We start from the raw sequence: 72,089 nt of genomic DNA, 5'->3' as shown, positions 1-72,089 counted from the left end.
TAAAGCAGCATTTAGTTTCTGAACAAGATCCTGAACGTGGGCTTTCCACAACAGCTTACTATCTATGCGAACGCCTAGGAACTTGAACTGTTCCGTCTCGTTTATAATATGCCCATCCTGTCTGATCAAAATATCAGTTCTTGTTGAATTGTGAGTTAGAAACTGTAAAAACTGAATCTTACTGTGATTTAGCATCAAATTGTTTTGCACAAGCCACGAACTTATTTCATGAACTACATTATTTGATAATGTTTCAATATCACACACAAGATCCTTCACTACCAAGCTGGTGTCATCAGCAAACAGAAATATTTTTGAATCACCTGTAATACTAGAAGGCATATCATTTATATAAATAAGAAACAGCAGTGGCCCCAGCACCGACCCTTGGGGAACGCCCCACTTAACAGTGTCCCATTGGGACTGAACATCACTGCCACTCTCAATATTGCGGAGAATTATTCTGCATTCTGTTCTTAAAGTAAGAGGCGAACCAATTGTAAGCTACTCCCCTTACTCCATAATGGTCCAACTTCTGCAGTAATATCTTGTGGTCAACACAGTCAAAAGTTTCGTTAAAGCAAAGAAAACACCTAGCGTTCGCAACCTTTTATTTCACCCGTCCAAAATCTCAGAGAGAAAAGAGAATATAGCATTTTCAGTTGTTAAACCATTTCTAAAACCGAACTGTACATTTGACCGCAAATTATGTGAATTTAAATGTTCCAGTAACCTTGTATATACAACCTTCTCGATAACTTTAGCAAACACCGATGGCATAGAAATAGGTCTATAACTGTCAACATTATCCCTGTCTCCATTTTTATAAAGTGGCTTCACTACCGAGTACTTTAATCGGTCAGGAAACCGACCACTCCTAAAGGAGAAGTTACAGGTATGGCTAAGTACTGGGCTAGCATACATAGAACAATGCTTCAGCATTCTGCTAGATACCCCGTCATATCCATGAGAGTTCTTGGTCTTTAGTGATTTAATTATTAACACAATCTCCCTCTTGTCAGTATCATGGAGGAGCATTTCAGGTAACAGTCTCGGAACACTTTTTTCTACGAGCGCTATATGATTCCCTGTTGGCACTAGGTTTCTATTTAGTTCACCTGCTATATTCAGAAAGTGATTATTAAATACTGTACATATATGCGACTTATGAGTAACACGAACATTCCCACTACACACTAATTCTGTATCCTCGACCTGTTTCTGCAGAAGCTTGGAAAGGATTTAGTATCTCTGATATTTTGTATCAGATTGTTCGAGACTCAAGTTGCTGACACGGAGAATGATACAGAGAATAAGGCAGTGTTATGTGATTGTGCAGAGAGGATTTTACTGTGTTGAGAGCTGGCGTTTGTGCTGTGCTGTTCAGATTGTAGTGTAAAAGTTGATAATAATGACAGGGACTGCAGTGACTGAGAAGACGTAGACCAAGCATGGCGTATGATAGTCTCTACGCTTATTGGAATTGTTTGAGGCAGGAGTGATATGGCCGGAAAAGCGAATGTCGCAAATGTATCGTTCACAAGCATTCATCACCAGTTCCAACACGTGAAAACTTTCGTATGAAAGTCCTTGGAGAACAGCATCACCATAGGCGAGTACAGGGAGTCAATGACTCTACAGGCTTCTTTTTAAGCTCCAAAGGAAACATTTTGTTATATTTCTGTAGTGAGCGAAGATCAATTTGGATTCTGTAGAAATGTCGGAATACGCGAGGTAATACTGATTCTACAACTGAACTTAGAAGATAGATTAAGGAAAGGCGAACCTACGTTTCTAGCATTTGTAGACTTAAAGCTTTTGACTGTGTTGACTGGAATATTCCCTTTCAAATTCTGTAGATGGTAGGGGTAAGATACAGGGAGCGAAAGGCTATTTACAATTTGTACAGAAACCATTTGGCAGTTATAAGAGTTGAGGGGCACGAAAGGGAAGCAGTGGTTGGGAAGGGAGTGAGACAGAGTTGTAGCCAATCCGCGATGTTATTCAATCTGTATCTTGAGCAAGCAGTAAAGAAAACAAAAGAAAAATTTGGAGTAGGTATTAAAATCCATGGTGAAGGAATAATAACATTGAGGTTTGCTGATGAGATTGTAATTCTGTCAGAGATAGCAAATGACCTGGAAGAATAGTTGAACAGAATGGGTAGTGTCTTGAAACGAGGATATAAGATGAACGTCAACAAAAGCAAAAAGAGGATAATGGAATGTAGTCGAATTACATGAGGTGATGCTGAGGGAATTAGATTGGGAAATGAGACAAAGTAGTAAAGGAGTTTTTCTGTTTGGGGAGCAAAATAACATGATGGACGAAGTAGAGAGGATATAAAATGTAGATTATCAATCGCAAGAAAAACGGTTCTGAAGAAGAGACATTTGTTAACATTGAGTATAGAGTTAAGTGGCTGGAAATGTTTTTGAAAGTATTTATATGGTGTGTAGCCATGTGAGGAAGTAAAATATGGACGATAAATAGTTTGGACAAGAAGAGAATCGAAGTTTTCAGAATGTGGTGCTACAGAAGAATGCTGAAGATTAAATGCGTAGATCACATAACTAATAAGGAGGTATTGAATAGAATTGGGGAGAAGAGGAGTTTGTGGCACAACTTGACTAGAAGAAGGGTTCGGTTGGTAGACATGTTCTGAGGCTTCAAGGGATCACCAATTTAGTACTGGAGGGAACCGTGGAGGGTAAAAATCGTAGTGGGAGACCAAGAGATGAATACACTAAGCAGATTCAGAAGGATGTAGGTTGCTGTAGGTACTGGGAGATGAAGAAGATTGCACAGGATAGAGTAGCATGGAGAGCTGCACCAAACCAGTCTCTAGAATGAAGACCAGAACAACAAGAACAACAGCGAATGAAGTGACGCTGATACCTTCTTACAGACTGTAATTGTGTGTTCATTCCAGTGTAGGTGATGGTCCAGAACTATTCCCAAGTTCCTTACGGAAGAATAAAGGGTTATTTTTTGCCGTTTAGGGATTAACGGTGGAAGAGATTCTCCGTATTGAGGGGTAATGAGCCTTTAATTAGCAACTATGATTGCTTGTGTTTTAGATGGGTTAACATTCAACCTAATTTGTGTGCCCAGTCTGAAAAGGCAGGTAAATAGGCATTTACATACTGGGCGGCTATGCACAAGTTTCTGGGGTTTGCACTTAGATATAGCTGGAAATCATTAGCGTAGAAGTTGTATTTACAGTGGGAGAGATCAGATGGGACGACATTAACATGTAATGAGAATAGTGAATGTACACTCCTGGAAATGGAAAAAAGAACACATTGACACCGGTGTGTCAGACCCACCATACTTGCTCCGGACACTGCGAGAGGGCTGTACAAGCAATGATCACACGCACGGCACAGCGGACACACCAGGAACCGCGGTGTTGGCCGTCGAATGGCGCTAGCTGCGCAGCATTTGTGCACCGCCGCCGTCAGTGTCAGCCAGTTTGCCGTGGCATACGGAGCTCCATCGCAGTCTTTAACACTGGTAGCATGCCGCGACAGCGTGGACGTGAACCGTATGTGCAGCTGACGGACTTTGAGCGAGGGCGTCTAGTGGGCATGCGGGAGGCCGGGTGGACGTACCGCCGAATTGCTCAACACGTGGGGCGTGAGGTCTCCACAGTACATCGATGTTGTCGCCAGTGGTCGGCGGAAGGTGCACGTGCCCGTCGACCTGGGACCGGACCGCAGCGACGCACGGATGCACGCCAAGACCGTAGGATCCTACGCAGTGCCGTAGGGGACCGCACCGCCACTTCCCAGCAAATTAGGGACACTGTTGCTCCTGGGGTATCGGCGAGGACCATTCGCAACCGTCTCCATGAAGCTGGGCTACGGTCCCGCACACCGTTAGGCCGTCTTCCGCTCACGCCCCAACATCGTGCAGCCCGCCTCCAGTGGTGTCGCGACAGGCTTGAATGGAGGGACGAATGGAGACGTGTCGTCTTCAGCGATGAGAGTCGCTTCTGCCTTGGTGCCAATGATGGTCGTATGCGTGTTTGGCGCCGTGCAGGTGAGCGCCACAATCAGGACTGCATACGACCGAGGCACACAGGGCCAACACCCGGCATCATGGTGTGGGGAGCGATCTCCTAGACTGGCCGTACACCACTGGTGATCGTCGAGGGGACACTGAATAGTGCACGGTACATCCAAACCGTCATCGAACCCATCGTTCTGCCATTCCTAGACCGGCAAGGGAACTTGCTGTTCCAACAGGACAATGCACGTCCGCATGTATCCCGTGCCACCCAACGTGCTCTAGAAGGTGTAAGTCAACTACCCTGGCCAGCAAGATCTCTGGATCTGTCCCCCATTGAGCATGTTTGGGGCTGGATGAAGCGTCGTCTCACGCGGTCTGCACGTCCAGCACGAACGCTGGTCCAACTGAGGCGCCAGGTGGAAATGGCATGACAAGCCGTTCCACAGGACTACATCCAGCATCTCTACGATCGTCTCCATGGGAGAATAGCAGCCTGCATTGCTGCGAAAGGTGGATATACACTGTACTAGTGCCGATATTGTGCATGCTCTGTTGCCTGTGTCTATGTGCCTGTGGTTCTGTCAGTGTGATCATGTGATGTATCTGACCCCAGGAATGTGTCAAAAAGTTTCCCCTTCCTGGGACAATGAATTCACGGTGTTCTTATTTCAATTTCCAGGAGTGTACAAGCACAGGTGCAGCGTTTTTCAAGGAAATCAAAAAACGGTCAGTAATGTTGAGATCTGCTGACTGCTGGCCAGGGGTGATGCGACAATTCGCCCTGGCGCTGACAACACCAGTGCTGGGCGATGCGAGCCGTGTGGAGCCCCGGAGCCCCGTCGCCCTGCAGGCGTCGCCCTGCAGACGCCGACCTGACCAGCCCAGCCAGCACGGCCTCGTGACGCTCGGCAGCAGCGCTGCCTTGTGGGCCGACCGCGAAGCCCGAACAGTGCCGCGATGTGGCTCCCGAAGTCATCACTGAAGCCTCGCTCTTGGGACGTAAATTCGGCCAGAAACTAGAAACAACGTTAAACGAGATTCATCCGACCAAATGACATTCTTCCATTCGTCCATAGTCCACAGTCCTGGCTCGCGCTGCAATTCCTTATTCGTGGAGCGCCCTTCGTGTTGTTTTGGCGCTGACAGGGTACGTGAGCGCGACATTCAGTTTTGCCACAATCCTCTTCGATGATCATCCGTCACGATCACTCAACACATTCGTCCGCGCTGTGACTTAGAAGATGACGTATTTTTCTCTTTCCCTGTATGCAGCATAAATCTCCGACACGGTGCCCCTCGAAACACCAAACACTTCGGCTGCCTCGCATAGGGAATAACAAAAATGTGGAACATATTCTTAAACTTTGACTCATTTTCAGGGGCATCGTTTATGAGGGTGCTGCAATTAATCCACCCACTGTTACAACGAAGAAAACCAGATTCCTAATTTATGCCATTTACAGATGCTTCGCAAATTAAGTGCAGCATGTTTCCTTTTCCTCAGATTTCTATTTTTTAAATCGATACCAAGAACAACATCCTGCGGTAGAGGATGGCGCTGTATAAATAATGTAACTTAATATCTAGGCAATAATAATCAAATATCAAAAGTGGTACAATTAGGCAGCTTTCCCCTAACATGTTGTAACCTCTCCACTATGTTTGTCTCTAACTGAAATTTAGCCCCAACTTTATAACACTTAGTGTGAACTGAACTGATCTGAATGCAGCTTCACTTTGTATTAAATGTGCAACGGAAGTAAAACAATTATCCGCCCCTCAGCAAGATTTCCACGTACACTTTGTGATCAAAAGAATCTGGATATCTGGCTCAAAATAACTTACACGTCCGTGGCGCCCTCCATCGGTAATTCTGGAATTCAATATGGTGATGGCCTGCCCTTAGCCTTGATGACAACTTCAGTAGTGGCTCAAAGTGACGCTACCTTATATAAGATGGTGGCGATGACGTCATCCAAGATGGTGGCGTGTAGACTTGGAAACAGCCCATGATGTCATCAAAAATAGCTGCCATGATATCATTCGAGATAGTGGATTTTGGTGGGAAGTCTGAATTTTTGGCGGGAAGATAGGTCACTTGGGCTACCTCCATTAACCTAACCCCCCCCCTCCCCATAAAAATGTCGGGGGGTGGCCAAGATAGATACAAAGGCCGCACCTACCACGGTAGTGCAAGTTCATATGCCAACTAGCTCTGCAGATGACGAAGAAATTGAAGAAATGTATGATGAAATAAAAGAGATTATTCATATAGTGAAGGGTGACGAAAATTTAATAATCATGGGTGACTGGAATTCGGTAGTAGGAAAAGCGAGAGAAGGAAACGTAGTAGGTGAATATGGATTGGGGCTAAGAAATGAAAGAGGAAGCCGCCTGCTAGAATTTTGCACAGAGCACAACTTAATCATCACTAACGCTTGGTTCAACAATCATACATGGAAGAAGCCTGGAGATACTAGAAGGTATCACATAGATTACATAATGGTAAGACAGAGATTTAGGAACTAGGTTTTAAATTGTAAGACATTTCCAGGGGCAGTTGTGGACTCTGACCACAATCTATTGGTTATAAACTGTAGATTAAAACTGAAGAAACTGCAAAAAGGTGGGAATTTAAAAAGATGGTGTGGTGTCACCGCCAGACACCACACTTGCTAGGTGGTAGCCTTTAAATCGGCCGCGGTCCATTAGTATACGTCGGACCCGCGTGTCGCCAATGTCAGTGATAGCAGACCGAGCGCCACCACACGGCGGGTCTAGAGACTTCCTAGCACTCGCCCCAGTTGTACAGCCGACTTAGCCAGAGAGGGATCACTGACAAATACGCTCTCATTTGCCGAGACGATAGTTAGCATAGCCATCAGCTACGTCATTTGCTGCTAATATTATGAAGCATGTACCGAAACGAGAGATGTTCTACAATTGTGGATTAAAGTTAAGTATTACATCATCTACGTACTTTGTTTGCAATTCTCAAGATATTGTCCTGTTCCAGACCTCACGCTAGTCAGCGTGTAATTAAACGCGTGCATTTCGGCCTCCTCTAGAAACACAGTGTTGGCTCTTCTGCCAACACTACAGATGGGACCTGGATAAACTGACTAAACCAGAGGTTGTACAGAGTTTCAGGGAGAGCATAAGGGAACAATTGACAGGAATGGGGGAAAGAAATACAGTAGAAGAAGAATGGGTAGCTGTGAGGGATGAAGTAGTGAAGGCAGCAGAGGATCAAGTAGGTAAAAAGACAAGGGCCAGTAGAAATCCTAGGGTAACAGAAGAAATATTGAATTTAATTGATGAAAGGAGAAAATATAAAAATGTAGTAAATGAAGCAGGCAAAATGAGATCGACAGGAAGTGCAAAATGGCTAAGCAGGAATGGCTAGAGGACAAATGTAAGGATGTAGAGGCTTATCTCACTAGGGGTAAGATAGATACTGCCTACAGGAAAATTAAAGAGACCTTTGGAGAAAAGAGAGCCACTTGCATGAACATCAAGAGCTCAGATGGAAACGCAGTTCTAAGCAAAGAAGGGAAAGCAGAAATGTGGAAGGAGTATATAGAGGGTCTATACAAGGGCGATGTACTTGAGGACAATATTATGGAAATGGAAGAGGATGTAGATGAAGATGAAATGGGAGATACGATACCGCTTGAAGAGTTTGACAGAGCACTGAAAGACTTGAGTCGAAACAAGGCCCCGGGAGTAGACAACATTCCATTAGAACTACTGACGGCCTTGGGAGAGTCAGTCCTGACAAAACTCTACCATCTGGTGAGCAAGATGTACGAGACAGGCGAAATACCCTCAGACTTCAAGAAGAATATAATAATTCCAAACCCAAAGAAAGCAGGTGTTGACAGATGTGAAAATTACCGAACTATCAGTTTAATAAGTCACAGCTGCAAAATACTAACGAGAATTTCTTACAGACGAATGGAAAAACTGGTAGAAGCCGACCTCGGAGAAGATCAGTTGGATTCCGTAGAAATGTTGGAACACGCGAGGCAATACTGATCCTACGACTTATCGTAGAAGCTAGATTAAGGAAGGGCAAACCTACGTTTCTAGCATTTGTAGACTTAGAGAAAGCTTTTGACAATGTTGACTGGAATACTCTCTTTCAAATTCTGAAGGTGGCAGGGGTAAAATACAGGGAGCGAAAGGCTATTTACAATTTGTACAGAAACCAGATGGCAGTAATAAGAATCGAGGGGCATGAAAGGGAAGCAGTGGTTGGGAAGGGATTAAGACAGGGTTGTAGTCTCTCCCCGATGTTATTCAATCTGTATATTGAGCAAGCAGTGAAGGAAACAGAAGAAAAATTCGGAGTAGGTATTAAAATCCATGGAGAAGAAATAAAAACTTTGAGGTTCGCCGATGACATCGTAATTCTGTCAGAGACAGCAAAGGCCTTGAAAGAGCAGTTGAACGGAATGGATAGTGTCTTGAAAGGAGGATATAAGATGAACATCGACAAAAGCAAAACGAGGATAATGGAATGTAGTCGAATTAAGTCGGGTGATGCTGAGGGAATTAGCAAAACTCCTTTCCTACTTTAAGTGTCTCATTTCCTAATCTATTTGGGGAGCAAAATAACTGATGATGGTCGAAGTAGAGAGGATATAAAATGTAGACCGGCAATGGCGAGGAAATCGTTTCTGAAGAAGAGAAATTTGTTAACATCGAGTATTGATTTAAGTGTCAGGAAGTCGTTTCTGAAAGTATTTCTATGGAGTGTAGCCATGTGTGGAAGTGAAACATGGACGATAAATGGTTTGGACAAGAAGAGAATAGAAGCTTTCGAAATGTGGTGCTACAGAAGAATGGTGAAGATCAGATGGGTAGATCACATAACTAATGAGGAAGTATTGAATATGATTGGGGAGAAGAGGAGTTTGTGGCACAACTTGATTAGAAGACGGGATTGGTTGGTAGGACACGTTCTGACGTATCAAGGGATCACCAATTTAATATTGGAGGGCAGCGTGGAGGGTAAAAATCGTAGAGGGAGACCAAGAGACGATTACACTAAGCAGATTCAGAAGGATGTAGGTTGCAGTAGGTACTGGGAGGCGAAGAAGCTTGCACAGGTTAGAGAAGCATGGAGAGCTGCATCAAACCAGTCTCAGGACTGAAGACCACAACAACAACAACATGAAATCCCTTGACAATAGCACTCAACACTTCATGTGAATAAAGAGCTTGTTGTGTTTCACAGGAACGATGTTTTCGAAACCTATGTTGACTGTGTGTCAATAGACCGTTTTCTTCGAGTTAATTCATCATGTTCGAACACAATATATGTTCCAAAATCCTGCTGCATATCGACGTTAACGATATGGGCCTGTAATTTAGTGGATTACTCCTACTACCTTTCTTGAGTATTGGTGTGACCTGTGCAACTTTCCAGTCTTCGGGTACCTATCTTTCGTCAACCGAACAGTTGTATATGATTGATAAGTATGGAGCTAATGCATAAGCATACTCCGAAAGGAACCTAATTGGTATACAGTCTGGACCAGAAGACTTGCTTTTATTAAGTGATTTAAGTTGCTTCACTACTCCGAGGATATTTACTTCTACGTTACTCATGCTGGCAGCTGTTGTCGATTCGAATTTTGAAATATATACTTCGTCTTCTTTTGTTACGGCATTTCGGAAGGCAGTGTTTAGTAACTCTGCTTTGGCAGCACTGTCTTCGATAGTATCTCCATTGCTATCGTGCAGAGAAGGCACTGATTGTTTCTTGCCGCCAATATACTTCACATACGACCAGAATTAATTTGGATTTTCTGCCAGGTTTCGATACAAAGTTTCGTTGTGGAAACTGTTATAGGCATCTCGCATTGAAGTCCGCGCTAAATTTCGAGCTTCTGTAAAAGATGGCCAATCTAGGGGATTTTGCGTCTGTTTAAATTTGGCATGTTTGTTTCGTTGTTTCTGCAACAGTGTTCTAACCCGTTTTGTGTACCAAGGAAGATCAGTTCCGTCGTTTGTTAATTTATTTGGTATAAATCTCTCAATTGCTGCCGATACTGTTTCTTTGAATTTAAGCCACATCTGGTCTACACTTATATTATTAATTTGGAATGAGTGGAGATTGTCTCTCAGGAAGGCGTCAAGTGAAGTTTTATCTGCTTTTTTTGAATAGATATATTTTTCGCTTATTTTTCGAGGATTTGGGGATTACAATATTCAATCTCGCTACGACAATCCTGTGTTCACTAATCCCTGAATCGGTTTTGATGCTCGTTATTAACTCAGGATTATTTGTTGCTAAGAGGTCAAGTGTGTTCTCACAACCGTTTACTATTCGCGTGGGCTCATGAACTAACTGCTCGAAATAATCTTCGACAGATTTGGTTTGAATCCGTGTGGTTCTAGGCGCTTCAGTCTGGAATCGCGTGACCACTACGGTCGCAGGTTCGAATCCTGCCTCGGGCATGGATGTGTGTGATGTCCTTAGGTTAGTTAGGTTTAAGTAGTTCTAAGTTCTAGGGGAGTGATGCCCTCAGATGTTAAGTCCCATAGTGCTCAGAGCCATTTGAACCATTTGGTTTGAATGTTTATCTAACAGTTGGCAGATCATGGTCGAAGTGATTGCTATGGCAAGCAAAAATCTACAGATAGCAGAGATTCAATGCTGGCGCCTGTTTTGACCAGAACCGAGATGGAACTTGATTTGACATCCTAAAGTGCATGGATGTTATTTCCACATGAAAAAGTCTCTCTGGAGACAAGTGCAAGATCTAGGAATTACTCATGAATACAAAGAAATTGAAGAAGTGAGACAACAAATTCGCAGGTCTACTAAAGCTAAATCTCTAACGATAACAACAGTCGGCGCGACATAAAACACGAAACGCAGAATTTTTTTCGCTAGGTTGTTACGACGATGAGTGAAGATATACTGAGCTGAAATTAAACACATCAGTGAAATGTAAACTTTGTTTCTGTGAGTGAACTGCCAGTCACTTTATAATGCTTCTAAGACACATAACACACACTTTAACGACAAAAGATAAACTCATGAGCTCGTGTTTAAATGTTACTGAATATCTTGGGGATATTTGCTGCGATGAATTTCGAATTTCTACATAATTGTACAAGGAATTCTCTATTTGGTTACCTACACATCAAATGTTTCACTCTGGTTCAGACTGGCGGTTACGCAGTGGTGTAGCTAGGTAGTTTGGTGTCCGGTGCAGATTTGTCCCTCCTCCCCCTCCCCCCCCCCCCCCCCAACTGCGAACCTCACAAAAGCAGAGAATGCAACATTTGTGTGTAGGAGTTTTTTGATATGCGTGACTATGTGATCAAAGCATAATTTTAACTACTTCGCAAACAGCTATTTATGCATGAAAACGAATAAGTAAAGTGAATTAAAAAACAGTTAACTTATTATTAAAAAAGCCGATCAAGTAACGGCAGTTTTCCGTACTGACAGGTGACTAGTACGTAGCTTAGAATTTCTTCACTTTTTGTTGGCTTCAAATTTTGAAATTACCTCATCAATATCGATATCTTTAGCTAGCCCATTTTTATTGAGTAACTGCTAAATTAGACAGTCGAGTCTTACTCGTAGGGGACTCAAGGTAATTCTTAATTAATTTAACTTTTGAAAAAAAAAGAAGATTCTCTTACAAAAAGCTATCGAAACACAGAAAGTTAAGAAAATCTTAGCACCAAAATAAAGTTTCTAAGAGCATCATAAAAAATCTTCTTAGTCGTGAATTTTGTACAAGGAATCTCATAATAATTGTCAACTGGTTTTTGTATAATCGTGGCAATTTCCGTTTCAGAAATTTGAATAAAATAATTAGTGTCTAAAACATCATCTGATACACGTTCCATGGCTTTGCAAGGTGTATCGTTTTCTTGTGCCCTCTTAACATTGGACTTCTCAGTTCGTAGTTTTCTACGTATACTGAAGAGCCAAGGAAACTCGTACACCTCTGTAATATCGTATAGAGCCCCGCAAGCACGCAGGAGTGCGGCAACACGACATGGCATGGACTCGACTAATGTCTGCAGTAGTGCTGGAGGGAACTGACACCACGAATCCTGCAGGTTTCGCCGGCCGGAGTGGCCGAACGGTTCTAGGCGCTACAGTCTGGAACCGCGCTACTGCTACGGTCGCAGGTTCAAATCCTGCCTCTGGCATGGGTGTGTGTGATGTCCTTAGGTTAGTTAGGTTTAAGTAGTTCTAAGTTCTGGGGGACTGATGACCTCAGCAGTTAAGTCCCATAGTGCTCAGAGCAATTTGAACCAATCCTCCAGGGCTGTCCATAAATCCGTAAGAGTACTAGGGCGGAGATCTCTTCTGAACAGCATGTTGCAAGGCATCCCAGACATGCTCAATAATGTTCATGTCTGCGGAGTTTGGTGGCCAGCGCAAGTGTTTAAACTCAGAAGAATGTTTCTGGAGCCACTCTGTAGCAATTCTGGACTTGTGGTGTGTCGCATTGTCTTGCTGGAATTGCCCAGGTCCGTCGGAATGTGCAATGGACACGAATGGGGGCAGGTGATCATGCGTAAGTACTTGTCACCTGTCAGTCGTATCTACAAGTATCAGGGGTTCCGTACCACTCCAGCTGCACACGCCCCACACCATTACAGAGCCACCACCAGCTTGAACAGTCCCCTGCTGACATGCAGGGCCACGGATTCTTGACGTTGTCTCCATACCCGAGACTCGTCCGACCGGGCAACATGTTTTCAGTCATCAACAGTCCAATGTCGGTGTTGACGAGACCAGGTGAGGCGTAAAGCTTTCTGTGTGCAGTCATCAAGGGCACACAAGTGGGCCATCGGCTCCGAAAGCCCATTTCGATGATGTTTCCTCGAATGGTTCGCACGCTGACACTTGGTGATAGCCGAGTATTGAAATCTGCAGCAATTTGCGGAAGGGTTGCACATCTGTCACGTCGAACGATTTTCTTCAGTCGCCATTGGTCCCGTTGTTGCACGATCTTTTTCCAGCCTCAGCAATTCCGGAGATTTGATGTTTTACCGGATTCCTGATATGCACGATACAATCGTGAAATGGTCGCACGGGAGAATCCCCAGTTCATCGCTACCTCGGAGATGCTGTGTCCCATCGCTCGAACGCCCACTGTAACGCGACGTTGAAGATCACTTAAATCTTGACAACCTGCCACTATAGGTGCAGTAACCGATCTGACAACTGCGCCAGACACATGTTGTGCTTATACAGGCATTGCCGACCGCGGCGCCGCTTTCTGCCTGTTTGTTTCAGCAAATACTATCCTCCATGCATTTATCAGTGACTTGTCGATTATGTATATAGATTTGAAAGACGGGATACAGATAAATTCAATAGAGTGGGAGTCTGTAATTGTCTTCGTATAATATGTGTGACCAAACCTTTTTGTTTACTATAAAGTTACAGTAGGAGACCATGTTAAGTGTGTCTAGGACATGGAGAATGATTATGTCTGATTTATATTTTATTTCCAGAAGGATGGACAACGAGTAAAGATGTGGCTCCAGAAAATAAGGAGGAGTAATTTTGTCTCTATGAAATATTCCAAAGTGTGTTCACAACACTTTGAAGAGGAATGTTTAGACAGAGAAAAATTTGGACGTGTGTGGCTGAAGGTAGATGCTATACCAACTATTTCTAATTTTCCGCAGCACCTACTACCAATTTCTGCATTCAGCTTAAATTCATTTTCTGCACAAATCAAATAAAAAACACAAATGTGTAGCTAATCAAAGTACACATTCATCTTCTTTGGTGTATTTTGCCTTCAATTTATTGTCTTCACCATTTGATTAAGAAGCGTAAAATATTAGTAAACATGTCCCCAAACTCTTTCATTTGTGTCACTTTCCACTTCCCTTAATGGTGTTATATGGGTTCACTGTTACATGACCAACTGTATTTGCTTTACAGTACATTTATTCTCCGATCGCCTTTTTCCCCCCTTCTTACTCAGTCTACTATTTATTTAATAAACTGAGAGCAAGTACGTAAAATGCGTTAAATAAACACTTCAAAGTGTCACCTGTAAGAAAAATTGTGCTTTAGGTTGCAAAAACGAGAAAATAAATACGCAGAAATGACAGAAAAAAGGACAAATTAGCAGGGACCTAATCGCTAATGTGTGGCAAATTCAGTGTTTGTGGGACACTTGCAAAAGTACTAGCGTACTGTCAAGTCGTTTTGCAAGACTATCACTGCAAAATTGTACGACAGGCTCTGTAATACTATAAAGTGCCGTGTCATATCGAAAACTACCAAAAATCGAGTGCATCTGAACTGTGACACATATCGCAAAGAAGCAAAATGCAATATCAGTTGCCCTTAAAAGTTACGTAGCTGGTTTATTCCCGGTATCAAATAGATACTGTTAAAATGTCTGCACAACATATGTAAATAATCCACGACACGTACGAAAAGAATCCGTCTGTACTGGGGATGTAGTGACTTTCTAGATATACAGGACGCTAAGTCTCAGGACTGAAGACCACAACAACAACAACAACATACGGACAAACACACGACTTCCCGAGATCACGTGACCGGGCTGGCATTGTATGTTGACAACACAAAATCTGTTCTGCGCATGTGAATGCTCCTCTTCTTCTTCTTATTCTTCTTCTTCTTCTTCTTCTTCTTTAGTGGCCAATCCAAGGACTGGTTTGCAGCTTGTCTCCAGTCTGTGCGTCTTTCAGCTTTTCTCTTCATTTCTTCATAGGTGTTACATCCCACACCTTTCACGATTTGATCCATGTACCTCAGTTGTGGTCTTCCTCTCGGTCTTTTTCCCTCGCCATATCCCTCTATGATTGTGTTCAAGAGTCCTTTATGTCTTAATAGATGGCCTGTAAATTGCACTCTTCTTCATCATCATCATCATCATTTAAGACTGATTATGCCTTTCAGCGTTCAGTCTGGAGCATAGCCCCCCTTATAAAATTCCTCCATGATCCCCTATTCAGTGCTAACATTGGTGCCTCTTCTGATGTTAAACCGATTACTTCAAAATCATTCTTAACCGAATCCAGGTACCTTCTCCTCGGTCTGCCCCGTCTCCTCCTGCCCTCTAGTGCTGAATCCACGAGTCTCTTGGGTAACCTTGCTTCTCCCATGCGTGTAACATGACCCCACCATCTAAGCCTGTTCGCCCTGACTGCTACATCTATAGAGTTCATTCCCAGTTATTCTTTGATTTCCTCATTGTGGACACCCTCCTGCCATTGTTCCCATCTACTAGTACCTGCAATCATCCTAGCTACTTTCATATCCTTAACCTCAACCTTGTTGATAAGGTAACCTGAATCCACCCAGCTTTCGCTCCCGTACAACAAAGTTGGTCGAAAGATTGAACGGTGCACAGATAACTTAGTCTTGGTACTGACTTCCTTCTTGCAGAAGAGAGTAGATCTTAGCTGAACGCTCACTGCATTAGCTTTGCTACACCTCGCTTCCAGTTCTTTCACTATGTTGCCATCCTGTGAGAATATGCATCCTAAGTTCTTGAAACCGTCCACCTGTTCTAACTTTGTTCCTCCTATTTGGCACTCAATCCGTTTATATTTCTTTCCCACTGACATTACTTTCGTTTTGGAGATGCTAATCTTCATACCATAGTCCTTACATTTCTGATCTAGCTCTGAAACATTACTTTGCAAACTTTCAATCGAATCTGCCATCACAACTAAGTCATCCGCATATGCGAGACTGCTTATTTTGTGTTCACACATCTTAATCTCACCCAGCCAGTCTATTGTTTTCAACATATGATCCATAAATAATATGAACAACAGTGGAGACAGGTTGCAGCCTTGTCTTACCCCTGAAACTACTCTGAACCATGAACTCAATTTACCGTCAACTCTAACTACTACCTGACTATCCATGTAAAGACCTTTAATTGCTTGCAAAAGTTTGCCTCCTATTCCATAATCTCGTAGAACAGACAATAACTTCCTCCTAGGAACCCGTCATATGCCTTTTCTAGATCTATAAAGCATAGATACAATTCCCTGTTCCACTCATAACACTTCTCCATTATTTGCCGTAAGCTAAAGATCTGGTCCTGACAATCTCTAAGAGGCCTAAACCCACACTGATTTTCATCCAATTGCTGCTCAACTAATACTCGCACTTTCCTTTCAACAATACCTGAGAAGATTTTAATCAGCGTTGTGGGTAAAGAGATACCGCTGTAGTTGTTACAATCCTTTCTGTTTCCATGTTTAAAGACTGGTGTGATTACTGCTTTTGGCCAGTCTGATGGAACCTGTCCCGACTCCCAGGCCATTTCAATTATCCTGTGTAGCCATTTAAGACCTGACATTCCACTGTATTTGATGAGTTCCGACTTAATTTCATCCACCCCAGCCGCTTTATTGCACTGCAATCTATTGACCATTTTTTCCACTTCCTCAAATGTGATCATATTTCCATCATCATTCCTATCCCATTCTACCTCGAAATCTGAAACATTACTGATGGCATTTTCACCTACATTGAGCAACTCTTCAAAATATTCCCACCATCTGCCCAAGGCATCCACAGGATTCACTAGCAGTTTTCCTGACCTGTCCAAAATACGTGTCATTTCCTTCTTACCTCCATTTCGAAGACTGCTGGAAAACCATTCTGGAGTGTAATTAGCAGCTTGACCCATAGTCTCCAACCTGTTTCCAAAGTCTTCCCACGATTTCTTCTTGGATGCTGCAATTATCTGTTTGGCTTTGTTTCTTTCTACAACATAACTTTCTGTGTCTGAGTTCTAGTATGTAGCCATTTTTGATAGGCCTTTTTCCTTTTACAGGCTGCCTTGACTGTGTCATTCCACCAAGCTGTTTGCTTCCTCCTACTTTTACACACTACTGTTCCAAGACATTCTTTAGCCACCTAGTACTGTGTCCCTGTACCTTGTCCATTCCTTTTCCAATGACTGTAATTGAGTACATTCAACTAACTGGTACCTTTCTGAGATCGCTGTTATGTACTTGTGCCTGATTTCCTTATCCTGAAGTTTCTCCACTCTTATCCTCCTACATATGGACCTGACCTCCTGCACTTTCGGCCTCACAATCCCACTTTCACTGCAGATTAAATAATGATCAGTGTCATCAAAGAATCCCCTGAATACACGTGTGTCCCTCACAGCCTTCCTGAATTCCTGATCTGTTATCATATAGTCAATGACAGATCTGGTTCCAAGTATACCGGTGAATGTTCTTATGTTTAAAAAAGGAGTTTGTGATTACTAAGCCCATACTGGCACAGAAATCCAAGAGTTGCTGCCCGTTCCTGTTGGCCTCCATATCCTCTCCAAATTTATCCATAACCTTTTCATATTCTTCTGTTCGATTTCCAATCCTGGCGTTAAAATCACCCATGAGCAGAACACTGTCCTTGTCCTTAACTACATCACTGAGTGCCTCATAAAAACTATCCATCTTATCCTGATCAGTCCCTTCACAATGCGAATATACTGACACAATCCTAATTTTCTTGCTAGACACTGTCAAATCTATCCACATCAGTCGTTCGTTTACATACCTTATTGCAACTACGCTGGGTTCCATTTCTTTCCTGATGTAAAGCCCTACACCCCATTGTGCTATTCCTGCTTTGACTCCTGACAGGTAGACCTTGTATTCTCCCACTTTCTCTTCTTTCTCACCCCATACCCGAATGTCACTAACAGCTAAAACGTCCAGCCCCATCTTACTTGCAGCCTCTGCCAGCTTTACCTTCTTCCCAGAGTAGCCCCCATTGATATTAATAGCTCCCCATCTCATTACCATTTGTTTGCCAAGTCGTATCTTTGGAGTCCCTGGTTTGTCAGTTAGAGGTGGGTCTCCGTCACCTCCAAAGGTCCGAGGCATTTTGCTCTGATTGTTGCCAGCATCATATTTAAAGTACCAGGGAAGCAGGTTGCTAGCCTTACTTGCCCCGAGTCCCATTGGGTTTTAACCCTAACGGCTGAGGGACTAACTGGTGGATTTGGTAGTCTTTGCCGTACGAGCACAAAGGTGACCACGACTCAGAATATGTCCGAGATGCCCAGCCTTATTTCAAAGTAACTGGTATCCCGACTGTCGGGACCACTTACTTGGCCACTCATACGTTGCCCGTGGTTCATGAACTAGGACATGACTACAGGAACCCACACCATGAACCACGCACTCTTCTTTTAACAATGAAACTCCAGAAGCTTCTCTTCTCACCTGCTCTTTCCAGAACCACTTCGCTTGTGACCTTGTCGATCCATTTTATTTTGAGCATGCGTCTATAGCACCACATTTCAAAAGAATTTAGCTTCTGGTCTTCCTCTGCCCCGAGAGTCCATGTTTCACACCCATAGCATGCCACACTCCACACATACGATTTCAAAAATCTTCTCCTGATTCCAAGGCTGATGCTCTTAGATGTTAAGATCTTTTCTTCTTGTTAAAAGCAGCCTTTGCTCGAGCAATTCTACTTCTCACTTCTGCCTTTCTCCTTCCATCCCTGGTAATATTACTGCCCAGATAAGTAAATTTATCAACTTATTGTTCAAGCAGTTCATTGCCTACATGAACATGGACTTTCACTTTATCTTTTTTGTCGTATGCCATTACTTTTGTTTTTGCTTTATTAATTCTCATATTATATTCTTTCCCCATAACTTTATCCATTCTATTCAGTAGGACTACAATGCTCACTCCAGAGATATTTACTCTATGGTTGTACCTCGCTTTCCAGTCCTCCATCCATCTGTATGTACGACGCCAGGTACTAAAATTTGCAGACCGATTTCAGCTCATCGTCCTGGATCTTGCAAGACCTCACCTGCCCATCCTTCAGTGCTAAATATTCTGACTTTGTCCTGCTAATTTTCATGTCTCTTTCTTCTAGTGCCTTCCTCCAATCCTCTAGCTTTGGCGCTTCAGTCTAGTACGGCTTGAAAATGTGACCCCGGAAGCCTGTAGGTAGCATCCCTCAGCTCTTCTACCCGACAGGGCAGGGGACTGGTGGACCCTTCCCCGACCGTTTATGGGAGGAAATTTCAATAGGCGCAGATTTCGGTACAGCAGCTGGGAGCCCTTACAGGAGACGAGCTGCGTATCGGTACGGAGGAAGGCGCCGCGATGTGCAGCGAAGGTCGCGTCCCGTTGTCAAACATCTCATAAAGTGGGCTCCGCTGGAATTCCGCTGCCATTGAGCTGTGATACTGCGAGTCCTCCACACCCGCTCTTCCTGTACCACTCCAGAGTTATGGCGGCCACGCGGCGGTACGGCCAGCACGCCCGGCTGGAGATATAAGAGGCAAGGCGCTCACGGAATGCTTCGAGGACGCGACGACAGGTTTGCCGATCCCACGGTGACAACCGCTCAGCCCGGCCTGAGCCACACAATGGCGGTACATGCACCCTCCCGCACTGGACTACGCGGAACACTGGCCGCACTGCAATGGCCGCAGACCAGATGTCGCCCCGCCGATTCGTCGTCGCAGGTGACGGGTGTCGAGCGCGTCACGAGCGGTCGGTTCGCTGGAGCGGACGTCCGTCTCCCCTCCAGGGCGCACTGTACTCTTCAATTCTGACGACATAGTCTGCAGAGGGCACCGACCCGATGTCACATTTACGTTAAAGTGAACACTCGAGATCGCATTAACATTTCATTATTGACTGGTTTCGCCTTATATACTACCCATCTCTTTGAGGCCCCAGGAGTAGACAACATTCCATTGGAACTACTGACAGCCTTGGGAGAGCCAGGCCTAACAAAACTCAACCACCTGGTGAGCAAGATGTATGAGACAGGCAAAGACCCGATGTCACATTTACGTTAAAGTGAACACTCGAGATCGCATTAACATTTCATTATTGACTGGTTTCGCCTTATATACTACCCATCTCTTTGAGGCCCCAGGAGTAGACAACATTCCATTGGAACTACTGACAGCCTTGGGAGAGCCAGGCCTAACAAAACTCAACCACCTGGTGAGCAAGATGTATGAGACAGGCAAAATACCATCAGACTTCAAGAAGAATATAATAATTCCAATCCCAAAGAAAGCAGGTGTTGACAGATGTGAAAATTACCGAACAATCAGTTTAATAACTCACAGCTGCAAAATACTAACGCATATTCTCTACAGACGAATGGAAAAACTGGTAGAAGCCGACCTCGGGGAAGATCAGTTTGGATTCCGTAGAAATGTTGGAACACGTGAGGCAATACCGACCCTACGACTTATCTTAGAAGAAAGATTAAGGAAAGGCAAACCTACGTTTCTAGCATTTGTAGACTTAGAGAAAGCTTTTGACAATGTTGATTGGAATACTCTCTTTCAAGTTCTAAAGGTGTCAGGGGTAAAATACAGGGAGCGAAGGCTATTTACAATTTGTACAGAAACCAGATGGCAGTTATAAGAGTCGAGGGGCGTGAAAGGGAAGCAGTGGTTGGGAAGGGAGTGAGACAGGGTTGTAGCCGGTCCCCAATGTTATTCAATCTGTATATTGAGCAAGCAGTAAAGCAAACAAAAGAAAAATTCGGAGTAGGTATTAAAATCCATGGAGATGAAATAAAAATTTTGAGGTTCGCTGATGACATTGTAATTCTGTCAGAGACAGCAAAGCATTTGGAAGAGCAGTTGAACGGAATGGACAGTGTCTTGAAAGGAGGATATAAGATCAACATCAACAAAAGGAAAACAAGGACTGTGCAATGTAGTCGAATTAAGTCGGATGATGCTGAGGGAATTAGATTAGGAAATGAGAAACTTAAAGTAGTAAAGAAGCTTTGCTGTTTCGGGAGCAAAATAACTGATGATGGTCGAAGTAGAGAGAATATAAAATGTAGACTGGCAATGGCAAGGAAAGCGTTTCTGAAGAAGACAAATTTGTTAACATCAAGTATAGATTTAAATGTCAGGAAGTCGTTTCTGAAAGTATTTGTATGGAGTGTAGCCATGTATGGAAGTAAAACATGGACGATAAATAGTTTACACGAGAAGGGAATAGAAGCTTTCGAAATGTGGTGCCACAGAAAATGCTGAAGATTAGATGGGTAGATCACACAACTAATGAGGAGGTATTGAATAGAATTGTGGAAAAGACGAGTTCTGGCACAACTTGACTATAAGAAGGGTTCGGTTGGTAGGACGTGTTCTGAGGCATCAACGGATCACCAATGTAGTATTGTAGGGCAGCGTGGAGGGTAAAAATCGTAGAGGAAGACCAAGAGATGAATACACTAAGCAGATTCAGAAGGATGTAGGTTGCAGCAGGTACTGGGAGATGAAGCAGCTTGCACAGGATAGGGTAGCATGGAGAGCTGCATCAAACCAGTCTCAGGACTGAAGACAATAACAACAACGACAACAACTAGCCATCTTCAGAATTTCTTTGCCTTGCAAGGGTAGGAACAGCGAAGTTACAAACTATACTATTACACCCGGTCTTAAAATAGGTTACAGAAAAGCTGTAGCAAAAATAAACAGTACTATTGTATACAGGGTGAAAAGTATTTAAACCGACAAACTCTGGGAGGTTGTAGGGGACATCAAAACAAATATTTTTCCCTAATGTCATTTTTTCCTCTGAGGAGTATTTAAACCGGTAGAGGAATATTTCTCTGGCGGCAAGTTAATTAAACCAACAAACGCTTTTCCATTTTTTTATGACCAAGAGACAACACATTAACAAAACCCAATTTCAGTTACACTAGATTTTCAAAAATTCCTCCATTGACACGTAAACAAAGGTTACACAGTCGGATCATGTTCTGTCCGACACGGGCAAAAACCCCAGGATTATCTTGAATTGTTCCTGCTGCTGCTACTATCCGGGAAACCAGATCCTCTTCTGATGCAACAGGAGTTGCGTAAACAAGGTTGCGCACCTCTCCCCACACAAAGAAGTCCAGAGGGGACATATCTGGGGATCGAGCAGGCCACGGTACAGGACCATCTTTGCCAATCCACGTCTCTGGGAACCGTCGGTCCAGGAATCGACGCACGCGACCACTGAAATGTGCCGGCGCCACATGCGTTGTCTTGTAGGGAGCGGGACGTCTTCCAGCAATTCTGGCAATGCTCTGGCGAGAAAATTGTAATAGTGCCTGCCATTTAATGGCCTAGGTAGCAGACACGGCCCAGTTAAACAGTCCCCAACAACACCGACCCACACATTAACGAAGAACCGCACTTGATGAGCGCTAGTAACTGTGGCATGTAGGTTATCCTCACTGCAAACATGCGAATTGTGCGTGTTGAAGACTCCATCGCGCCCGAACGTTGCTTCATCGGTAAACAACACAGAGGATGGAAATGTAGGATGCATTTCACAGGCCGGCCGGCGTGGTCGTGCGGTTCTAGGCGCTACAGTCTGGATCCGAGCCACCGCTACGGTCGCAGGTTCGAATCCTGCCTCGGGCATAGGATTTGTTTACTTTCCATTAAGAACGTAGAAGCGTTTCTCATTGTTGGCAGCCGTTACTGAGTTGTTTCAGTCGTTTCCTAACGTGGAAACGAGTTACTTTCCTGTATTGTTAAATGAAATAACATAATGACAGCTGTGTGTTTAAGAGAAACCACATAGTAATTGTTGCAGTTTGTAGATTATTTATGAAGTAGGGATGTCTTTCAAATTTACGACTGACGAGTACGCCGATATGGTGTTTATTTAGGACAAATGTGATGGTAAAGCTACGGCTGCAATTAACAAATATCGCGTACGTTATCCAACTCGGAGGATTCCGAACGCACGAACCGTTAGCGGAGTATTTGGAATGTTAGGGGAGACAGGTTCTCTACCTAGCGTTCGTAATCAGTACGAGCGCTCGATACGTGAAGACGATGATGAGGATGTTATGGATGCTTTTCCACGTAGCCCGGGTACCAGAACACGACGTATCTCTCAACGATTAGGCATTTCGCAATCCAAGGTATGGCGCACACTGAAGTACAGTAATCTGTATCCTTACCATAAACAAAAAGTGCATCATTTACGTCCGGGAGACACTGCCCTTCGCTTGAAGTTGTGCAACTGGTTAAATACTAATCGGCAGTTACACAAATACATTTTATTTACTGATGAGGCACAGTATACTTGAGATAGTATAAACAATTTACATAACGAAATTACTTCTTCGCTTCTCTGGATGTTCTGGAAAACTACTGCAGATACACGTCTGGGACATGTTTTATTAGATTCACCAGGTCAATAACGACAAAATAAATGGAAATGGTGCTTTACTTTACTCTCGTACAGTTTTGCGATGGCTTCATATTAGCGAAGTTGCTAAATTTCAGGCAAAACCTTTTATCAGCCGTAACTAAACATTTGCGGACCTATGCTTATATGAACTTTTTTCTTTAGTTTTACTTGTAGAATAACATATTAAAATATTTGCATATATTCATCAATTACCGTGTATACTGGAGCCATAGTGGCGTCGTCAAATGTTAAACACAAAATCAGCGCCCGCATCGTCGAATGTACAGGGTGTCTGCCACCTCAAATATCTCTGGAACAACAACAGGTATTCAAAAACGGTTTTCACCACTATGAACGTACGGCAGGGGTTTAGGAAACCAAATACAATGCGAAATTTTAAAACGTAGACAAATACTATTTTCAACAAAAACTTGTGTATTTTTAAATGGACACCTATTATTTCGTATGTAATCAGTAGCATGAAAAATCACAAAAATAATGGCGTTGGTTGCATTGCGATACAATTACATTCCGAGAAAGTGCGAAGCGAAGTTGACGCTTGAAATAAATGAAACGCACAGCTAGCGCACGTCCTGAGACTCGAGCGTGCGCCTCACGCTGCCGGTAATCGTGATGTGATGGACGTACGACGCCAGTGGAGTGTTACTGTATGGTGTGGTATTGTGAGACAACACACCATTGGTCCATATTTCATTGATGGCACTCGTAAAGGGGAATAGTTTAGCCCCTTCTTGAGCTGTACCTTACTTGAACCGGTGCACGTCATAACGTGTCAAATAATGTGGTATCAGAAACATGGATGTCCTGTGCATAATGATTATTGTTGCGAAATGACAACTAGATGTACAATTAGTGGTAACACACTTGATTTCACGTTTCGAAACCTCATAAGTTCTGAGATACGTGGCTTGTAAAGGATACCAACGGCGCCACAGTTTCTGACGTAATGTATCGCATATGGTACCGTGCTCAGAGCAGGGGTTGCCTGCACTGCCGCCAGTATCCTGTCGTAAACATAGCGGTATCACCACGGCACGCTCAACCTTCACTGTACAAGTGTCTCCTAATCTGGCCTGCTGAACTGCTCTCGTGTTGTTGTGGTCTTCAGTCCTGAGACTGGTTTGATGCAGCTCTCCATGCTACTCTATCCTGTGCAACCTTCTTCATCTCCCAGTACTTACTGCAACCTACATCCTTCTAAATCTGTTTGGTGTATTCATCTCTTGGTCTCCCTCTACGATTTTTACCCTCCACGCTGCCCTCCAATATTAAATTGGTGATCCCTTGATACGTCAGAACGTGTCCTACCAACCAATCCCGTCTTCTAGTCAAGTTGTGCCAAAAACTTCTCTTCTCCCCAATCCTATTCAACATCTCCTCATTAGTTATGTGATCTACCCATTTAATTTTCAGCATTCTTTTGTAGCACCACATTTCGAAAGCTTCTATTCTCTTCTTGTCTAAACTATTTATCGTCCACGTTTCACTTCCATACATGGCTACACTCCATACAAATACTTTCAGAAACGACTTCCTGACACTCAAATCTATACTCGATGTTAACAAATTTCTCTTCTTCAGAAACGCTTTCCTTGCCATTGCCAGTCTACATTTTATATCCTCTCTACTTCGACCATCATCAGTTATTTTGCTCCCGTAACAGCAAAACTTCTTTACTACTTTAAGTTATTTCCTAATCTAATTACCTCAGCATCACCCTATTTAATTCGACTACAGTCCATTATTCTCGTTTTGCTTTTGTCGATGTTCATCTCATATCCACTGTCCATTCCGTTCAACTGCTCTTCCAAGTCCTTTGCTGTCTCTGACAGAATTACAATGTCATCGGCAGACCTTAAAGTTTTTATTTCTTCTCCATGGATTTTTTAATTCCTACTCCGAATTTTTCTTTTGTTTCCTTTACTGCTTGCTCAATATACAGACTGAATAACATTGGGGATAGGCTACAACCCTGTCTCACTTCTTTCCCAACCACTGCTTCCCTTTCATACCCCTCGAGTCTTACAACTGCCGTCTGGTTTCTGTACAAATTGTAAATAGCCTTTCGCTCCCTGTATATTACCCCTGCCACCTTCACAATGTGAAAGAGAGTATTCCAGTCAATATTGTCAAAAGCTTTCTCTAAGTCGACAAATGCGAGAAACGTAGGTTTCCCATTCCTTAATCTATTTTCTAAGATAAGTCAGTATTGCCTCACGTCTTCCAACATTTCAACGGAATCCAAACTGATCTTCTGTGAGGTCGGCTTCTACCAGTTTTCCATTCGTCTGTAAAGAATTCGTATTAGTATTTTGCAGCTGTGGCTTGTTAAACTGATAGTTCGGTAATTTTAGCATCTTTCAACTCCTGCTTTCTTTGGGATTGGAATTATTATATTCTTCTTGAAGTCTAGGGGTATTTCGCTTGTCTCATACATCTTGCTCCGCAGATAGTAGAGTTTTGTTAGGCCTGGCTCTCCCAAGGCTGTCAGTAGTTCTAATGGAATGTTGTCTACTCCCGGGGCCTTGTTTCGACTTAGGTCTTTCAGTGCTCTGTCAAACTCTTCACGCAGTATCATATCTCCCATTTCATCTTCATCTGCCTCCTCTTCCATTTCCATAATATTGTCCTCAAGAACATCGCCCTCTATATACTCCTTCCACCTTTCTGCTTTCCCTTCTTTGCTTAGAACTGCGTTTCCATCTGAGCTCTTGATGTTCATGCAAGTGGCTCTCTTTTCTCCAAAGGTCTCTTTAATTTTCCTGTAGGCAGTATCTATCTTACCCCTAGTGAGATAAGCCTCTACATCCTTACATTTGTCCTCTAGCCATCCCTGCTTAGCAATTTTGCACTTCCTGTCGATCTCATTTTTGAGACGTTTGTATTCCTTTTTGGCCGCTTCATTTACTGCATTTTTATATTTTCTCCTTTCATCAATTAAATTCAATATCCCTTCTGTTACCCAAGCATTTCTACCAACCCTCGTCATTTGCCTACTTGATCCTCTGCTGCCTTCACTATTTCATCTCTCAAAGCTACTCATTCTTCTTCCACTGTATTTCTTTCCCCCATTCTTGTCAATCGTTCCCTAATGCTCTCCCTGTAGCTCTCCACAACCTCTGATTCTGTCAGTTTATCCAGGTCCCATCTCCTTAAAATTCCGACCTTTTTGCAGTTTCTTAAAATCTACAGTTCATAACCAATAGATTGTGGTCAGAGTCCACATGTGCCCATGGAAATGTCTTACAATTTAAAACCTGGTTCCTAAATCTCTGTCTTACCATTATATAATCTATTTGAGACCTTCCAGTATCGCCAGGCTTCTTCCATGTATACAACCTCCTTTTATGATTCTTGAACCAAGTGATATCTATGATTAAGTTATGCTCTGTGCAAAATTCTACAAGACGGCTTCCTCTTTCATTTCTCTCCCCCGTTCCATATTCACCCACTATGTTTCCTTCTCTACCTTTTCCTACTCTCGAATTCCAGTCACCCATGACTATTAAATTTTCGTCTCCCTTCACTGCCTGAATAATTTCTTTTATCTCATCTGAATAATTTCTTTTATCTCATCATACATTTCATCAATTTCTTCGTCATCTGCAGAGCTAGATGGCATATAAACTTGTACTACTGTAGTAGGCGTGGGCTTCGTGTCTATCTTGGCCACAATATTGCGTTCACTATGCTGTTTGTAGTAGCTTACCCGCTCTCCTATTTTTTATTCATTATTAAACCTACTCCTGCATTACCCCTATTTGACTTTGTATTTATAACCCTGTATTCACTTTACCAAAACTCTTGTCCCTCTTGCCACCTAACTTCACTAATTCCCACTATATCTAACTTTAACCTATCCATTTCCCTTTTTAAATTTTCTAACCTACCTGCCCGATTAAGTGATCTGACATTCCACGCTCCAATCCGTAGAACGCCAGTTTTCTTTCTCCTGATAACGACATCCTCTTGAGTAGTCCCCGCCCGGAGATCCGAATGGGGGACAATTTTACCTCCGGAATATTTTACCCAAGAGGACGCCATCATCATTTAATCATACAGTAAAGCTGCATGCCCTCGGGAAAAATTACAGCCGTTGTTTCCCCTTGCTTTCAGCCGTTCGCAGTACCAGCACAGCAAGGCCATTTTGGTTAGTGTTACAAGGCCAGATCAGTCAATCATCCAGACTGTTGCCCCTGCAACTACTGAAAAGGCTGCTGCCCCTCTTCAGGAACCACACGTTTGTCTGGCCTCTCAACAGATACCCCTCCGTTGTGGTTACACCTACGGTACGGCCATCTGTATCGCTGAGGCACGCAAGCCTCCCCACCAACGGCAAGGTCCATGGTTCATTGGGGGGAGGGGGAGGGACTGCTCTCACACTGTAACGTAATTCACATACGTTGCCACATTAAAACCTGATTTCTTGTGGCTTGTTACATTTGCCGTCATCTAGTCGATACGCTGGCCTACAGTAATGAAGAAAAGCTAGATATTATTTTAATTTATGGCGAATGTCACAGAAATACAACCGCAGCTGTGACACTGTAGCTGAAGGTTAACCAGACCGGCAGTGTCCGTCAAGTGACAGCATCAGGAAGACACTGGGAAACAGGAAGCTGGGCTCCCACAAAACGTCGACGTACAACGCCAGCGACTGGCAATGGAAACGAAACTCCTGTCCTGGCTGCTGTGGCGCACAGTCCCCAGGTGGGTGTACGAGAAATTGCACGAGGTGCAGGAATAAGCCGCAGTAGTGTGTGCAGAATCTTGCATCGGCATCGGTTTCATCCGTTCCATATCTTACTGCACCAAGAACCATCTACATCTACATCCATACTCCACAACCCACCTGACGGTGTGTGGCGGAGGGTACCTTGAGTACTTCTATCGATTCTCCCTTCTGTTCCAGTCTCGTATTGTTCGTGGAAAGAAGGATTGTCGGTATGCCTCTGTGTGGGCTCTAATCTCTCTGATTTTATCCTCACGGTCTCTCCGCGAGACATACGTAGGGGGAAGCAAATATACTGCTTGACTCCTCGGTAAAGGTATGTTCTCGAAACTTCAACAAAAGCCCGTACCGAGCTACTGAGCGTCTCTCCTGCAGAGTCTTCCACTGGACTTTATCTATCATCTCCGTAACGCTTTCGCGATTACTAAATGATCCTGTAACGAAGCGCGCTGCTCTGCGTTGGATCTTCTCTATCTCATCTATCGACCCTATCTGGTACGGATCCCACACTGCTGAGCAGTATTCAAGCAGTGGGCGAACAAGCGTACTGTAACCTACTTCCTTTGTTTTCGGATTGCATTTCCTTAGGATTCTTCCAATGAATCTCAGTCTGGCATCTGCTTCACCGACGATCAACTTTATATGATCATTCCATTTTAAATGACTCCTAATGCGTACTCCCAGATAATTTATGGAATTAACTGCTTCCAGTTTGCTGACCTGCTATTTTGTAGCTAAATGATAAGGAATATATATTTCTATCTATTCGCCGCACATTACACTTGTCTACATTGAGATTCAATTGCCATTCCCTGCACTGTGCGTCAATTCGCTGCAGATCCTCCTGCATTTCAGTACAATTTTCCATTGTTACAACCTCTCGATACACCATAGCATCATCTGCAAAAAGCCTCAGTGAACTTCCGATGTCATCCACGAGGTCATTTATGTATATTGTGAATAGCAACGGTCCTAAGACAGTCCCCTGCGGCACACCTGAAATCACTCTTACTTCGGTAGACTTCTCTCCATTGAGAATGACATGCTACGTTCTGTTATCTAGGAACTCTTCAATCCAATCACACAATTGGTCTGATAGTCCATATGCTCTTACTTCGTTCATTAAATGTCTGTGGGGAACTGTATCGAACGCCTTGCAGAAGTCAAGAAACACGGCATCTACCTGTGAACCCGTGTCTATGGCCCTCTCTGAGCCTCGTGGACGAATAGCGCGAGCTGGGTTTCACACGACCGTCTATTTCGAAACCCATGCTGATTCCTACAGGGTAGATTTCTAGTTTCCAGAAAAGTCATTATACTCGAACATAATACTTGTTCCAAAGTTCTACAACTGATCGACGTTAGAGATATAGGTCTATAGTTCTGCACATCTGTTCGACGTCCCTTCTTGAAAACGGGGATGACCTGTGCTCTTTTCCAATCCTTTGGAACGCTACGCTCTAAATGGTTCAAATGGTTCTGAGCACTATTGGACTTAACATCTGTGGTCATCAGTCCCCTAGAACTTACAACTACTTAAACCTAACTAACCTAAGGACATCACACACATCCATGCCCGAGGCAGGATTCGAACCTGCGACCGTAGCAGTCGCGCGGTTCCGGTCTGCGAGCCTAGAACCGCTAGACCACCGCGGCCGGCCGCTACGCTCTTCTAGAGACCTACGGTACACCGGGAATGACTTTGAATCCCGCATTGCATTCTGTCGTTTTGCACTTCAGCAGTTGCAAGGTAATCCAGTCACACACAAATCATGGTAATGCGAATCTGCGGAACATGCACTTCCGATCCGTGCAAAATCCCCACGGGATTCGCCAAGTTGCTCGTCAACGGCAGTAGAGTGTCAATGTTTGGTGCGGTATCATTGCTAACTGTATTGTAGGCCCCTATTTTTACCGCGGAACATTGAATGGACAGTGATATCCATCATTTCTTCAAAACACACTAGCGCTCCTCATGGAGGATCTAGGACTGGAAACTAGTCTATCAATGTGGTCCCAACATGATGGATGCCCCGCACGCAATGCAGAAGTTGCCAGAGACGTTCTAGATGCGACATTTCTGTGCGATAGCCAGCACGGTCCCCCGACTTGACGCTATTAGACGTCTTTCACTGGGTAGCAGTGAAAGACAGAGTGTATCAAGAACCCCCAACGACTGTGTAGGATATGCAACATCGTCTAACTGCGGCGTGTGCGGCAACATTTGTAGAAACTATACAATCTGTGCAAGACTCTCTCGTTTACCCGTCTTCAAGCGTGTATCGATGCAAACGGAGGGAACTTCGAACATACGTTGACGTGACACAGTTTCATCGGTCAAGATGTGGGTGTATTGTCTATGCTGAATCTAATCCACAACAATTCAGTTTCTGTGGGCAACAGAGCACTAGTAAATGTGTTTAGCAAAGTGAATTCAAGTGTGTTATCTCTAATTGTAGCTCTAGTTGTCATATTGCTAGAATCACCATATTTACAATTTGAAAAACATAACTTTGCGTTGGACGTGTTACTTGTTTATTTTTGTGAAATGTGCATACCTTCCCATTGCGTGAGCCCCTGACACAGGCAGCGTGAGGTGCACACTTAAGTTTCAGAACGTGCGCTAGCTGTGTGCTTCATTTATTTCAAGCGTCAACTTCGCTTCGAAATTTCTCGTGATATAATTGGCGTATTGCTATGCAACCAACGCCATTATTTTTTTGATTTTTCATGCTATTGATTGCATAAGAAATAATAGGGGGTTTCTATTTTAAAATACACAAATTCGTGTTGAAAATAGTATTTGTTTACATTTTAAAATTTCTCATAGTATTTGGTTTCCTAAGCCCCTGCCGTGCGCTCATGCTGGTGGAAACCGGTTTTAAATACCTACTGTTGTCCCAGAGATATTTGAAGTGGCGGAGTTAGGTGAGAAACCCTGTGTATAAATAACGGCGTATGCAAGAGTCATCTTGTCGGCTGCACTGGTGTTCAAATCGAACTGGCACGAGATGTTTGCGTGGCAAGTTCACCATACGTCGCTGCTGTAGGCATACACATATTCTTCAGTGATTAATTGTACAACTTAAAATAAAGGGGATACAATCAGTTAAGTCTGTAATGGGCTTATAAGGTGTAAGAGGCATTACAGTAATAAAAAGCGATGAAGTAAAACAGGAAAAACGTTAGATTGTTAAAAAGGGGAAGAGTTAAGAGACAGAACTGCCAATATTATAGATATGACATAAACAATAAATATCTTTCCGAGTGCACAGAATAATATAAAAATTATAAAACAAATAGCTAAAGAAGCCTCAATCAAAGAAAACAGGCTGCCGCACATAATTAGCGCCCTCTGTGAACACTAACGCCAGAACGCCGCATAGGCGAGAATTGGTTAGAGGAACGTGACCACCAGAGGGGGGCCCTCGTACCCTGCGGCACGCCATTGCAAGAAGAAATACAGATGATAAACAGGTATTTATTGGACAAATATATTATACTAGAACTGGCATGTGATTACATTTTCACGCAATTTGGTTGCATAGATCCTGAGAGATCAGTACCCAGAACAACCACCTCTGGCCGTTATAGCGGCCTTGATACGCCTGGGCAATGAGTCAAACAGAGCTTGGATGACGTTTACAGGTACAGCTGCCCATGCAGCTTCAACATGATACCACAGGTCATCAAGAGTAGTGACTGGCGTATTGTGACGAGCCATTTGCCCGGCCACCATTGACCAGACGTCTTCACTCGTGAAAGGTCTAGAGAATGTGCTGACCAGGCCAGCAGTCGAACATTTTCTGTATCCAGAAAGGCCCGTACAGAACCTGCAACATACGGTCGTGCATTATCCTGCTGAAATGTAGGGTTTCGTAGGGATCGAATGAAGGGTAGGGTCACGGGTTGTAACACATCTGAAATGTAACGTCCACTGTTGAAAGTGCCGTCAATGCGAACAAGAGGTGACCGAGACGTGTAACCAATGGCGCCCCATACCATCACGCCGGGTGATACGCCAGTATGGCGATAACGAATACACACTTGCAATGTGGGTTCACCGCAATGTCGCCAAACACGGATGCGACCATCATGATGCTGAAAACAGAAACTGGATTCATCCGAAGAAATGACGTTTTGCCATTCGTGCACCCAGGTTCATCGTTGAGTACACCATCGCAGGCGCTGCTGTCTGTGATGCAGCGTCAAGGGTTACCGCAGCCAGGGTCTCCGAGCTGACAGCCCATGCTGCTGCAAACGTCGTCGAACTGTTCGTGCAGATGTTTGTTGTCTCGAAAACGTTCCCATCTGTTGACTCCGGGATCGAGACGTGGCTGCACGATCCGTTACAGTCATGCGGGTAAGATGCCTGTCATCTCGACTGCTAATGATACGAGGCCGTTGGGATCCAGCACGGCGTTCCGTATTACCCTCCTGAACCCACCGATTCCATATTCTGCTAACACTCATTGGATCTCGACCAACGCGAGCAGCAATATCGCTATACGATAAACCGCAATCGCGAGAGGCTACAATCCGACCTTTATCAAAGTCGGAAACGTGATGGTACGCATTTCTTCTGCTTGCACGAGGCATCTCAACAAAGTTTCACCAGGCAACGCCGGCCGGTGTGGCCGTGCGGTTCTAGGGGCTACAATCTGGATCCGCGAGACCGCTATGGTCGCAGGTTCGAATCCTACCTTGGGCATGGATGTGTGTGATTTCCGTAGGTTACAACTACTTAAACCTAACTAAGCTCTAGGGGACTGATGACCTCAGAATTTGTCCCATAGTGCTCAGAGCCATTTAAACCAGGCAATGCCGGTCAACTGCTGTTTGTGTATGAGAAATCGGTTGAAAACTTTCCTCATGTCAGCACGTTGTAGGTGTCGCCACCGGCACCAACCTTGTGTGAATGCTCTGAAAAGCTAATCACTTGCATATCACAGCATCTTCTTCCTGTCGGTGAAATTTCGCGTCTGTAGCACGTCATCTTCGTGGTGTAGCAATTTTAATGGCCAGTAGTGTATATAAACAGTTGGTGAACTTGCCTGACAAACATTTTGTGGCTACTGTGCGGCAGTTTGTGTGAAACAGTAGTGTTGCTGACAAGGTGATTCTTGCATGTGCTGTTATTTACATATATTTTGTGTTTAACATTTGACGATGCTACTATGGCTCCAGTACACTAGGACATGTTTGCACAAAACGCGTCTGCTCCTTTGTACTTTCAGTCACATCCCAGATGTGTGCGATTGGGTTCAGACCTGGCAAGTTGGGGGCAAGCACACGAATTGGAATTCGCCACTGTGTTCCTCGAAGCACTCCATCACACTCCTGGCCTCTTGTTGAAAAATGCCACTTCCGTCTGGAAACATGGGCATCATGAAGGGATGCGCGCAGTCTGCAATCACTGTTCGATACTCCTTGGCCGTCACAGTGCCTTGCAAGAGCTCCACTGGACCCTGAGTGCCCACATGTGAATGTTCCCCAGAGCAAATGGAGCCGCAGCCAGCCTGTCTCCGTCCTGCAGACGACACATTAGAACATGGTGAAGTCTGCGTAAGCAGAAGAAACTAACGATCAAAGTCCGAAAACAATTTATTGGGCTGTTCAATTAACCAAAACAAATTCTCCAAGTATAACACCAACACAAAACAGTGATCCGTCTTCGAAATACAACTACATACAAGAATAATATAGAAAATACCTGAAATAATTTCCTACTAGTCTCCACCAGAGACTTCTCCGATATACCGAGCCTAATCCAGAGATCAGCGAGAAGATTCAAGCCGGGCTGCTGGGGCGGCAGCTATCCACGTTTGCTGGCGGTCGATGAACTGCCGATGTGCGGCCGAGCGCCGGCCTTTATAGCCCTTCGGCGGATGAGTACCTCGGAACTATTTTCCATCACGTAGTTTGACGTGTGAAAAGAGTTCCGGGATCTGCAGCGACCTCTTCCTTATGTTTATGTGGTAGTGGCCCCTGGTGGCCGCTGGTGTCTTTGCTGTGTTGTTGTTGTTGTTGATGTGGCCGTTCATCAATAGTACCTGTCGGTTGTGTAGTGCTTCGGTGCGCCTGCGAAGCGGGCAACCCGCGGCTGCAGGCTGTCAGATTGGTTGCTGATACTCTAGGCGCCGTGATGTCTGGTGGAGAAGGCCACAGCAGTCCAATGCCCGTAGTCAAGCGCCCATTTCAGTCGTAGCTGCCGATGTCGCGCTGTTGACCCTGGCACATGCGCACGCCGTCGACTGCGGAGGCCCATCGTTAGGAGCGTTCGGTGCACAGTGTACTCTGCCCAGCATTAAAGTCTGATATTATTTCCGCCACATTTCGCCGCCTGTCCTGTCGCACCAGTCTGACCACCCTACGACATCCGATATGTGTAACGAAGGGTGGCGGCCCAACACCACAACGTCTGGACGTGGTTTCACCTCGGTTTTGCCACCTATTGAAAACACTCACCACGGCATTCCTCGAACACCTGGCAGGTCGTGCAGTTTCCGAAATGCTCGTGCCGAGCCTCTGGGCCATCACACTGTGCTCTCTGTCAGACTCAAACTGGTCGTCTGCCTTCCCTTCTCTACACACGGACAGAGTGCTCACTGATACTACACGCAGTCATTCCTCGCCTTGTAAAGCTGTTATCACCTGGACGGGTTTTTATTAACACTTTGTCGGTTGTCATAATGTTCCAGCTGAACTGTTTACATGCTTTGAGGGGTGATAGGATAAGATGGGGCTAAACAAATGATTTCAATTTCTTGGGCCCGAAATCGCAACACCAAAAATGTTAATGTAGAGTAATGAAATTTTGTGAATACTAATGTTTAGGTAACATATTTCAGTCATTAACTTTGCAAGATCACAGGTTAATGTAAGCGCAAGGTAAGCCATTGCAAGTGAAAAATGCTGGAACAATAATAAGTGATGTAGCTCTCAGAATGTTGAATGCAATCATGCAAACGCATGTGCATTCTGTTAAATAGATGCCAGATGTCAGTTTGTGGGATGGAGTTCCACGCCTGCTGTACTTGGTCGGTCAATACAGTGTCGGTTAAAGCTGGCTGTGGATGACGCTGGAGTTATCGACATCTACACCTACATTTATACTCCGCAAGCCACCCAACGGTGTGTGGCGGAGGGCACTTTACGTGCCACTGTCATTACCTCCCTCTCCTGTTCCAGTTGTGTATCGTTCGCGGGAAGAACGATTGCCAGAAAGCCTTCGTGCGCGCTCGAATCTCTCTAATTTTACATTCGTGATGTCCTCGGGGAGTATATGTAGGGGGAAGCAATATATTCGATACTTCATCCAGAAACTCCCGTCTCGAAACCTGGACAGCAAGCTACACCGCGATGCAGAGCGCCTGTCTTGCAGAGTCTGCCACTCGAGTTTGCTAAACGTCTCTGTAACGCTATCACGCTTACCAAATAACCCTGTGACGAAACGCGCCCCTCTTCTTTGGATCTTCTCTATCTCCTCTGTCAACCCGACCTGGTATGGATCCCACACTGATGAGCAATACTCAAGTATAGGTCGAACGAGTGTCTTGTAAGCCATCTCCCTTGTTGATGGACTACATTTTCTAAGGACACTCCCAATGAATCTCAACCTGGCACCCGCCTTACCAACAATTAATTTTATATGGTCATTCCACTTCAAATCGTTCTGCACGGATACTCCCAGATATTTTACAGAAGTAACTGCTACGAGTGTTTGTTCCACTATCATATAATCATACAGTAAAGGTACCTTCTTTCTATGTATTCGCAATACATTACTTTTGTCTATGTTAAGGGTCAGTTGCCAATCCCTGCACCAAGTGCCTATCCGCTGCAGATCTTGCTGCATTTCGCTGCAATTTTCTAATGCTGCAACTTCTCTGTATATTGCAGCATCATCCACGGAAAACCGCATGGAACTTCCGACACTATCTACTAGGTCATTTATATACCAGGTGATGAAAAAGTCAGTATAAATTTGGAAACTTAATAAACCACGGAATAATGTAGATAAAGAGGTAAAAATTGACACACATGCTTGGAATGACATGGGGTTTTATTAGAAAAAAAAGTATTGCTAGACGCGTGAAAGATCTCTTGTGTGCGTCGTTTGGTGACGATCGGGTGCTCAGCCGCCACTTTCGTCATGCTTGGTCTCCCAGGTCCCCAGACCTCAGTCCGTGCGATTATTGGCTTTGGGGTTACCTGAAGTCGCAAGTGTATCGTGATCGACCGATATCTCTAGGGATGCCGAAAGACAACATCCGACGCCAATGCCTCACCATAACTCCGGTCATGCTTTACAGTGCTGTTCACAACATTATTCCTCGACTATAGCTATTGTTGAGGAATGATGGTGGACATATTGAGCATTTCCTGTAAAGAACATCATCTTTTGTTTCGTCTTACTTTGTTATGCTAATTATTGCTATTCTGATCAGATGAAGCGCCATCTGTCGGACATTTTTTGAACGTTTGTATTTTTTGGTTCTAATAAAACCCCATGTAATTCGAAGGATGTGTGTCAATTTGTACCTCTCTATCTACATCATTCCGTGATTTATTCAGTTGTCATATTTATACTGACTTTTTGGTCTCCCGGTATATTGTGAAGGATCGAAGCCCCTCTGCGCTCGACTGGAGAGAGATCTGGTGACCGAGCATGCTGAGGCACCGTGTCGACACTCGGTAGAGGATGTTGGGTTACAATAGCGGTACGTGGGCGAGCGTTATCCTGTTAGAAAACATCTCCTGGAATGCTGTCCACGCATGGCATTGCACCGGGTCGAATCACCAGACTGAGGACAGTTTTGCAGTCAGTTTGCGTGGGATAACCACAGAAGTGCTCCTACGGAATCGCGCTCGAGTGTGTGTAGCACGCAGACAGGTTCGCTGTAGCCCCTCCCAACCAACAGTCGGCCATCACTGGCAGCGAACAGGTCCAGCCTCCACCAGACCCCCACCCAGCCCTCCACTGAGCTCTCGCTTGACACCACTGTATGGCTGTGGTTTGTGGTCACTGGAATGCACCCTACACGTTATCGATTTGTAACCGTTCGTTGCATCACTGAGGAGCCAAATACTCCCAAAATGCTGCTGCAGATGCATACGATGCGCCAGAGCCGTACGCCGAACACGATGGACTTCCTTCTCTGTAGTGCCACGTGGCCGTCCGCAGTCTGGTCTTCTTCGGACCTTACATTCACGTGATCACCGTTGCCAGCAATTACGTACAATGACTTTTTTTTTTAGGGCGCAAAACTGCTACGGTCATTAGCGCCCGGTCTGTGACTTAGGAAAAGGTAAAAAAAAACGAAACTGGAAACCATCAGCAATGGGAGCGAAACTCAATAAAGTGGGAAACTAAAACAGAAGGAAAACTTAAAAAACCACTATAGAAGGGGGATTGTTTGTCCCCAAAAAGAGCTTCAAATGACTGACGTCATCTCACTGGCACTAATAAACTCGAGAACGCGATCGACTGAGCGCGTGTCATCTGCTAAAATGGAAGATATATCAGGCGACAGCTGTAGACGGGCGCGTAACGGAGTAAAATAGGGGCACTCGAGTAAAAGGTGTCTTACCGTCCACAGCTGAGAGCAGTGGGGACAGATGGGGGGCGGATCGCCACTTAAAAGATGTCGATGGCTAAAAAGACAGTGCCCTATCCGGAGTCTAGTTAAAATTACCTCCTCCCGACAACGAGTTCGGGAGGAAGAGGTCCAAGCACAGGGAAGAGCTTTCACGTCCCGCAGTTTATTATTGGGAAGTGTCGACCAATGTGCGTGCCATAAAAGAACAACACGACGACATAAAACACTCCGCAGATGGGCGAAGGGAATCGTGCGAATAGCTGGCTGAAGAAGACAGACTGCAGCCTTGGCTGCAATATCGGCCGCCTCATTTCCACAGATACCAACGTGTCCTGGGATCCAGAGGAACGCCACCGAGACGCCCCCCAGGTGGAGCAAGCGCAGACAGTCCTGAATCCGGTGGACCAGAGGGTCGACAGGGTACAGGGCTTGGAGTCTGAGGAGAGAGCTTGAAACGACCCCTTAGAAAAATTATAAATGACTGTGCTTAAGCTGACACACAATATTTTTAGCGCAACGCAATGTTTCAAAAATCCCTACAAAAGAATGGCCCTGACTAACAATAACCTATACCTTTCGTGAATCACTTACCTCACAAAAATCTTCGTTAATCGAACTACTGCAATACAGCGAGCGCCAATACTGCCAGCTAAATAAAAGATTCAAACGACTGAAGGCACTAACTACTGATAGGCATAGTTACCAAATGAAAGATTTTGGTAGAGAACAAACAATGTATTTACCTTAACAGTGTTCAAAAGTCATAATACATATATCAGTTCATGACATCGAGTCTTACAAATTTACTGTCTCTGATGGACACACGTCCAGATCGTCCGCTCTCAAACCTCCGCCGCCTCTCTCCCCACATCCACCACTGCTGGCGGCTCACCTCCAACTGCGCAACTCTACACGCTGTTCACATCCAACACTACAATAGCGAATATTCCAACAATGGCAACCAGCCACAGACTGCACACAGCACAGTCAGTGATTTTCATATAGAGCGCTACATGGCGTTACCAACATAAAAACCTAAACAGCCTACTTACAAGCTGAGCGAATCTGAGCAGATAACATGCTGTATCCGCTGATGGCGACGGATGTGTTGGACAGCCGGGAGACCAGCGTAAAGCTCCGCAGTATAAACCAAACACTGGTCGGCAAGCAGAAATCGATTTGGGGTGTCGCCAACAATATAGGCACTCCCTACACCAAAAGATGTTTCTTAGCCATCAGTGTAAATAAATGTGGCATGCTTCATTTGTGCACATAGAGCAGCAAATGCCCGACGATAAACAAGTGAAGGCGTACCATCCTTGGGAAACTGACGAAGGTCACGGAGCAGGCAGATCCGGGGAAGGAGCCAAGGCGGTGCTGTACCCCAAGTTGTCAAGGTTTTAGGAAAGCGGAAGGAAAGAGAATGGAGCAGTTGACGGAAGCGGACTCCCGGTGGTAGCAGGGAGGAAGGGCGGCCTGCAAATCCTAAATCCAAGGAGGCGTCGAAAAAAATGTCATGGGCCGGATTAGCGGGCATGGAAGACAGATGGCTAGCATAACGACTCAGAAGGACTGCTCGCCGATTGGACAGCGGAGGTTCAGCAGTCTCAGCATAAAGGCTTTCCACAGGGCTGGTGTAAAAAGCTCCGGACACTAAACGTATGTTGCTGCCAAATCTTTGTGCAGTATCCCAGATGGACATCCAGCATCTCCTAGCCCTGTAACACGACCTCTTTCAAACTTAGTAAGACGCCGAAAATGGCGCCTTTGTCGCCTAGTGGGCATTCTTGACAAACATCAAATCGTCTCAAAGGTAACTGACGCTCACTACAGTTATACAGTAGCTTGTGTTTGCATCCACATCGTGGGGCTGGTAGCGCCACTGTTATGCAAGTGGTGTGAACACTGAAGAGACGTCATCTCTCAGTTCTAGAATCACGTCAACCAACTTATGTCGCACAACTCCCTCTCGGTGCTGTGATTTTTTCCCGTCAGTGTGTTGTATTAAGTATGTCAAATTTTAATGGTGGGAAGTTCATAATTATAAGTTTTGTGTGATATAGATGCATTATTTCAAGATCTTTTGTTCTTCATTGTAAACAGATAATTTTGAAAAGTTGAAACAACAGAATATTCAAAAATTTGTAGGGCTGTTTGAATCGTCAATCATTGCGAAGTGTCATACATTTATACACAGTACGTAAAATTACGCTTTTTAACTGTTTCAGTTGTAGCTACACGCATTTGTCACAGCAGAATTGGTTACGACCAGCAGGCTCCACACAAATTTCGTGAAACCACATATTGCACCTATCACACCTGATCCATTCCGCTTCCTATACAGACCTAGGGTCGTAATATTTGATGCTGCGGAAAACACAAGATATGTTTTATGTCTCCGACTCAGCTTCAGCTGATGATGAAGATGAATCTTCTTCTCGATTTGAAGGTTTCTCTCGAACATTCTGCGCATTTCTGCAGCTACTGACTTTCTTTCTTTGACGGTTTTAAAAATGCAACTTCGTCTTCCCTCTTTTAAGACTGGGATGAAATCCTGAAATCAGATGGCAAGTTGAATTTTTCTCTCTATGTGTGGTACCGGTTGTTACCGTTGGGGTTGGCAAACCAAAAGAAAGTGATCATAACGCGATGACGGTGTTGTTGAGCTCTGACTTTCCGAATTTCTTGGAGGTTAAGGAAGAGTTCCAGGGCGTCGATTTACTTCGGGGTACAGAACGGGTCTGGTCATTCAGGAATGTAGGCGAAGGAAGCAGTTAGCGTGACGGTATTTTCTTGGGGCTGAAGGGGAAAACTGCAGTGCTCTCAAATCCCTCCACAGCATTTCGTATATTTGCTTCATGTCTTCAGGCGGCGTCGAAAATTTTACCAAAGAGAAATTTTCTGGTGAAAGCTGAGTGATTGTTGTGTATAGTCAGGATACGTAAACACTTTACTAAAGAAGAAATAACACATATCATATTCTGATTCAGAATGCCTCAAATTTATAATACATAGGCTGAGCAGGCATGGCTAGATGACAAATATAAGGATGTAGAGGCTTATCTCACTAGGGAAGAGATAGATACTGCCTACTGGAAAATTAAAGAGACCTTTGGAGAAAAGAGAACCACTAGTATGAATATCAAGAGCTCAGATGGAAACCCAGTTCTAAGCAAAGAAGAGAAAGCAGAAAGGTGGAAGGAGTATATAGAGGGTCTATACAAGGGCGATGTACTTGAGGACAATATTATGGAAATGGAAGAGGATGTAGATGAAGATGAAATGGGAGATACGATACTGCGTGAAGAGTTTGACAGAGCACTGAAAGACCTAAGCCAAAACAAGGCCCCCGGAGTAGACAACGTTCCATTAGAACTACTGACAGCCTTGGGAGAGACAGTCCTGACAAAACTCTACCATCTGGTGAGCAAGATGCATGAGACATGCGAAATACCCTCCGACTTCAATAAGAATATAATAATTCCAATCCCAAAGAAAGCAGGTGTTGGCAGATGTGAAAATTACCGAACTATCAGTTTAATAAGTCACGGCTGCAAAATACTAACGCGAATTCTTTACAGACGAATGGAAACACTGGTAGAAGCCGATCTCGGGGAAGATCAGTTTGGATTCCGTAGAAATATCGGAACACATGAGGCAATACTGACCCTACGACTTATTTTAGAAGCTAGATTAAGAAAAGGCAAATCTACGTTTCTGGCATTTGTAGACTTAGAGAAAGCTTTTGACTATGTTGACTGGAATACTCTCTTTCAAATTCTAAAGGTGGCAGGGGTAAAATACAGGGAGCGAAAGACTATTCACAATTTGTACAGAAACCAGATGGTAGTTGCAAGAGTCGAGGGACATGAAAGGGAAGCAATGGTTGGGAACGGAGTGAGACAGGGTTGTAGCCTCTCCCTGATGTTGTTTAATCTGTATATTGACCAAGCAGTAAAGGAAACAAAAGAAAAATTCGGAGCAGGTATTAAAATCCATGGGGAAGACATAAAAACTTTAAGGTTCGCTGATGACATTGTAATTCTGTCAGAGACAGCAAAGGACTTGGAAGAGCAGTTGAACAGAATGGACAGTGTCTTGAAAGGAGGATATAAGATCAACATCAACAAAAGGAAAACAAGGATAATGGAATGTAGTCGAATTAAATCAGGTGATGCTGAAGGAATTATATTAGGAAATGAGACGCTTAATGTAGTAAAGGAGTTTTGCTATTTGGGGAGCAAAATAAATGATGATGGTCGAAGTAGAGAAGATACAAAATGTAGAGTGGCAATGGCAAGGAAAGCGTTTCTGAAGAAGTGAAATTTGTTAACATCGAGTATAGATTTAAGTGACAGGAAGTCGTTTCTGAAAGTATTTGCACGGAGAGTAGCCATGTATGGAAGTGAAACATGGACGATTAATAGTTTGGACAAGAAGAGAATAGAAGCTTTCGAAATGTGGTGCTACAGAAGGATGCTAAAGATTAGATGGGTAGATCACATAACTAATGAGGAGGTATTGAATAGGATTGGGGAGAAGAGAAGTTTGTGGCACAACTTGACCAGAAGAAGGGATCGGTTGGTAGGACATGTACTGAGGCATCAAGGGATCACCAATTTAGTACTGGGGGGCAGCTTGGAGGGTAAAAATCGTGGAGGGAGACCAAGAGATGAATACACTAAGCAGATTCAGAAGGATGTAGGTTGCAGTAGGTACTGGGAGATGAAGAAGCTTGCGCAGGATAGGGTGGCATGGAGAGCTGCATCAAACCAGTCTCAGGACTGAAGACCACCACCACAACAACAACAACCGATAGTTGTTCTGTCGATCGACCCTGGTGCAGTCTGTACCACTGGTAACTGAGAGATTTATAATCTGCCTTCCTGCATTTCAACAATGGACCTTACATTAAACAGACTCACTATTGCATCGCGATTTGTCAGTACGTAACCTATCTTACCTCTTTTATTTGCTTCTGGATGATTCCTGTCTGGATTAAATATACATGATGTATAAAAAAGAATCATCCGATTTTTAAAAATGTTACGTTATCCGAACTGCGCCACTGACGGTCCCAAGCCCGGGGCCTCATCTCTCAAGTGATGAGGAAGGAGGAGGGGGAGGAGGGGGAGGAGTAACACCTCGTAAAAAAACCTGCGTCCATCTGTCTCCGGATGGTAGGGCCCTAAAACCCAGCCACCGGTTCTCCGGCCAGCGTCTGTTGGCTCTGTGAGCTCGGCTGTGTTTGAATCTTCTGGAACTCAAAACTCAAAATTATGTGAGATCCTTTGTGATTTCACAAAAAAAACCTCAACACAAAGCAATAATCGTGACAGAACAATGACAAAGAATCCACTACCCTGGGCGCCAGTCGGTAAGACTAGGTAACAGACCGTGTCATCGGATTCCATAGGATCAGACACGTCATGAAGAGAAGAATCGGAGCTTCCAAAAAATCCTCAAGACGAAGAGAATATTTTACGTGGGAACTCTCAACACAGACACACTACTGCAGGTAGGTAAATTAAAACAATTAACAAACACCATGCGCAGATGAGAACCACTTTGATTCGGAAAATTACAGAATATATAAGGGGAAACCAGCCATAACCATTCCAGGAATTAATCTTAAGCTCTTCGGAACAGGATTTGTAGTACATAAATTGATACTGGACTCTGTAATAGATTTCACCTCAAAATCAGAAAAAATTTCAACACTCACGATACGATCTGGAAACAAAGCCTATACACTAAGTAGTGCACATGCCCCCACAAATAATTATAACAAGAAGAACCCAGAGATGATAGAGGAATTCTGGGAAGATCTGGAGGAAGCTACCAGCAAAATCCACAGGAATCACATAAAAGTGTTACTAGGGTATTTCAATGACCAGTTAGGCACGGAAACAAAATACCGAGACACGACAGGGAAACTCGTCCCACAAGAGAACAAACAAAAATGGAGAGAACTTGATAAATTTCTGCAGGAAATTTGAGCTGAAAATCACGTCAATGCAATTCCAGAAACCACACAGAAAACTTGTAATTTGGAAATCCCCCTAGGAGAAATCCCTCTAGGAGAATTTCAGACAGACCACGTAGCAATATCCGTGAAAAACACTAGAGAAATAATGAACTTATGAACTAGGAAAGGAGTTTTTGAATCTGATCATCATCATCTCCAAATCAAAGCAAAACGTACACCCAACAGACAAATGAAGAGAACCAACAGACCTTTCACAACGGATCCAGAGTACCTGCAACTAAACAAGAAAGAAATAATAGAAGAAATTACGAACAGCAACAACCGGACAGAACTGTCGGAAAAAATGAGAGAACTGATAAAACTGGGGCAACTACTGAGAAAAAGGAAACATCGATGATAGAACATAACATGCAAAAGAGTCATAGAAGACAGAAAAAAATTAACAGCCATAGAACACAAGAGAAATGGGAACAGTTCAACAGGATACAGGAAAACACTTCAAAAACAATCCGCAGAGATAAAAGAGGTTACGAAAACAGCAGGTTGAAGGAGATAGAAGAGGACTTAACCATAAACAACACACGGATTTTTTACAGAATATTCCGAGAAAATATGACAGGATATCAACCTCCAAGCTTATGCTTCAAAAGGCAAGATGGAACACTGGAGACAAATCCGAAGAAAAACTGTGAAATATTAGCCAGATACTTTGACACATCACTCAACTGCGATGAACCAAAATAGAGATTACAGTTTACAAAACCAGAACCTAACCAGGACTCCAAACCCCCAACATACGAAGAAATAGTGAAAATAGTAAAATCATTGAAAAATAACAGAGCACCAGGAGGAGAAGGACTGATTGCAGAAATATGGAAATTGGACCATGAAAACATTACACCCAAAACACAGAATAATCAAAAACATCTCGAAAACAGAAAAGGTGCCAGAAGAATGGAAGTCAGCCCAAATACACCCCCTCCACAAGAAAGGAGACAAAACAGACCCTAGCCGGCCGCGGTGGCCGTGCGGTTCTGGCCCTGCAGTCCGGAACCGCGGGACTGCTACAGTCGCAGGTTCGAATCCTGCCTCGGGCATGGGTGTGTGTGATGTCCTTAGGTTAGTTAGGTTTAAGTAGTTCTAAGTTCTAGGGGACTTATGACCTAAGATGTTGAGTCCCATAGTGCTCAGAGCCATTTGAAAACAGACCCTATTAACTGTAGAGGAATTTCGTTACTGTCTGTGACATACAAAATTCTATCCAGAGCTCTGTTAAATTGCAGACAGATCCACATATCGGAGAGTCCCAAGCAAGGTTCAGGATGGGAAGATCGTGCAGTGAACAGATCTGGTGCCTGAGAACGATATTAACAACGAGAAAGTCCAGAAACACCACATTAACATCTTTTGATTTCAAAAAGGCCTACGATTCCATAGACAGAGAAACACTTTTCAGTACACGGGAAGAAATGAAGGTAGACAACAAGACCAGGAAACATTAACAAATAGAAAATCCGAAGTGAAGTTCATGGGAGAGATCTCAGAACCGTTTCGAAATCAAGACAGCACTGAGATAGGGAGATGGCTTGTCACCCATTTTATTTAACGGAGTTGTAGAGAAAATAATCAGGACATGGGACAAAGGAGTCAATGGGGTAAAGATGGGTAGACACAAAAATAGAACCATCAACATAAAATGTCTGGCCTTTGCCGATGATATAGTCATCATAATAAATAACAGAAAAGAGCCAAAGAAGCCCTAGAGACACTACATGAATTCGCGACCAGACCAGGATTAAAAATTTCGTATGAAAAAACGCAGCGCATGGACACAAAATCCACAGACAGAAACCCATTGGTAGCATAGTACGGAAAGAAAGCACAAGTAGAGAGTTTCAAATACCTAGGAGAGATCATACAGAAAACAGGACTAAACTGGACAGCCAAAGAAGAAAGAGTTGCAAAGCTAAAAAAAGCATACAGACATACACGGAACCATTACAACAAAAGAACTATTTCCGTTAATGCCAAATTAAGACATTACAAAACAGTAGTGTTACCAGAAGCCTTGTATGCCTCAGAAACGACAGTAATCAGGGGAAGAACGAAAATCAAGGGAATGGAAAAGCTAGAGAGGAAAATTCTGAGAAAGATCAATGGGTCATTTCAGAGACAGGGGATCTGGATAAAATGACAGATGAAATAACTATACAAGCAGACACAGACAGTTAACAGATATCAGAAAAAGAAGGGCTATATTCTATGGGCACATTTATAGGATGAACGAAAACAGGCTGAGAAAGAAGATTTTTAAAATAGTGATGAGTAATACGATGAAAACTAACTGGGCATAGGAAACCATGGAAGACCTAAAGAAAATAAATATGTCCACAGGAGAAATAACGATCAGAGAAAAATGCAGAGAAAAAAATCAGGAAACAGAAATTCGAGGAAACACCAAAAAAAAAAAAGAAACCAGGAAAGAAGTGGACAGAAGAGAGAAATAACATACGCAGTGAATGTATGAGAGGTTTTTGGAAAGAGAAAATAAAGATACAAAAAAAAAGTGCCATGCAAATTGATTCTGTTTTAATGCTCTCCTAAATGGGGAATTAACGACAGTAATAATTACGTTATTTGAGATATGTTCGTCAACAACGTACTGTTGGAAAGAGCTAACTTCCCGCTAGGTAGCAGCAGTGTACGCCCACTCCAGTTCTAGTAAAAATGGTTCAAATGGCTCTGAGCACTATGGGACTTAACTTCTGAGGTCATGAGTCCCCTAGAACTCAGAACTATTTAAACCTAACTAACCTGAGGACATCACACACATCCGTGCCCGAGGCAGGATTCGAACCTGCGACCGTAGCGGTCGCGCGGCTCCAGACTGCAGCGCGTAGAATCGCTCGGCCACTTCGGCCGGTAGTACATATGGCGTCGGGGCAACAGAAAGCGTTTTGTGTTCCACGTTTTGCGCAGTATGGGTTAGTAATAACTGTTCAGCGTGTCTTTGGTACTAGGTATGATGTGGATCCTCGTACAGCACAGAGCATTAGGCGATGGCACAAACAGTTCCGAGAAACAGGATGTTAGGGCAAATCGCCGGGCCGTCCCCGAGTGTCTGACACGACGTCGAACGCGTCCGCCACAGTTTCAGGAGGAGTCCGCAGAAACCCTTTCGCGTGCAGCTCGGCAGCTCAGCATGTCCCCGATGTCCGTCTGGCGCGTGTTGCGTCTACGTTTACACGTGGAACCGCACAAAATCCAGCTTCTGCAAGCTCTTGGTGAAGGTGACAAACAACAACAACGTGTGGAGTTCTGTAATTTCGTTCTTGGCAAGATGGAGGATGACAGTTTTCTTCCACGCTTAGTGTTTAGTGACGACGCAGCATTACATTTAAATGGAAAGGTGAACCGTCATAATGTGAGAATATGAGGTACAGAACAACCCTATGAAGTTGTACAACACAAGAGGGACTCTGCAAAATGTAATGTATGTTGAGCAGTTTCACGGGAAAAGGCGTACGGTCCATCTTTCTTCGCTGACAACACTGTTACTCGAAGCACATATCTCGATATGCTTAAGAACTTTCTTTTCCCACAGTTGGAGTCCGATTCGAACAACTTCATCTAGCAACAGGATGTGGCACCGCGACGCTGTCGTCCGGAAGATGTGGTGTTTCTTTTTTTTAATTATATTCTGCTCAAATTATTATTCTCTTGTGAAGATTCAGAAATATGTTGTGAGTTCTGCACCACTTATTGGCGGGAAGAGAAAAGACTTTTTAAAAAACGTAAGTACTGTAAGTGATAGTTTATATTTCACCTGAAATCGTTTGCAGAAGGCGTAGCGTTCTCAATATTAAGAACAGAGTTCGCATTGCCACTTAATTTATCATGTTCGATCACGACCGGATATGAGACACAGCAACTACGAACAGAGAAACCTAAGGGACCAGACAGAGCTGCTAATTTTCTTTGCTATACTACACCACACGTTAAAAGAAGTTGGATTTAAATCACAAAGACGGTAAATAGCAGTGCGCATTCTGCCTTAACTATGACGTTTGCCGAGATACAGTGGGTCCCTGGTAGCTGTATGAAAACTACAAACGCACCGTTATTTCTGTTGACATTAATAGGAGATGGATAGTATAGAAGTACTTTAAGTAATAAGCAGGCACTACAGCATTTGAGAGCACAATAAACCAATTTAATTACCTTAGTCAGTATTTCTAACAATAGGCTCCGTACATTTCAATTTTATATCATGCTGGCTGTTTCTTTAAATAAAGTCCTTTAATATTTACGACATTTCATCTTAGCTGCACACATAAATTCTTACATAGCACAGCACAATAGTAATATTTTATTATAACTAGTTAGTGATTGCGGACCACCGTCCGCCGTCTTTAAATAATATCACGACTGTGTTAAAAGAAGAGGATTACAATTCTTCAGCTGTCAAAAGATAAGAAACACAAAATATCTCTAGCGATACAAATTATGAACAATTCGTATTCTGCGCCGTGGCGCGTAAGGTATTCTTTGAAATATCAGGTGGTCGCTGCTCAGCGACGATCTAAGAAACCTTTACACAGATGGGTTTTACGAACCTGCATGGTTAGATTATCGAATGTAAATTTATTTAAGTTATCGAAACAGATACTAATATTACAGTGCCTCCCATGAGGAGGGGAGGAATATCGTCCTCATGTCACTCGTAATATTAGTGGCTTTTAATACATGTCTATTGCTGAAATTGTGTGGTCATATAGTACTATACACTTGACGTTTCATAAAGTTACGATACTAGAGAAAACAGTCATTATTAAGATCATCAGTAAAAATTGTCTTTGTGCACTTATTCTGCATCTGTGTTTTGGTCACATGGTTTCTTAACATCTACAACAACATGGGAAGTATTACTATTCACAATACAGAGCTATATACATTAAGTGGACATGACAGGCATTGTCGCAGAAAAAAAATACATACACATAGAAGTACCTATATAATCCTAAAATGCAACAAACTATGAATTTGGCATGACATTTTCATTATTCTTTCACACGGTTTCCAAATTTTCAATGTCTCTACAAGCTCGATAGGCTCGTGTTTATTCCATCGTAATATTCTTTCTTATTTTACACACATTGTACATTGGTTCGTGGATCACACTGTGCCGTCGAGTTATTTGTCAAGAATCTCTCACGATGAGAGTCCCTTTTCCACCACTTCACTGAATGGAGTTTTCCATTCTCCGTCAACTCATGGAATATGGAACATAAATAGAGAATACTCTGCATTAGTATTACTTAAAATTATCGGTTTAATTACAATAGGTTCAGGATGGCTAAGGATCATTTCTTTCTTTCTTTCATTTCGCACTGATTTCTGCTCTTGTTTACGACAGCGGTTAAGGCAAATATAAATCTCGTTCTGACCGTGACCGAAATTTATTCTAGTAGTGACCGTATTATTATTTGCTTAGTACAAATCGTTCTCTATCAGTCTCTAAAATATGATGTTTTCTATGTACATATAGAACAGTGTCCTTCAAAGTAGTATGATTATTGCCGGAGCGAGCCACGCGGACCTGGCCATTAAAGTTTCCAATATCCATTATTTCGTCAGACGCCGCTGCGCGGCGATGTTGACAGACCAACACCGGCCAGTATGGCGCGCGCTATCGTAGACTGTGTGTGTGTTGTGTTGTCCGCCGACAACGTGCTGCGTTTAAAGCACGTTGTTTGAGGGCTGCTGCTGTTGCGTCACCGAGGGAGCCTGCACGAAGTCATCTCGTCGTACCACTCGCCAACTGTCTGTTAAGGACTCACAGGTAAGTGAATAGATTTTGCTGGCTTGCGTGGGCTGCATGGTGAACGATACTTATTCACTGACCGTTGCACACGTTAAAAATAAACTGATGCACACAAGGTGTGGTTTAAAGAGTCGTGACACAGACTCGCTTTTGGGTGCACAAATTTTCACTTTCACTTTCACAGGCGTTCGTGAACTAAACGTCGTCCTTCATCTCACTTTCTCTTTGCAAAAATAACACTTTCACAGAAGGATAACAAGATACCTTGCCTAACAATATTTACATAGTTTGTTTATATATACATATATATTCTTAATCTAATTGTCACGTCCGGTACAGAACTGCTGTCGATAATTCTCTTTATGGCTCTCTCTCTCGTCTACCAGTTAAAATTAACTCAGCTACCAGTTTCATTTATTCTTTACCGTCCAATTCTTATAAAAATTTTTAATTGTCTCAAAGACAAAGTAATAGACTTTCTCTTTGAGAACACGCCTCTTTTTATTACTCTTTTCATTTATGTGTCCATTAATTTGTGTTTACTGTGTTGTTTAAATTGAGGGCAGCCTCCATACAGAGAGACTGCCTCCTTTTCCATGCTGAATACTATTCGCTTCAAAATATACCGGCGATGACGGACTAATCGCTTGTTACAAAGACAACAAACTCAACTGCATGCCAAACAAGTGGCTTCACTCTAATTTGCTTCAACAAGCAAAATTTAACTGATCTCGTCGCGAACCTACACGCTTTTCATACGAGTTTGCTTCGCCTAGTACAAGTAAACCTCTACGAGCTGATCCTTGGAATAGGATGTTTGAAGGATTATCAGGGGTCGGTATTTTGGATAAGATTTTATAAAGGAACACAAAATTCAGCCTTTAAATAATCTGGACATTATAAAAATTATCATACTAAACAAGAAACATTTGTATGCGATCGCTTATGCTGCTGCAGTTGCTTTTTGCGTGTCATTCACTTAGAAAATATAACGGATTCATTTACATGCCTCTATGGATGTGCTTGTTTGACCAATTGTTTACTTGGTTACTTGACTCTGTAGTCTTCTACAAGAAGCTGTCATCCATTCATTTTATTTTTCATTTACTTTTTTTTTTTTTTTTTTTTTTTTTTTTTTTTTTTTTTTTTTGAGGCATCACTTTTTAAAGCATTGCGGACTGCTGTTATTAATCGCTACATTTAGTCTTGTGGCTGGCATTTCTCAAGTATAACATTTCCGTGGAACTTATAGTGTTATCTCTACCCCTTCTTTTACTTGCTACACCTTCGAATTTGCGTCAGCATAACTTATCTGCCATAGAATTTAAAACTCTGTTCCTAATTAAGTTTTCCCACATACATTACTTCTTCTAAGCATCCGATCTGACACATGTTCTTTAGCATATTATAATTTACTCCCTTTCTCTTTTACGTAATGTGTCGCTCTCATTACGATATCCTCTGTTATTCTTTGATTCTAGTCACGAAAAGTTATGACCCTTTATTTTACACAGGACTACAACTTGTCCTCCGAGAGACTTTAGTTTCTCAAAAAAAAAAAAAAAAAAAAAAAAAAAAAAAAAAAAAAAAAAAAAAAAAAAAAAAACACGAGCATGCATCATATACTTATGTACTAAGTTCTCTCTTTATTAACTGCTGGCTTGTCATTTTTCTTGAGTTATCATTCGACGTCGACGACTTACCTTGTTCTCTGATGATGCTTTGTAATCGCCTCGTACTACTAATACTTGTAAATTTCTTGTGTTAGCATTGTGGAATTTTCTGAAGTCACTATGGTGGAACAGACCTTTAACGGTTCCAGTGACGGGCTCGGCTAGCAAGTAGCTTCCTGTGTGCGGCTTCCCGACAATAACAGATGGGCCTTCATAAACGCGCTGCCACTTACGATTTTTATTTCGTAGCTTCGATGGTTTAAAATGAGTCCTTAGTAAGATTCTCTCACCTTCTCCATATTCAATAACCTTATTTACCTTTTTGTCAAATGCTTTCTTACGGAGGTTTGTATACGTTGTCGGTGAAATCAACGCCTGCCTGATTTTGGTGTCAGCTTCTTGTGGAGGCTAAAAAATGCTGTTTCTAGTTTTCTTAATTGTAGTGGTTATCCCTAGCGGATATCGCCCTTAACGTCTCCTCTCTTTCGTGTTGGTGTTGTGACTGTGGCACGAAGGGTGCTGGACAAGGATCTTGTCCCGTGTTCGATCCACTTTGCGCATAATAGATTTCTGTAGTCCTTAGCCGTTTAGGCTTCGGATTTCCTGCATAATCATTTGAGGGACCAGAAAAATTCATGTTTGTCGGAGGTCGAAATGTATTCTGGGCCATGTAGTGTATTGTGTTGTTATTATTAGCAAAATGTTGTTGTCTTCCACTTGTCCCATGCCATTTATGTGATTTCCACTCACGCGTCCTGTTAAAGACTGGTCCGCACTGATAATTTCCTTTGGTGGTTTGTTTCCGTACTGATTCTGTGGATAATTGTGTGTTGAGTTTCCGTACTGTGGCCGTTGTGTACTATCCACTGGATTGTACCGTTGTTTATTATTACCCTTCGGTCGAAACTGTCCACTTCCGTGCGACACCTGTTGATTTCTGCAGCCGCCGGACGGTTGGCAGTAAGCGTCGCTTCCGCGCGCCCTTCCCTCATTGCCATTGTTGGCCGCGTAAGGCCGGTATTACACTATCAAATTTCTTTGTCAAATATCTTTGTCAAAAAACTTTGTCAAAGATATTTGATGGTGTAATAGGAACTTTGTCAAATGTCGTCCAATATTTGATCAAATCTAGGATCTCGCTGTAGATTTGATCAAAGAAGTCGCTTGTCTTCTGTTCACTGCAGTGTGACATGTTACCAAATGGAGCGCTAGCATCGCTGCAGCGTTCTGCCGTCTGTAGTGTTTTCATAAACATTGCCGGTAAATACAGTTGGTGTGTGCCGACAACTGCAAAATTAATAGTGATGTATGAAGCTGATGAGGCGCTTTACAACGTGAGGCACCCTGAATACAAAAATAGATTAAGAAGATTGGAGACCTGACCTGACCTGACCTGACCTGACCTGACCTGACCTGACCTGACCTAACATAACATAACATAACATAACATAACATAACATAACATAACATAACATAACATAACATAACATAACATAACATAACATAACATAACATAACATAACCCTTTCCTGTAGCAAGGAATCGGAGTGTTACAGTGAGCCTGTCTTCTGCAGATGTAGCAGTTCTTAGGTGAATATTGTGCTTTGTGATATGAGGATACACTTCCTGTGCACATACAGAAATGTATGCTCATCCATTCTTAAGTAATTGATGTATGACTTGACGTCTTCCACTGTAAGCTCACGTAACAAGTTTTGTTGAATGCTTTTATCGTGTCGTCGTAAAACCCACGGCTTCACCCAGATTAGATTAGTTTTTCATTCCATAGATCCGTGCTGAGGAGATCCTCGTGGATGTGGAACATGTCAATTTTTTAAGCTGAAATAACAATACTAATAGTATGAATAAATACAATACATCATTTGTTTCTGTTAAAAATTTCGTCAATGGAGTACAAGGAGTGGGCCACTAGTAAGTCTTTCAGGCTCCTTTTAAACTGATCTTTATTCGTAACTAAATTTTTTGTGTTTGCTGGCAAACTATTGAAGATTAGTGTTCCTGAGTAGTGGAACCCTTTTTGAACTGAAGTAAGTGCTTTTAAGTCCTTGTGCAGATCATTTTTGTTCCTGGTATTGTATGTATGAACTGAGTTGTTTGTTGGAAAAAGAGATATATTATTTAGGACAAATTTCATTAAGGAGTAAATATACTGAGAGGCAGTAGTTAGAATACCCAGTTCTTTGAAGAGGTTTCAGCAGGACGTCCGTGAATTTACTCCACAAATAATACGTATTACACGCTTTTGGACTCTGAAAACTTTTGTTTGACTTGGAGAGTTACCCCAAAATATTATACCATATGGCATAATGGTATGAAAGTAGGCAAAGTATGCAAGCTTTTTCATTTTTATGTTGCCTTTGTGTGCTAACACTCGAATTGCAAATACAGATTTGTTAAGGCGTTTCTGCAGTTCTGTGGTGTGCTCCTCCCAACTGAATTTATTATCAAGTTGTAATCCCAGGAATTTAAAACTGTCAACCTCGTATGTATGGTCCCTTTTTTCCCCCCCCCACTTCTTTTCCGCATGTGCACACAATGCAATTGCGGTACGTGCAACTGCTGCAGTTAATAACAAGTTGTTGTCGGCCATCTTGAACTTTGACGAAAAATTTGATGACAGTGTAATACCCCTTCTAGCGCTACGTCAAAGATCTTTGTCAAATATATTTGACGGAATATTTGATCACATCTTTGATCAAATCTTTGACAAAGAAATTTGATAGTGTAATACCGGTCTATTAAACTCCACTGTTTCGGCTGCTCACTTCATTCGGAGCGCTACCAACGTTTGCTACCGTGTCTTTGCGAATCAAATGCAATGAGTCCAATATGGAAAGAAATGCTTCAGTATCGTCCTCTCCCTTATAGAGATGGACAATTTAGTTTTCAAAATCATGATCGCGTCTTTATTTGTAATTGGCGAGTCCCAGAATTTAATTTTTGCTAAATATTTTTCTAAATATCTTCTGAGGCTGCCGTGTTTCGAACCGAACATTTCGGCATTGAACACTTCTTTTGTTAAGCGCTGCTGAACACCATCACTCCAAAATTTGTTCAGAAACATCCTCTCGAATTCATTATAGGCTCTGCACTTGTCTGTCATTTCTGTTCCCCATAAGGCGGCATCTCCTGTTATATACCTCGTTACGAACTGTATTCTTTGCTTGTCTGTCCAACTGTTCGGAAATACTCCAGATCGGGTGTATGACAAGTTTTTGCGGGTGAAAGGTTGGAAATGTTTTGTTTCAATACACTTTCTTCCTGCATTTGGGTTATGAGTGTTGGTGGGCTGTTCACTTCAGTGTGGTTCTGCACTGCGTCTGTCGGACTGTGGTATGACGTGTCGTCAAGTGGAGTGCGGTAATGATTTGCCTATTGTCATTTCGGTATGGGATGGGGAGTGATTTCATGCGCTACCCATCGGATGTGAGGGACTTTCCACTTTGTTCTTTAGTGTCTGCACCTCTTCAGTGACCTGCTGCTTCCATTGAGGAAGGTCTTGTGCCAAAGTTCGCCTTATCTGTCCTAGCTCAGATAACACGGTGTTTCACAATTTTCCTGGTTCCGCCGAAAGATCGTAAGTAACTTCCCTCACTACTTCCTACAGTTCTGTCTTTATCTTTTTTTCTATCAGATGGTCTTTGGTTTTTATCCACTCTGTGTAGTGGTCGGATAACGCTTCGGCGTGAGCTCGTACCGTAATTTTTACCTGCTCCTCTATGCCAAGGGATTCTACTTGTTTCGTCAAATCATCTGTCTCCTTTCCCATATTAATGACAACCAGTTTCACGGCGCTGACCTTCTTTGACTTCGTATCACAATTACCCTTTAATGCTACAGTTTCGTTATGGTATGCTTCTACCGTGGCATTAACCCTTTCGTGGGCAAAATTATTGAGCAATTGTTTTTAATGAATGGAGAGCAGATAGTAGTTAACAGATAGGTATATTTATCATACAGAATATCAAATTTGCTCCAACTGTGAAAGTGAGGTCACACAACAAGGTGGGAAGTATTCTTCGCACTGCCCTTCCTTGGAGTTAAATTACAAAAACAACTTTTTCAATATATGTCATATTTATTTGATAAATTTACTTCTCTTGTTACAATGCTTATTCACAATTACATGCCATGAAATTTTCTGAAACTTGGGTCTATACAAAGTAGTATTTGACAATATGTACAAACACAGCAAGTGCGCTTTTCCGCAGCTTTGGTACTACAATCATGCCACCTCCTGTAGGTTTCTCCTAAAATGGCTTGATGCTCCCCTACAGCCACATGACGAACATTTTCAGGTACTTTACCCCTTTCTGCCAGAAAGATTTTTGTCCACGCCTTTTTCGGGATGAGAAGCCAGCGATCAATTGTCTGGCTACATGGATCCTGTATGTGAGCTGATCATGCTGTCGACTTTCTCTGTTACTTATTTTCTACAGGATAAAACTGTTCACTACGGCAACGTCCACCAGGAAACAAAATATTCTGTGCCACCATTTTACAGAACGTTTGCCAGTAGCATACCTTTCTCGTAATCGATAAAACTTATCGACACCACCCATTATTTTGTTGTTTACAGCCACAACTCCAGGACAAGAAATCTCTGTACTAGTACCATCCTTGTTTTCCCTTTTCACTGTGGCTGTTGATCTTGGGTCATGAATTGAGGACAAAAAAGTAACTGGGCGGCTATCCATCCATTTTACTGCAGAAATGGCTCCTTTTGTTTCAAACTGGAATTCTCCTCGTTCCAATTTTACGTTTTCCTTAATAAATTTGGGTAAATCTTTCCTTTTGGTCTTCACTGTCGCTCATCCATACACACCCTTCTTCAAAAGTGTTGACATCAATTTCACGGTGGTGAAGAATCTGTCAAATGCAACTACATTATTTTTATTATTTATTTCCTTTGTTAGATCTACTACAGCCCTTTCGCCCAATGAAAAGTCACTATCTGCCTATACTTCCCTGTGTAAACATCAAAGTTCATTATATATCCAGTGAGTGAATCTGACAAGCACCACACTTTGTAGCCTCGTTTCACCGGCTTCATTGGCATATACTGTTTCACAGATGATCGTCCTTTGAAAGGAATCATCGATTCATCCATTCACATAAATGATGAGGGCTCATAATTATTCTTACAGCTCTGCAAAAGCTTTTTAATCAATGGCAATTTATGCATTTATCATATTCTGGACGATTTCTTGGCTTTGCAGTTTCGTTGTTATTACAGTGGACATTCTCTACAATCTTTTTAAATCTTTTACTTGTCATTTCATTAGCAATTGGCTCTACTTTTAGCATAGGGTCTGAACTCCAGAAGTTAGAGAGCAAGAAGTTGGTGAATTCCCATTAGAATAAGACATCCAAGCGCTCATTGCTTGAGTAGTTGTGTCCACCCAGGTGTTTGATTGACATATACTACCACGATTTTGTTTTTGCATACAAGTTTGTTTCATTTACAATAAGAGTGAAAGCATCGTCATCAAAGAACTTAGAGAAATAAGTGAGCTCCCGATCATTGGCACTACAGAGAAATTTTGGTTTTCCTTCCATTCGTGTTTCAAAGTTGTTCTTTCCATTGTTGAAGTAATAACAGTCGCCGTTGCATTCTTCTTCACTTTCACTGTCCAACGTATCACTACTGGCAACAGTCGGAAGCACGAATGATTCACTGTCATGTTTATCACCATAAATGTCTTGTTCCACAGAAACATGTCTTGAATCACTGGTGACTGTGTTACCTAGAACATTCAGTTCATCTGTTGCACCTTCATCTCCTTCAGGTTCTGTCATCAGGTAATGAAAATAATATATTGTAAATTTCGTTAACATGTTTAGGATTGCTGAGGTCTAGGGAATGAGACATCTGAAAGGAAGGCAATGCAAATAAATAGAGAACTGGAGAGTGTAAAAAATACTATGACAGATTCAACGGAAGCAAGCGCTTGGTTTGGTATGGTAAACTTGACATTCTTTAGTAACATAATGATCAGTGCATTATTTCTGAAACCCACTAAGTCAAAAGTGTCAAATAAATGTGGCTAAATATAGAAATATTCGTTCTAGAGACGTAAAACAATGGGCTACCAAAGAGGCGGTGGGACGGACACTTCCCACCAACAAAATCAAATATTACAAGTAAAGTCCACAAGTAATGTAAGTAAAACACATTTTACAACAAACAGGGAACAGCAGATAATAAGACACCATAGCAAAAATCAAAAGTATCACAAAATGTCACGCAAACAACACTGAAGGGATCCTCTACAGAGCAACACTCAGCTATACTAAGCCTCTGCGCGAAGGTACAGCAAAAAAACAGTGGGAACTGTGAATCCCACGGGACTAGGAGCTAGTTCATTGTAGTGGGAAGCATGTTTCCCACGGATCACGAAAGGGTTAATTTCACCCTTGGCAGCTCCTAGTGCTGCATCAAATTTATTAGAGACAGATTATTTATTAGAGATCTCAGCCTCAACCTGTTTACAGATCTCAGTTTTTACTGCTTCGATTTGCCCACTTATTTCCGACATGACCTTGCCCAATCGGGTATTCAGATCAGTTTTCAAGTCGGTAGTTATTTCAGTTTTTACCACTTCAAATTGTTTATTTAAATCGGTAAAAGCTCGCATTAGTTCTTTTTGTTTTCCTCCTCTCGTTCAGCTCTCTCTCTTGCTTTTCGTTCTTTTTCTAACCGCAATTGTCCCTTTTACCTATCATTATTTTCCATCCAATTTTGGATTTGAAGACGCGTAGCATTCGTATCTACAGTTGGGTTGCTACCCGCAGGAATCGTTTGAATTGTTTGGTCTTTGTTAATCGTATCACCGGCGTTAGCCCCCGCCTCCACTCGCATGCTAATTGCACGTGAGCGCAACGAATATTGAGTGCTGTTCATATTGTCATTGTCACCTGCTGTCGGGATTGATTTCTGTTTACCCTCCTCCATCTCGCGGTGTCTGTTCGTCAACAGTATTACGTCAGCTACACGCGGTCTGCTACGCGGGTCGTCTGTCCTTTGCTTGTGACGTCAGGTCACGTGCTGTCTGTCAAGTATGGGAGTTTCACTCACCTAACAAGCGACTGTGAACTGAAGCGGACAAGACAAGATGGAAGACGGGTACACTAAACAACTGAATTAGCACACAGTGCTAGCATTTTACATGTAACACGACGCCATATTTAAACATTGACATCAAGCTCAACAATGGAATTCCGACACTACGTTGCAAAACCTACTAAATTCTGACTAAAAAAATAAGTTTAAGCTGATTTTATAAATGTGCTGATGGAAATAAAAGGAAGAATGGTAATGTAGCTCGAAAGACAACTGTACTACTGAAGCGTCACAACTGCATATGAAATTTTTTCTTAATTTACGTTTGATGTCTTGGAAGTCGGCAACTGGGTATAAAATTTCTCCTTTTTCCGCCGTCGGCTCGCCTTTCCTCCTTGAAATTTTCGTCCACAATTTTTTAAGCGCGTAGCGTCCGCATGAAAAATAAATGTATTGTTAGATACATCTTTATTAACAGCAAAGAGGACTGATTTTCGTGATTTCAGTCAAGTCCCTGTTCGGGCGCCAAGTGTGGTGGTATTTTTTTCTTTTAAAAATATTATATTTTGATCAAATTATTATTCTCTTGTGAAGATTCAGAAATGTGTTGTGAGTTTTGCACCACTTATTGGCGGGAAGAGCAAAGACTTTTGAAAAAACTTAAGTACTGTTAGTTATAGTTTATCTATATATCACCTGACATCGTTTGCAGAAGGCGTAGCGTTCTCAAGATTAAGAACACAATTCCCATTGCCACTTAATTTATTTGTGTTCGTGATCATGTTCGGATATGAGACATAGCAACTACGAACAGAGAAACCTAAGGGACCAGACAGAGCTGTTAATTTTCTTTGCTATACTACACCACACGTTAAAAGAAGTTGGATTTAAATCGCAAACAAGGTAAATAGCAGTGCGCCTTCAGCCTTAACTATGACGTTTGCCGAGATGCAGTGGGTCCCTGGTAGCTGTATGAAAACTATAAACGCACCATTATTTCTGTTGCCATTAATAGGAGATGGATAGTATAGAAGTACTTTAAGTAATAAGCAGGCACTACAGCATTTGAGACCACAATAAACCAATTTAATTACCTTAGTCAGTATTTCTAACAATAGGCTCCGTACATTTCAATTTTATATCATGCTGGCTGTTTCTTTAAATAAAGTCTTTTAATATTTACGACATTTCATCTTAGCTGCACACATAAATTCTTACATAGCACAGCACAATAGTAATATTTTATTATAACTAGTTAGTGATTGCGGACCACCGTCCGCCGTCTTTAAATAATATCACGACTGTGTTAAAACAAGAGGATTACAATTCTTCAGCTGTCGAAAAATAAGAAACACAAAATATCTCTAGCGATACAAATTATGAACAATTCGTATTCTGCGCCGTGGCGCGTAAGGTATTCTTTGAAGTATCAGGTGGTCGCTGCTCAGCGACGATCTAAGAAACCTTTACACAGATGGGTTTTACGAACCTGCATGGTTAGATTATCGAATGTTAGTTTATTTAAGCTATCGAAACAGATACTAAAAATGGCGTCGGGCCAACAGAAAGCGTTTTGTGTTCCACGTTTTGCGCAGTATGGGTCAGTAATAACTGTTCAGCGTGTCTTTGGTACTAGGTATGGTGTGGATCCTCGTACAGCACAGAGCATTAGGCGATGGCACGAACAATTCCGAGAAACAGGATGTTAGGGCAAATCGCCGGGCCGTCCCCGAGTGTCTGACACGACGTCGAACGCGTCCGCCACAGTTTCACAAGGAGTCCTCAGAAACCCTTTCGCGTGCAGCTCGGCAGCTCAGCATGTCCCCGATGTCCGTCTGGCGCGTGTTGCGTCTACGTTTACACGTGGAACCGCACAAAATCCAGCTTCTGCAAGCTCTTCGTGAAGGCGACAAACAACAACGTGTGGAGTTCTGTAATTTCGTTCTTGGCGAGATGCAGGATGACAGTTTTCTTCCACGCTTAGTGTTTAGTGACGACGCAGCATTACATTTAAATGGAAAGGTGAACCGTCATAATGTGAGAATATGAGGTACAGAACAACCCTATGAAGTTGTACAACACAAGAGGGACTCTGCAAAATGTAATGTATGTTGAGCAGTTTCACGGGAAAAGGCGTACGGTCCATCTTTCTTCGCTGACAACACTGTTACTCGAAGCACATATCTCGATATGCTTAAGAACTTTCTTTTCCCACAGTTGGAGTCCGATTCGAACAACTTCATCTAGCAACAGGATGGGGCACCGCGACGCTGTCGCGCGGAAGTGCGGGAGTCTTTAGATCAAAGGATTACTGAACGATGGATCGGCCACACTGGACCAAATGATTCAGCCTTACATTAGTGGCCTCAAATGTCACGGGACCCGACCCTATCTGATTATTTCTTGCGGGGGCTTATAAAAAACTGTTTATGTGCCTCCGTTACCGACAACGAGGAATGAACTGAGACATCACGTAACAGCAGCTTTGGAAGCTGTAACTCGAGGCATGCTCGCTGCAGTGTGGGAACAATTCGAACACCGCATCTCGAGGGGGTCATATTGGACACCTATGAAAAGGTATGCGAAAAACTTTTCTAGTTTCCCGTTCATCAGAAACCAAATTCATTGTATATGTTTATTAGTTTCAGAAATATAGACGTGCGAAATCGGATGATTCTTTTTGGTACATCCTGTGTTTGGCGTCTTGCCGGTTATGCACGACTTGTCTAGCAACGGCCCTGCAACACAGGGGTGTCCGAGCTGTGCACACGGGCTGAGCAGCAGGATATTTTCTTACTTCTATCCACACAGACCATAGCTCTGAAAGCTCCAAAACTTCGTATGAACAGATAATTATACTGTTCTTGACTGTTTCTGCGAAACTAATGAAGACGATGGGGAACAGGACAAACGTTTTGTTTAATTGCGTACATTTCCTCACAAATGATGTTCAAAACGCTCGCCGTCGACTGCAACGCACATAGCGTCTGTAGCGTCTGTTGTAGGCAGCGGCTGTGTTCCTCGCCTGAGCACACGCAAGTGAGCTACGCCTTGAAATTGTCACGCACCACGACACTACGTAGCCTAATGTCACTTTGGTTGTTTCGCGTGTGAGTGCTTGCGATGATGCGCGTGGTACTTACACCCGTGATTTTCAAACAGCTGTATCAGATATGGTTAAGGTAAAGGGCAAATGTTCATTTGAAGTTTTTTTGTTCACATCACCAGTACTGACACCAGTCAAAGCGTGTACCTTTCCTCCTGAGTCACCTTGTATAACAGATACAACGAGAAAAAGGAAGATTACATTTTATGGACACTTAAAAAGGATGGGTAACCAGAGGCTGCCGCCATCTTGGATTACGTCATCGCCGCCACCTTGAATAAATTTGGCAACAAAGCAGCGTGTATTGACGCATAGGTTGCCCTACTACTTATATATTGCATTGTAAAGTTCCTGTGGTCAATGTTGTGGCATGACTAGAGAGGATGACTGTGTGTCCTATTGTGAGGTACGTATAGATTCAGCACATCGATAACCGTGAGAGATTTTTTTACATGGAAAATTATGTGCGCTATAGATGCTGAGATTGGTTCCAGAAGCACAGCTGTGAATTGCAGACATTACCTATGCATGGATCTGTGTCAGACTGTAGCAGCAATGGTAATATTTAATTGTAGTTACACTGGTAATAATTTAGTTCCTGGCTTCCATTATCCTTGTGAGTCTAGTATGTATTTGATGATCTATAGACAACTTTAGGGGTTTAACTGTGAATGCACTTTAGCGATCTGTGCAAAATAATTTTACCACTGAAAGTCTCGCCTGCAGAAAGAAAAGGTGGATGGTGCTTTGATACCGACAACAGTAATTTGGTGGGTAAATTCGGTTAGAGGCAATCATAGTGCTCGATTCATTCACGTCCTTTGTGCTGGGATATAGGAGCCTCTACATAGCAGTGAGAACATTTGCGTATGTTGAGAGCAGGGAGCGTAACATGTGATGGAGTGGGTAGCACGTTACATCCACGAGGAAGACTGCATTCGACATTATTCTGCGTTATTTTCGTAAACAGGTTCCGTTAGGGCAGGAATTTTTGTGCATACAGGCTGAGACATCAAGAAAGCGAGCGTTAACTATTTCTGGGGCAGTATACAATTTCTGTGAGGTCAACCCAGTTATTGTTTTTTACACAGTCACGTGATATGACTATAAGACTGAGAACATTATTAGATGCGTTTGCGAAGGTTTGTGGCTACTCTGTCATCAACAGTGAAGACAGGCGCTGCCGTGAAGTGCCCCGCAAACAGGGGCTGCGCCTTGGAGTTCTGTGACTTCAGTATAACAGCGGCTGTATACCTGAAAATAGATGCAACTTCCAACTGCATTCGGCGGTGGCTCGCGTGTGTTACAGATCGTGGGTCCCTGGCTGGTCGCACCAGCACCAGTGTCTAGGTGAACACGTATTTGGATAGCAATTTCCCTGCTGTCAAGTATGAAAGGGGCACCACCACCACCTCATGTGTGCGGGCCCTTATTGGGCGTCTGTGTGTGGTTTGACAGCTGATAGCTGCGTCACTTGGCAGGGGTTGTCGCTAACCTCCCGTGGGCTCTAGTGCATAGGGGGTGGCGGTGGTGCTTCTAGGTGTTGATTGCATTATTTTGCGCATAGGGCTGTAGGCTGTGCTATGCGTTATTTGGACAGTTTATGAGTACTGAGCGTGTCTACACATCACTGTGCTGCAGTTTTCAGGCCTGTACTGAAATTATTTCGGTAAATTAGGAGTTGTTTGTGTGTCTGCAGACTGTGTATTGTGACCCCAAGCACATCAGGGGGAGTGTTTTGTGTCAGTGTGATAAATATACTCCATCCATAAATAAAATGTTCCAAAATAAACAGAGCGCACTCCTTGCTTACTCTCCCCAGCAGCCCAGCACAGCCTGAGTCATTTTTGTGCCATTTTCTCCCTACAGATCACAAACTGAGATAAGGTCGCAGGAGGGATGACAGTGCCCTCTGGTGGCAGTAATGTGTACTAGGTCAGTTGGAGTCTAGATCTAGTGGTGGAGACATTGCTTGCAAAATAAAAACTTATGTCCATCATAGGCAGAGGCGTTTTCCTGCCAATTCCCCCACCATCTTGGATGGCACCATGTGCTGTGCACATTATCACACGTTAGTACATGTTGCACTGAGATGTCAGTCGGTTGAGGATCCTGGTGGAGAGTTTAACTATTTCCTTCCAAGTCAAGGTGGGCAAGCCACTCACGAATGTTCATTCCAAGTGCACGGTAGTTCTTTCTGGTGGTGTCAATATGTACTAGGCCTCACAATCTATGCCGCCATCTTTAATAACGGTAGTCACATCATAAGATGACGTCATGGACGACAGCAACCTCTGGTGCAAGTACTGTGTACTAAGTCAGTTAGGGTCTGCAGCTCTTGGTGAACACAATGTATGGCGCCATCTTGGATTATGTCACAGCTGACAGAGCCCTCTGGTGGGGGCGCTGTGTACTAAGTCAGTTGGAGTCTGGAGCTCTTGGTGAACACATTGTATGCCGCCATCTTGGATAATAGTACTTGCATCATCACCTGAAGTCACAGTAGCGCCCTCTGGTGCTGGTGCTGTGTACTATGTCAGTTTGAGTCCAGATCTCTTGGCGAACACACTATTTGCCGCCATCTTGGATTATGTCACAGATGAGGGCGCCCTCTGGTGGTGGCGCTGTGTACTAAGTCCGGAGCTCTTGGTAAACGCACTGGATGGCCGTACTGTATGAAAATGATTAAATAAAGACTTATGACCATGTCATTTTCCCAAGTATCTTTAAGAGGAGGTGGCAATCGGGTGACTGAGGTTAGTACAAGTGTCCTTTCTGTCGCGTCATTTCCTTAGCTTAGTAGAGACACGAATTGACCTTTGTTTACCGCCAAAATTCAAACTTGGCGGCATTTCATAGGAAGAATTGACAGTCGGGAGTGGCCGAGCGGTTCTAGGCGCTACAGTTTGGAACCGCGCGACCGCTACGGTCGCAGATTCGAATCCTGCCTCAGGCATGGATGTGTGTGATGTCATTAGGTTAGTTAGGTTTAAGTAGTTCTAAGTTCTAGGGGACTGAAGACCTCAGAAGTTAAGTCCCACAATGCTCAGACCCATTTGAACCATTTTTTGACTTAGTTTAGTGGAGGTGGTCCAAGTGACCTATTTTCCTGCGATTTTCTTCGGTGTCATGCATTGTCCTGTTTCTTCGTCATCTGCAGAGCTAGTTGGCATATGAACTTGTACTACTGTAGTAGGTGTGGGCTTTGTATCTATCTTGGCCACAATAATGCGTTCACTATGCTGTTTGTAGTAGCTTACCCGCATTCCTATTTTCCTATTCATTATTAAACCTACTCCTTCATTACCCCTATTTGATTTTGTGTTTATAGCCCTGTAGTCACCTTACCAGAAGTCTTGTTCCTCCTGCCACCGAACTTCACTAATTCTCACTATATCTAACTTTATCCTATCCATTTCCATTTTTAAATTTTTCTAACCTACCTGCCCGATTAAGGGATCTGACATTCCACGCTCCGATCCGTAGAACGCCAGTTTTCTTTCTCCTGATAATGACATCCTCTTGAGTAGTCCCCGCCCGGAGATCAGAATGGGGGACTATTTTACCTCCGGAATATTTTACCCAAGAGGACGCCATCATCATTTAATCATATAGTAAAGCTGCATGCCCTCGGGAAAAATTACAGCTGTAGTTTCCCCTTGCTTTCAGCCGTTTGCAGTACCAGCACAGCAAGGCCATTTTGGTTGCAAGGCCAGATCAGTCAATCATCCGGGCTGTTGCCCCTGCAACTACTGAAAAGGCTGCTGCCCCTCTTCAGGAACCACACGTTTGTCTGGCCTCTCAACAGATACCCCTCCATTGTGATTGCACCTACGGTACGGCTATCTGTATTGCTGAGGCACGCAAGCCTCCCCACCAACGGCAAGGTCCATGGTTCATGGGGGAGGGGGGGGGGGGAGGGATTTCATATCGATTCCGTATTCCTGGATTTCCGGAAATCTTTTAACACTGTACCACACAAGCGGCTGGTTGTGAAATTACGTGCTTATGGAATATCGTCTCAGTTATGTGACTGGATTTGTGATTTCCTGTCAGAGAGGTCACAGTTCATAGTAATTGACGGAAAGTCATCGAGTAGTGTTATAGGCCCTTTGCTGTTCCCTATCTTTATAAACGATTTTGGAGACAATCTGAGCAGCCGTCTTCGATTGTTTGCAGACGCTGTCGTTTATCGACTAATAAAGTCATCAGAAGATCAGAACAAACTGAAAAATGATTTAGAAGAAATAACGGAATGGTGCGAAAAGTGGCAGTGGACCCTAAATAAGGAAAAGTGTGAGGTCATCCACATGAGTTCTAAAAGAAAGTCGTTAAAGTTCGGTTACACGATACATCAGTCTAATCTAAAAGCCGTAAATTCAACTAAATACCTAGGTATTACAATTATTAACAACTTAAATTGGAAGGAACACATAGAAAATGTTGTGGGGAAGGCTAACCAAAGACTGTGTTTTATTGACAGTAAACTTAGAAAATGTAACAGACCTACTATGGAGACTGCCTACACTACGCTTGTCCGTCCTCTTTTAGAATACTGCTGTGCGGTGTGGGATCCTTACCAGATGGGACTGATGGAAAACATCGAAAAAGTTCAGAGAAAGTCAGCACGTTTTGTATGATCGCGAAATATGGGAGAGAGTGTCACAGAAATGATACAGGATTTGGGATGGACATCATTAAAAGAAAGGCGTTTTTCGTTGCGGCGGAATCTTCTCACGAAATTCCAATCACCAACTTTCTCCGCCGAATGTGTAAATATGTTATTGACACCGACTTACATACGGAGGAACGATCACCACGATAAAATAAGGGAAATCAGAGCTCGTACGGAAAGATATAGGTGTTCATTCTTTCTGCGCGCTGTACAGGATTGGAATAATAGAGAATTGTGAAGGTGGTTCCATGAACCCTCTGCCAGGCACTTAATTGTGATTTGCAGAGTATCCATGTAGATGTAGAAGATGGTGCTTGAAGTGATCGCTGTAGCAAGCAGAAATCTACAGATACCAGAAATTCAGTGCTGGCACCTGGTTTGACCAGAACCGAGGTGGAATCGCCCTACACGTCAGGAGCCCGAAGATAGCGTAGTAAATCGCTGAAACTGGTAGCCAAATAAAATGTTTGGAAATTAGGCGGCTGAAAGGTGTTTGATTTGACATTCTGAACCGAACAGCCGAGTCCCGCAACCATCTCTGGAAAGATGGACATACAAAGACTCCATGCACTTCCACTTTCGGTAGTACAACTTGAATCGCAGAAATCTGCGCTCATTTCATTCTGGAATATTTTTCACCAAATGTCTCTCTTCTTTCGTTGGGCAATAATGCCAAGGCAGCTTTATAGATGTTTGTCTCGTTATTTGAAAGCCCAAAGTCGGCGAGAATGGTGTATACTTGCGAAAACTGTTTGCTACAACACTTGGACGTATCATCTGTTGACAAGTCTTATTTACTTCTTACAGCCTCTCTCCCTGCTCTTCCGGGGTAGCCGCGCGGTCTGAGGCACCTTGTCACGATCCGCGCGGCTGCCCCCGTCGGAGGTTCGAGTCCTCCCTCGGCCATGAGTGTGTCTGTTGTCCTTAGCGAAGTCAGTTTAAGTAGTGTATAAGTCTAGGGACCGATGATCTCTGCAGTTTGGTCCCATAGAAGCTTACCACAAATTTCCAAAAATTTTCTCTTGTCTCTGCATCTTAGAGATGGGTAGTTCGCGAACGAACGGGTGCAAAGGAACGGTTCACCAAGATGAACGAAAGGACCGAGGAACGAATTCCAAGGAACGATCGGTTCATAGTTCACTTCGGTCGCGGCGGTCTACTTACAGTTCCCGGGAATGAGGAACGATCGGTTCATAGTTCACTAGTTCACTTCGGTCGCGGCGGTCACTTCGGCAGTTCTCGTTCCAGCCTCGGTCGCGTGCTCGCCTCAGTCTCGGTCTCCCTCGGCCGCACTCGTCGTTCTTCGCATGACCACCTGTCTCAGTTCCAACGCCGACTGCTCCTAGTTAGTTCAATATCCAGTTGTTCGTTTCGTTCACTGCGCTCGCCTATTTTACATGTGTTCCAAACTTTTCTTGCACTTGGCTCTGGCTATTCAGCGTCCACGACCGGTAATCAGAGAGTATTTTATAGTTACGTAAATTACATAAAAGTTACGTTGTATGTAATAGGTACGTCTTTTCAGGTAACAAAAGGGCATTTCAGCTCACTTCATTATATCGATGAACAGCAGAAGACATACTTATAACAAGGCAAGTTTTTTTTGTTATTCATATATTTTTTGGTTTCATCGACTTGATTTGGCAACTAACTTTCAATAATTTGCTTAATTTGTAGTGTAAGAAAATCATATAAAACGATTTTCGTGTATCTTTCATATACAAAACATTACATTTAGGAAGGCTCTAATTATTTTTAAGTTTAGTTGTTTCCAATTTGCATTACCTGCTAGTTTGGTTTCTGTGAAAAAAAAAAGTGGGTTGTGGGTCATTCTGGCTCAGTAGGAAAAGCGGTGCCTCTCCATTTGAAAAGACTCAGATTACCATAAAATCGTATTTACTTATTATCTCAAAAACAATTGTTCAGAAGGAGCTTTCAAACCAAAAACTTTATTACTGCGAACTTAATTATTATTATTATTATTATTATTATTATTATTGCTGCATTAACTTTAATAATGCGACATAGAAACCTAATTTTTACTAAGCGTGTGACGCAAGTATGATGAGAAAACCACATTTTATTTTATGCTTCCAAAGAGTCTGTCCTTCGCCTACGAACTCAGAGACAACGTGAAGTATACACAGCGTGTAAACGATTATTGTTTAGAACGTAGCATTGCTATGTAGCGGAAGCCGAATTTTATACAAGACACTTGTGGTCTATTAAGTTGGGAAACAGCCACAAACAGGTTTACAAGACTACATGTGCTATATAGCCCATGCGCGTCGCGTGAGATTTTCATGTTCTCTTCTCCAGCTCTCTACACATCGACATCGATTGTTTTGCAGTTGTTGCTTGCATTAGCTTGTTATTTCTTCACTGCCTAATTATTATATGTTTGTCTGTTTGTTGTATCTGTTGTATCTGCTCGTAACGGGTAACACATCGTCCGTAATTGGCGAGCAGTCTGTACTCGGGGCCGGTTTTCCGTACGCCACCCTATATTATTTCCCTGCGATCAGCCACACAACGCTACAGTTGGCTGAACGAGAGGTTCTGCACAATCATAGAAATTACTTCTAAAAGTGTGTAAGAATTCTGTAATGAATAAAAACTCTATACCCCCAGGGGGAGGCAAGTGCCCCCTCTTGGTGCCCTCCATCCTTCAGTCACCTACACTCCTAGTTTTCAGCTTTTCATAAGGACCGTATACCAAGCACAAATGAAGGGTGAACGAGTAAAAATGAACGGTTCCCAAAAAAGAACGATCAGCAGTGAACTAGTTCCCAAGAATGAACGAGTTTGCCCATCTATAGTGCATCTTTCTGATTTTCCTGCGATTTTGCCCCTACTAATATAAAGTTCTCTTAGTTGGTTGCTGCTCATATCCTCGATTATGCAGGCAACCCAGCTCCTCTCAATATATTTTGGAAATAGAAGTCTCTCCCTTTCGTGCCCTTTTCTTTGCCTGGTTCAAAGTCTTCCTTACTTCCGACCGAGTGTCATCCAGAACTCCAGACTTCTATAATCACTGCATGGAACCTCTCCTGTGATGGCTTGTTTGTGATTTGCCAGGCCTGTTTACTGTATCCTTCGCACTCTCACATTGGTTGAAAAATGGTTCAAATGGCTCTGAGCACTATGGGACTTAACAGCTGTGGTCATCAGTCCCCTAGAACTTAGAACTATTTAAACCTAACTAACCTAAGGACATCACACATATCCATGCCCGAGGCAGGATTCGAACCTGCGACCGTAGCAGTCGCGCGGTTACTCTCACATTGACGGACAATACAGAAATTGTGTTGCTTTTGAATACTACATGCTTCAAGCCGATTTATTATCAAGTGACTTACGTGGCTACATTCACCAAATGCAACCTTTCCTGGGAAGCGAGTAGCTTGTTTCCAATGCACTACTGCCCATTTACTCTAACTCCCGCACACTCACATTGACGACGCGACATGCAGGCTTCTCTCCCAGCGACTAATACGGCTACAGTCACCACATGGAACCTCTCCTCAGAGTTCAGTAGCTTGTTTCCGATGCACCACTGCCTGTTTACTGCAAGCCTTGGTCCCTCACATTTACGATGTGACACACAAATTGCGACGCGGTTGAGTACTCAGGCTCCACGCCGACTTCCCTGCAAGTGACTAATGCGGCTACAGTCACTGCATGGAAACTCTTTTGGGTGTCCAGTTGCTTGTTTCCGGTGAACCACTGCCCTTTGCTTTAACCCTCGCACTCTCACGTTAACGGTGCTACACAGAAATTGCGTCGAGGTTGAATGCTACGGTTTCCATGCCGATGTTTCCTCCAAGCAACTAATGCGGCTACCGTTACCGCATGCAATCTCTCCTGGATTGCCAGTAGCTTGTTTCCGATGCACCACTGCCCATTTACTGCAACCTTCGGACGCTCACGTTGATGATGCGACACAGAAATTCATTTGCGATTGAATACTACAGGCTCCATGCCGACTTCTCTCCAATCGATTAACGGGGCTACGGTCTCTTGAATGGAACCTCTCTTGGGAAGCTATTAGCCCGTTTCCGATGCACCACTGCCAATTAATGTAACCTTCGCACCATGTGATTGACGATGCGATAAAGAAATTGCGTCGAGATTGAATACTATAGGCTCCATCCTGACTTGTTTCCAAGCACCGCATATGGTATGGCAGACCAGTATTCGATCGAGAGGACACGAGGTACTTTGTACCGCAGCCTAAAATCGGCCTCTTGCCTCATGACGATAATAGGGATGTTTGTGATGACGGGATTTAAAGTCTCCCATACTTACATACTCACTTGTTACGAGAAAAGGGCTGGGGGGAGTGAGAGGGAGCGAGCGACAGAGAGAGAGAGAGAGAGAGAGAGAGAGAGAGAGAGACAGAGTGTCCGCAGAGTAGTAGTATGACACTTTTATCACATTGTAAGTTATTTTTGTGTGTGTGTGTGTGTGTGTGTGTGTGTGTGTGTGTGTGTGTGTGTGTGTGTGTGTGTGTGGGAAAATAAAGGGTAAAATAAGAAAAAGTGAAAAATTTATATATATGCACACCATGTGTGCGAAAGAAAGAATAACCATAAACAGAAAAAATATTAAAAAGCAAAAAAGGTAGAAAAATATATTTATATAGTTGTTCATACGCAATGTTATGTCTAGCCTCAAAATATACCGGGTGATCAAAAAGTCAGTACAAATTTGAAAACTTAATAAACCACGGCATAATGTAGATAGAGAGGTAAAAATTGACACACATGCTTAGAATGACATGGGGTTTTATTACAACAACAACAAAAAAGCAACAAAAAAAAACGAAGTATTGCTAGACGCGTGGAAGATCTCTTGCGCGCGTCGTTTGGTGATGATCGTGTGCTCAGCCGTCACTTTCGTCATGCTTGGCCTCTCAGGTCCCCAGACCTCAGTCCGTGCGATTATTGGCTTTGGGGTTACCTGAAGTCGCAAGTGTATCGTGATCGACCGACATCCCTAGGGATGCTGAAAGACAACATCCGACGCCAATGCCTCACCATAACTCCGGACATGCTTTGCAGTGCTGTTCACAACATTATTCCTCGACTACAGCTATTGTTGAGGAATGATGGCGGACATATTGAGCATTTTCTGTAAAGAACATCATCTTTGCTTTGTCTTACTTTGTTATGCTAATTATTGCTATTCTGATCAGATGAAGCGCCATCTGTGGGACATTTTTTGAACTTTGTATTTTTTTTTTGGTTCTAATAAAACCCCACGTCATTCCAAGCACGTGCGTCAATTTGTACCTCTCTATCTACATTATTCCGTGATTTATGAAGTTTTCAAATTTATACTGACTTTTTGATCACCCGGTATATTTACTCAGCATGTGCGTGTCGTGAATAGAATAGCTTTTAGATTTTTCAACTGCCACTAGTCATTCAAGTCACAATATTTTTTGAATGTACAGTCTTAGACATAAAAAGTGACCGCAGGCCGGCCGTCACAGAGACTGAGTCCGAGTCGTTCACTTAAGGTGGAGAATAAAACCGACCGCCCCTGACAACGCTAATTCAGGCCATCCACACAATGTGGCAACACTGTTACATGCGGAAGTGTCAGCAGAAACTGTTGTCTACTTGCGAGAGATGGTTGTGTTGGGTGAGCCCGTGGTCTAGTGGTAACCGTCACGAATTCTAATCTTACAGTCGCGTGTTCGCGTCCAGTTCTATAATTTTCTTTTTGTCTCTTTTCGGCCGTCTTCTTAAGTTTTGAGGCTGATTGAGCATCTGAGATAATTGGCTTCACATTCTACCCACAAGCAATAACTAATACTTCCAGAAACAATTCCGCAGAACAGCTCGTGGCTGCGTCGCGATCACAACAGCTTACGCTCGAGTGTTTCCCCGCGCTGCAGCGGCTACCGGCCTCCGGCCAGACGCCACCCGCCGCCTGAAGTTGGGTGCCAGTGTATGTATCAACTGCCATTTTCGAATCTGAAGTTCTAGTTATCATCTTGCAGTTAAGCATTGGATTTTGCATACTTGAAAATCATGAACTACTGTTAAGCGTTGTAAAATTGGGTCGCAAGTGGAAAAAGGTGTAACATCTGCCACACAATATTTACTTTTGGTATAATAAAGGGGTGAATGCAGAGGAGGCA

Source organism: Schistocerca serialis, chromosome 8 (assembly GCF_023864345.2).
Source record: "Schistocerca serialis cubense isolate TAMUIC-IGC-003099 chromosome 8, iqSchSeri2.2, whole genome shotgun sequence".
In the NCBI taxonomy this organism is placed as follows: Eukaryota; Metazoa; Arthropoda; class Insecta; order Orthoptera; family Acrididae; genus Schistocerca; species Schistocerca serialis.
Note: the sequence above shows the minus strand (reverse complement) of the source record.